At 37.3% G+C, this 72089-nt stretch overlaps 5 protein-coding genes across 7 annotated transcripts; 2 read left to right on the top strand and 3 right to left on the bottom strand.

The window, feature by feature from the left end:
* Positions 1 to 14045: 14045 nt before the first annotated feature.
* On the bottom strand, positions 14046 to 23526 carry LOC107797166 (ABC transporter A family member 7). Its single transcript, XM_016620031.2, has 18 exons — positions 23300 to 23526; positions 22526 to 22907; positions 22345 to 22424; positions 22088 to 22232; positions 21498 to 21617; positions 21282 to 21406; positions 20359 to 20517; positions 19526 to 19688; positions 19311 to 19436; positions 19079 to 19162; positions 17388 to 17743; positions 17109 to 17306; positions 16780 to 16889; positions 16587 to 16671; positions 16168 to 16296; positions 15977 to 16082; positions 15553 to 15641; positions 14046 to 14555 (listed from the first exon to the last, which is right to left on the bottom strand). The coding sequence occupies exons 1-18, from the start codon at positions 23366 to 23368 to the stop codon at positions 14256 to 14258; spliced, it is 2826 nt and encodes a 941-aa protein (XP_016475517.2). The 5' UTR covers positions 23369 to 23526; the 3' UTR covers positions 14046 to 14255.
* A 15471-nt stretch (positions 23527 to 38997) lies between these two features.
* LOC107797167 (ABC transporter A family member 2) lies at positions 38998 to 45958 on the top strand. Of its 2 annotated transcripts, XM_016620032.2 has the most exons (16): positions 38998 to 39426; positions 41285 to 41516; positions 41616 to 41785; positions 41880 to 42065; positions 42193 to 42288; positions 42373 to 42573; positions 42879 to 43038; positions 43113 to 43339; positions 43727 to 43844; positions 43928 to 44004; positions 44124 to 44213; positions 44344 to 44487; positions 44588 to 44890; positions 44976 to 45056; positions 45193 to 45366; positions 45469 to 45958. In XM_016620032.2, the coding sequence occupies exons 1-16, from the start codon at positions 39058 to 39060 to the stop codon at positions 45730 to 45732; spliced, it is 2892 nt and encodes a 963-aa protein (XP_016475518.1). In that variant the 5' UTR covers positions 38998 to 39057; the 3' UTR covers positions 45733 to 45958. The 2 variants fall into 2 exon arrangements, with proteins under 2 accessions (XP_016475518.1, XP_075107779.1); XM_075251678.1 differs by lacking the exons at positions 42879 to 43038; positions 43113 to 43339.
* A 2388-nt stretch (positions 45959 to 48346) lies between these two features.
* Positions 48347 to 49417, bottom strand: LOC142179870 (uncharacterized). Its single transcript, XM_075250759.1, has one exon. The coding sequence runs from the start codon at positions 49415 to 49417 to the stop codon at positions 48347 to 48349; it is 1071 nt and encodes a 356-aa protein (XP_075106860.1).
* A 5356-nt stretch (positions 49418 to 54773) lies between these two features.
* On the top strand, positions 54774 to 57701 carry LOC107812659 (uncharacterized). Its single transcript, XM_016637811.2, has 6 exons — positions 54774 to 54931; positions 55046 to 55172; positions 56011 to 56380; positions 56544 to 57012; positions 57096 to 57151; positions 57412 to 57701. Exons 1-6 carry the CDS (start codon positions 54895 to 54897, stop codon positions 57451 to 57453), a joined length of 1101 nt encoding a protein of 366 aa, XP_016493297.1. The 5' UTR covers positions 54774 to 54894; the 3' UTR covers positions 57454 to 57701.
* A 1010-nt stretch (positions 57702 to 58711) lies between these two features.
* LOC107812668 (ubiquitin-conjugating enzyme E2 2) lies at positions 58712 to 63390 on the bottom strand. 2 transcript variants are annotated; one of them, XM_016637820.2, is made up of 6 exons: positions 63197 to 63390; positions 62536 to 62669; positions 62363 to 62388; positions 61367 to 61456; positions 61189 to 61277; positions 58712 to 59097 (listed from the first exon to the last, which is right to left on the bottom strand). In XM_016637820.2, the coding sequence occupies exons 2-6, from the start codon at positions 62658 to 62660 to the stop codon at positions 58969 to 58971; spliced, it is 459 nt and encodes a 152-aa protein (XP_016493306.1). In that variant the 5' UTR covers positions 62661 to 62669; positions 63197 to 63390; the 3' UTR covers positions 58712 to 58968. The 2 variants fall into 2 exon arrangements, with proteins under 2 accessions (XP_016493306.1, XP_075107777.1); XM_075251676.1 differs by having other exon boundaries at positions 62536 to 62665; positions 63193 to 63379.
* Between the last annotated feature and the right edge of the window lie 8699 nt (positions 63391 to 72089).

Genomic DNA, 72089 nt, shown 5'->3' with positions numbered 1-72089 from the left:
TTGAGACACTTGATTATTTATTAAGTATATCATACTTTGAGAGTTCTTTTGAACCTTTGTTACTTGTGTTTTGAGATTTATCTTTCAACCTTTACTAGTTCATAGTTCAAGGTAGTAAGATTACTTCTCTATTGTGATATCTTTGATTCCTTTGTGGTATTCTTAGAAGGCGATTAATACTAGTTATTAATTGTTATCTCAAGTTACTCGTAAAGCGGTCAATATCCGAATCTATTATTTTGATTTGCTTTTAACTAAAGGAGTTTGATTTCTTCAACAAATCAAGACGTTGTTGTTTTGATCTTGTCAAGGCTATAGAACTTGCATTCTTGGAATTTCTTGGAATTCTTTTCTTGAATTTTTCTATATCCTTTATTTCATGCCCTTTAGTTCTACTTGTTCAATTCCTTATTGTTATTGCTTCCGCATTTACTTTTCAAACTCTTACTCTAGTTTGGATTCTCGACCTAGTCGTTATCAAAAGGATAAGCTCATTATACCAGATATAGATAATCTTCTACCGGGTGTGATATTTATCCATAACGGGGTACTGAAAGGATAATCTTATTGTACCAAATATAGATAATCTTCTACCGGGTGTGATGTTTATCCATAATGGGGTACTGAAAGGATAAGATCATTGTACCAGATATAGATAATCTTCTACCGGGGGTGATGTTTATCCATAAAAGGGTACAGAAAGGGTAAGCTTCTTGAGGAAACTTATTTCCAATAGAGTACTAAATAGATAAACATATTTACGGCGGATTCTCATATAGATAAGCTTCTTCAGGAAGCTTATTTACAACGGAGTACTAAATGAACATCCATAATATAATATATTTATAGCATACGATAAATTTTCTAAGCTTAGCCTATAAGATAAGTTTGTATAGATCTTCTATTTCACGCACATAATAGTTGATTTCTAAATATTTAAAAAACTAAACGTGGAAGTTATTATAATTATGCTACTCGGTCCAAAGTTTGGTCTGCCTAGGGATTAATCAAATGGTGGTGCGTTAATATTCTCCTATATATAGTTGCAGTCAGAGGATGCAAACTATTTTTATGCTTTTCTTTATTATTATTTTTAAAAGGCAGAATGGCCTAAATGGAATCTATACTTATGCCACTTTGTCATGTTGGTCCCCAAACGTAACAATTTACCAATTGAACACTTACACTCCTTCAAACCGTGTATAATAAATGCTTATGACAGGAGGCTGCCAGTGCATGTAATATAATCTCCTACACGTATGACGCCACGTCAAGAAAATTAAACCACGTAGGCTCCAGGTCATTTATTATAGCCATATAGGAAAATAAAACAGGAAATGATTATTAACCCCCCTCACCCAAACCCAAATTTTCCCCTCATTTTACACTTACCCGCTTAGTTAGGGCTTAGAAAGTATCAAACCACTTCTGTCTCTCCTCTCTTCTCCATCATCGTTGCTGGGATTCTCATCATCACAATTGTTATCGAAGTTTGTAGGGCACGTTTCTTCATCTGTTCTTCATTTTTTGTCTTTATTGATCTTCATATCCCTCAATATATGGGGCTTTTGCTCTGTTTAGGATTTTTAAGGGAAGGTTGGGTTAAATCATAATTGTTGTTTAATTTTTCTCAATATATGGGGCTTTTGCTCTGTTTCGTTATATTTTGAAGTGAAAACCCTTTTTAATGTAGTGTCATGCATGTAATGGCATATTTGGTTATTTTATTTAGTTTTTGGATTTTTTTTTTCAAATCAGAATTTCATCTTAGATTTATGCATTTTTTTTGTGAAGTCTGTTGGGTCTCGTTCTTGTTAGTGGTCCACCAGAGTATTTCTGAACATTATAGGGTATTGTGGGGACGAAAAAGGAATCTTGGAAGCTTTTTTACTTAAAAAATTTGTATTTTTTGTTGGTTTGTTTATGGAGTTGTGTAAAGGTGTAACTTTTGATAACAAATAGTCATTAATAACACTATTTTTTTTGTTACTTTGCAGATATGAGAAGAAAATGGCTTCAAGCCTAGTTAACCTACAGATCCACCACAGTGGTAATTTTGTATCAGACCTTGAGCCAAGGTATGCAAATGGACTAACTTGTCCTCAATTAGCTACAGTTGATGTTGATGAGCTACATATTATGTTGTTTCACAAGTTTGCTAGGGATTTAGGATTTTTAGAAGTTAATTTGTTTGGATGCAAAATAAACAAAAGGGGGTAGCTATTACATTTTAAAAACAGATGCTGATGTGTTAAAGTTTCTTAATATATTAAAAGGTGATGACTTTGTTGATGTTTGTATTGTCCATAAAATTAGTAATCCTATTCTTGTTGAGGACATAACTGAACTGGACCCCACTCTACAAACACATGGGCATGACAGTGGGTTAAATGCTAGGGTTGATGTGTCACCTCCCAATAATAATATAAATAGGACTGAAAATGACAAAGATAAGGGTAAGGGGGCAGATATAAATGGAGAGATAGAAGAATCAGATGAAGGTGAAGGTAATAACTTCTCATCCTATCACCTTCAAACATTAGAATCTGATTTTGATGAACACTTTGATGATTCTGAAGAGTCTTACTCACTGTTTGATATAAATGAGAACGTTGAAGAGTGTAGTGATTTGGAAGATGACTTAGTTGAAATTAGACACTTTAAAATAAACAAAAAGAAGTATGCCCAAGTAAATGTAGATGAGATGCCACTTGATAACAATAAGATAGAGGTCCAAGAATTACTAAAGAAAATAAAGAAACGTGCGGAAGCTAAAAGAAAATAAAGAAACAAAAACAAACAACGGAAAATTAAAGATAGATTGAATTCAAGAAAGAGTTGCTTGAATTCAAGAAGTCTATTCTTGAAGTTGAATCCTAACAACAACAATTATCTAACAAAGAACTAATCGCCTTTGGTAGAGAGATAGATTATGAAACCCGACCCTTTAGAATAACAAGAACAACAATAAGCCTAAACTTATCACCTTTCTTGAATACCTAGGAGTGATCTAAGATTTCGAAAGAGTTTAATCTTACCACCTTAAGTTGAGTCTTGAAGGTTGAAGAATAAATCCAAGAGTAGCTACACACAAGAGTGCAAGAAAAACCTTATAATTTTTATTGATATTATCTATAATAATCTAAAATCTAAAAACAAAGAGGACACCCCTTTATATAGAGAGGGGGTCAAGAAATTCCTACCTAAAAATAAGGAAATAAAGTCCTAAACTACTTTGGACAACAAGTCCAAATACCTTAGGAAAAAGGAAAAAATACTAGGAAACAAAAACCAAGTCAATCTTGGAAAGTAACTCCAACAATCTTAGGAAAAGGAAAACATAACCTTAATTACCTAGGAAAGCAATAAATCTAGTACCAAAATATATGGAAATAAGTTAAAACCAATCTTGGATAGAATCTTGAAAGTCCCAAACCAATCATGAATAGGATCTTGGAAATCTTGAAGGCAACTTGCAAGAAACTTGGCACCAACTTGTACCCAACTTCTATCACGCCTATTGAGCCTTTCTTGGGCAGAAAGTAAGTCCTTTTTATGTTATAAAAATGTGGCTTCATGTAGGACTTATTGGGCTGCAAGTTTGGACACATTTTTAGGTTCCAAATAGGTCCAATAGTGGCCTGATCTGGACCTTCTTCAGAGGATGTCTTTTGGGATCTAATCCACCTTTTCTTGGACATGAATTTGGACCATAAAATAATTATAATACCTAGACAACTCATATCCTTTATCCTTGAGCTCTCCATCCCAATTAACAACTTCTTTATTTGCACTTGAAGTCTAATGACCTTGTTTTGCAACTCTTTAGCTTGACATCTTGTTAAAGGCCCTCTTTGAGATTCCAAAGCTTTATTCTTGTCCTTGAATAGATTTGAGCTTCCTAGGATTCTATCATTCCCCTCTTCTTGAAGAAAATTCGTCCTCGAATTTCGACCTTGCAAGAAAAAAAAAGTCACGCACTAGTAAATGGCATCCACTAATCTGAAAAAATGGTAGGAATAAAACAAGATAGTGACCATGTGTCCACTTAACCCAATTAAGCCTAATAGGTGTAAATACTCCTTTATAAAGCATATGGACATCATCATCCCAATAAAATTTATGCCTACTTAGAGTTGTCCAATAAAAACCTCTCTTAGATGCACTATGTAATGAAATTTGCAATGCGATCTTGTCAATAAGGTAGTCCAAAGATGTGCATGCCAAAGAAATTACAAAATATTGGTCATGCATCCATTTAACACAAGTATCTCTGCCACATGTATCAAATAAGACACTCTTATGATATAACTAAGTATCAATTATAAATCCCATGGATTCTTCTACATGTAAGTTATTCAAAGAAACACATAAATTCTCAGAAAGGTTAGAAGAACCCATAAATTTCAAAATACAAATTTCAATACATTCAAGCTCATGATTATAAATTTTTCCAATAATATTTGCAACATCAATGGATTCTACATAATTGCTCAAACTGTCACAGAAAGAGTCATAGATATGTTCATGAAAGAGTATTTGATCACTAACGTCACAATAATCATGCATATCCTCTTTAATAGTAGCAAACACTTTTACAGGCTCACAATCAACATGCCTAGAGGAATGACTTCCCATCAAATAACAAAACTCACATTCTAGCAATTTATCACATGAAAACTCATTAGACAGTTGAATAAGAGAAGAAAGAACATTTAACTCATTAGCAAGCCTCTTCTCATAAATTTCATGCATCTTTCCACCAAGTTGAAATGCATAATCATCTATGTCATACTCAATTTCAAAAGGAAGCAAATTACTCTTGCACTTTAACTTAGATATTACAGTTAATGACTTGATATGCATCAAAATATCATCATCCATAAAAATTATAAAGTCACCAATATAAGAAATAATAGTATAGTTCATTACCTCCAAAAATACCTTAGGTGTTCTAGGAAGGCCAAGAATGTGAATGAACCAATTATACATATCATACTTGGACTTATTTACTAATGGAACAACATCACCTTGTATTCTTTTATGCAATGATTCCAGCTTAGCAATGGCTTTAGGAAACTCCATGTCATAAACCTGTAAATAAGAATTAAAATAGTCAAAAGGTTCAATAACAAAGAATTTAACCAAGCTTTTATCTTCCACCATCCAACAAGAATTAATTTCGCCTAATTCATGTTGGAATCCAATTAGATCCTTTACTACCATTTCTCGCGCCTCACCTCTCCTTTCAAAAGGTCTTTCAACACGTGGCTGCACAAAATCACAAGAACTAAAACAAGAATGAGTTAATGGGTTAGGAAGTAAAGAAATTTTATTCTTGCTTACACTCTCTTTGGCTTTTATCACAAAACTAACTTTTCCCTCACCCTTAGCCTCTTTTCTCTCACTAAAGTTTTTTTCTTCTTCTTTACTCAAACCCTTTTGTTTTTCTCTCTCTACCTCAAAGACTTTTCTTATCTCATTGCCTTCTCTCTTTTCTTTTCCCTCAAGCTCACTCTTTTTCTCAATTGACATCACATTCTCTTCACTCAATACAACCTCTCATTTTTCCTCTCTTGGGATATCAACATGCACTCCCTTACTCCTCTCATTCTTTTCTCTCTCATATTTTTTCATATTCTCTTTAACAGTCTTTTCATCTTCATAAATTTGTGAGGGAGTCAAAGGTCCAAGAATAAGTTTCTTCCCATTAACCTCAAAAGAGTATCTATTTTTTTCCATATTATATGAAGCTCTTCTATAGGCATACCATGGCTTTCCCAACAAGATATGATAATTATTCATGGGAATCACATCACACCAGATCGCATCCTCATACCTTCCAATAGAGAATAGTAATAATACTCTTTTATCTACCTTTACTCCTCTCAACATGTAGGGTTCAATATGCTCAACACAAGACAAGTTCAATTTTTCAACCATATAAGTGCTAATTGAGTTATAGCCAAACTCTTTGTCAATTCTAAGGGCACAAATCGCAGACATAACTTTAGCTTTTGTTTGAAAAATAATCTTACCATTGTCGTCCTTCCATTCAGTATACTGTAAGTTCGACTTTTCAAGTTGTTGAGTCATAGCTCGCCTCCTTTCACTATAACTACCTGTTTGAAATATCTTGAACAAAGATTAGAAGAATTATGTATCTCTCAAATTTTGGCTTTTTCCTCTAATGTTCTCGCCTCTCTTGCCTTTTTCCACTCAAAGCAACTCTTGGTCGTTAAACTTTAGATTTATTAATAAACCTTACTAGTCACAACCCTTAGTGATAAGAATATGGAGTTAGAAAAAGAAAAGAAAAGTGAAGGACAAAACCTTGGAAGAATAGGTTCTGGTTATGTAGAAAAAATAAGGAAAGAATTTAGGAAACCCAAAACCCACAAGAATAAGGAAAGAAGTTACCTTAATCTTTAAGAACTAGGATCCCCTCTTCTTGTTTCCTTTCTTGACTTGGAAACCAAATAACACTTGAATTCTACAAATAATAATGAGCCATAATGCTTTTCTTTTGGCTGATTTTCATTTTTTTTTTGGTTTTTTTTTTTTTGGTTTTGTTTTGCTCAAGAACCTCTCAAGATCATCAAGATTGAAATCTTGATTAGCCTATGCTCTGATACCATTTGATAACTATACGATAGAGGTCCAAGAATTACTAAAAAAAATAAAGAAATGTGCGGAAGCTAAAAGAAAATAAAGAAACAAAAACAAACAACGAAAAATTAAAGATAGATTGAATTCAAGAAAAAGTTTCTTGAATTCAAGAAGTCTATTCTTGAAGTTGAATCCTAACAACAACAATTAGCTAACAAAGAACTAATCGCCTTTGGTAGAGAATTAAAAACAAGAGATAGATTGTGAAACCCGATCCTTTAAAATAACAAGAACAACAATAAGCCTAAACTTATCACCTTTCTTGAATACCTAGAAGTGATCTAAGATTTCGAAAGAGTTTAATCTTACCACCTTAAGTTGAGTCTTGAAGGTTGAAGAATAAATCCAAGAGTAGCTACACACAAGAGTGCAAGAAAAATCTTACAATTTTTATTGATATTGTCTATAATAATCTAAAATCTAAAAACAAAGAGGACAACCCTTTATATAGAGAGGGGGTCACGAAATTCCTACCTAAAAATAAGGAAATAAAGTCCTAAACTACTTTGGACAACAAGTCCAAATACCTTAGGAAAAAGGAAAAAATACTAGGAAACAAAAACCAAGTCAATCTTGGAAAGTAACTCCAACAATCTTAGGAAAAGGAAAACATAACCTTAATTACCTAGGAAAGCAATAAATCTAGTACCAAAATATATGGAAATAAGTTAAAACCAATCTTGGATAGAATCTTGAAAGTCCCAAACCAATCATGAATAGGATCTTGGAAATCTTGAAGGCAACTTGCAAGAAACTTGGTACCAACTTGTACCCAACTTCTATCACGACTATTGAGCCTTTCTTGGACAGAAAGTAAGTCCTTTTTATGTTATAAAAATGTGGCTTCATGTAGGACTTATTGGGCTGCAAGTTTGGACACATTTTTAGGTTCCAAATAAGTCCAATAGTGGCCTGATCTAGACCTTCTTCAGAGGATGTCTTTTGGGGATCTAATCCACCTTTTCTTGGACATGAATTTGGACCATAAAATAATTATAATACCTAGACAACTTATATCCTTTATCCTTGAGCTCTTCATCCCAATTAACAACTTTTTTATTTGCACTTGAAGTCTAATGACCTTGTTTTGCAACTCTTTAGCTTGACATCTTGTTAAAGGACCTCTTTGAGATTCCAAAGCTTTATTCTTGTCCTTGAATAGATTTGAGCTTCCTAGGATTCTATCATGGTCCAGTTGGTATAGATTCTGGTTTTGAAGATATGCATAAGAACAAAATGAAAAAATATGAAGTGAAACTAGGAGGGGATGACCACTATTTTGATAGCTCAGATCCAGGTAGTGAGTGTAGTGATGATGAAAGAGAACTTGTTGGCCCTGATCATGTAAGGGATGTAGTAGCTAGGAATCTAAGTAAGAAGGTCTACTTTGACACAAGTTGCAAAAAAATATTATTGAAACTGTATATGATATTTGAGAATGTTGTACAGTTTAGGGAGGCATTGCAGACCTATTCTATTAAAAAGGGTGTGAACCTTAAGTTGAAACCTAATGAGAGGGAAAAGGTTAGGGCAAACTACACAATGAAAGGTTGTCCATAGCATATCTTAGCAGCATAGAAGGTAGCACCGGGAATTTTAGGATGATTACATACTACCATGTCCACAAATGCTACAAGAAGACAAGGAACAAGATGTGTAATCCACCATGGATTGTAAAAAACTTCAAAGACAGAATAATCAGTGAGCCTCAAATTAAGCTTCATCAAATTCAATCCTTAATTAGGAAAGTACATGGTCTGTATGTGAGTAAAACTTCCTGTAGAAGAGCAAAAATAATAGTTATGAAGGAGAATATAGGTGATTACAAGAAAGAATTTGCTAGGCTTCATGATTATGCTGAAATGTTAAAGTCTACTAATCCTGGCACTACTGTATTGATAAGGACATCTAAGAATGCAGAACCTGGCAAGGAGGTATTTATGGGCATTTATATCTGTCTTGAAGCATTAAAAACTGGATGGTTAGAAGGGTGCAGAAACATAATTGGCTTTGATGGTGCATTCCTAAAGGAAATATGTAAAAGTGAAATGATTTCCTGTATTTCCAAGGATGGAAATAATCAAATGTACCATGTGGCTTAGGCAGTAGTTGAAAAGGAATCAAATGATACATGGTCTTGGTTTATCAGATGTCTCAAGCATGATCTAAACTTGACAGAAACTGAAGGAGAAGAGCTGACAGTCATGTCTGATATGCAGAAGGTATGGTTTATAACACTTTATCTTTAAAGTGTAATTATTTTCATTTATGTTTAAGTTATAACAATATAATGTTGTTGATTATAGGGTCTTCATCTAGCAATAACTCAGTTATTGCCAAATGCTGAGATGAGGTTGTGTGCTAGACATATCTGAGCTAATTGGAAGCAAACTTGGCCTTGTGAGAAAAGAAGAAGAAAATTCTAGCAATGTGCAAGAACTACATTTAAAGTTTACTTTAGCAAGAAGTTGGATGAAATGGACCAGGTGGGGGGAGATATTGTTCAAGACTTACTGAAATACAATATGGAGACATGGTGTAGGGCATACTTCAAAGAACATAGTAAGTGTGATGTAGCGAAAAACAACACGTGTGAGACATTCAATAGTTGTATATTGGCAGCTAGGCACAAATCTATCATTACTATGTCAGAGGAAATTAGAATCAAGTGTATGGAGAGGATGAATAGCATGAGAGAGTTTTCTAAAAAATGGGTAGGTGATATATCACCCCATGGATATGGAAATACTTGGAGAGAATGCTCAAAGGGCAGCAAAATATGAAGTCAAATTTAATGGTGAAATAAGGTATGAGATCCAGGATGGGACATATAAACATGTTGTTGACTTTAGGAGGTGTTCCTGTACTTGTAGATCATGGAAACTCAAAGGAATTTCATGTGCACATGCAATTACAGCAATACATTATAAGAACTATGAGGTTGGTCCATATGTTGACCATTGTTATAGGAAGGACACCTACCTTAAGGCATACAACAGATTAATTCAACCTTTAACTAGTATAAATTTGTGGCCAAAAAGCACATTGCCAGCTATTGAGCCACCTGTTATAACTGCAATGTCAGGAAGGCCAAAAAAAAGGAGAAAAGCTGTTGATGAACCAAAGAAGAAGTTTGGGAAGAGTACAAGGATAGGGAGACAAATGAGATGTTCTTTTTGCAAGACTCTTGGACATAACAAGAAAGGATGTCCATCAGCAGTAAGTATTAATGTTCTTTGTGTTCATTATCAGATGAATTCAATTACTAATGTTTATTTTGTTATGTGTATGTAGAGAAACCAAGGGGGAAGGGCTGGAACTAGTTCAGTTGGAGGGAAAACTGCTGAAAATGCTTCATCAACAACAACAGGTGGAAGGGCTGGAACTAGTGGAAGTGCATCAACAACAGCAGCTGCAAGTGCATCGGCAACAACTGAATCAGCAACAGCAGCTTCAACTATGGAAAGTGGCACCTTCCATCAATCAATCACTGATCCAAGCACACAACAATCAACTAATGTTGCTGGAGGTCCAAAAAGGAAGACCAGTGAGCCTAGAAGATGTGGTGCAAATGCAGGGTCTAAGAGACCAAAGGCAGCAGGATATGGTGTGTTATTTGATTTGATTGGCACTGTGATACAGAGGGTAAATATTTTCACTTAATTACATAATCAACAGATATGGTTTACTAGATAATCTCTCACTCACAACCTTTTATCTTTGTGCAGTCTGGAACTACTGACAGAGTAGTACACAATCCTTCTACACTCATAAGTTTTGTCCCTACCAATATTGAACTTAGGTTCAAACCCCCTGGACCAAAGTGGAAGGGTCGAGCTGCAGTTACACAAAGGCAACTGCAAGAACAGAGTTACAGAAGGGCAAACTCTGCTACAACCACTTAAGTCACACCAAAGACACAATCCACACCAAGCAACTAAGCCACAACAGACATTAATTGAAGTGATCAACCGATATTTTGAAGACTTAATGATGGATATTTTTGTTAACTGCCTATGGTAGACAATATTTTGTAAAGCTATTTGATTATGTATGTTTTTGTTGACTGCCTAGCGTAGACAATAGTTTGTAAAGCAACTTCCTTATTTTGGATATTTTATTAAGTGCCTATAACATGCCATGATATTAGTAGTTCATGTACTTGTTGCTGTAATGGAACCTTTGTCAATATATTCCATGAACAAAATCTCACATCAATACAAAATATGTAGCCTAGACCCAGGAAATAAGAAAGTACGCTATCAATCTTAAACACATAACATAAGAGCTAACATTAGAACAACTACAACCGCAATTATAATAGCAGCAACTCTGAACTTCGACCTTCCTTGTCTTCTCTGACAATGGCATCGATCACTCCTCTTAATAAGACCCGCAAGAAGAGTCTTGTAGTGTTCTTCCTCAATTGCAAGATCAACCCATCGAAAAAAGCCACAACCTTCACCAATCTCATATCTTCGGCAGCCTAGGAACCTTCTTCCATGATTGGTGGGTGTTCGTGACATTTTAAGATCTGCAGCAAGTCCACAATAACACAAAGGTTCCTTCTTCATTGCTGAAGGAGAGGACGCGGCAGTAGCTTATTTCTTGCCGGAGAAGAAGAAAAAATCGACTTTCAAAAGAAAAGGAGATGGCACAAATTGATGGGCAATGAAGAATCCCAGCAAAAAAAATCTATTTTTCACTGTTAAAGCTAACACGAGAAAGAAAAAGGCATCAAATTTGGATAGAAATCGGCTTCTATAATGTTCAACAATGGAGAATAAGGTAGAAAGAAGAAGATGGCTATTAAATAGGCCACATTATTACCGTTAGGGCTTTTTTAACTGCCCTCACGCCCCTTATAGGCGTGTGAATCACACACTAAAGCCAAATATGACACATAGGATAAGTCTCGTGTCATAAGCATTTATTATACACGATTTGAAGGAGTGCAAGTATTCAATTGGTAAATTGTTAAGTTTGGGAACCGGCATGACAAAGTGGCTCAAGTATAAGTGTCATTTAGGCCATTCTGCCTTTTTAAAATTTTGAATAATTGTTGCTTTAAATTACCCGATCCAAAGTTTGATCTGCCAAGAAATTAATCAAATGACGAAAAAATTATTCTCCTATAGTTTGCAGTTTAAGACCACTATAATATGCAACAACATTAATTTGTATTCATAACATAGTAGTTAGATTATGTAACAACATTAATTTTCAGCATTTACAAAAATTATTGAAATTTATCCATGAAACTGCATTACCCAGTCTTTCCTTTTGTATATAATTTATTAATAAATTTTATTTGTTGTTCAGTCATATAAATAATTGATTGAAGATTTACGTATATTAATATGAAATTAGTAAAGTAATAAATGTGTGCATGAATTTCATGCAATCGACTTTTAGTATGAACGCTAGATAAAGTAGCACTGTTACTAATTCCTGAATATGAGTGTTGGAGAAATTAAAAAATAGCCAGATTTACAAGTGATCATTCAAAAATAGTCACAGTTTCAAAAGTCATCAAAATTTAGCCACTTTTCATGTAAAGGTAAATCTGAACGAAAACATTGTTCAAAATCCGAAAAATACTCCAGTATAATATACTGAAATTCTAGTATAATATACTGGAACTTCAGGATAATATACTGGAATTCTAGTATAATATACTGGAACTCCAGTATATTATACTAGAGCCAGCAAAGTATACCGGTCCAACATAATATATTAGAAGTTCATACACAGGTGCACCGAACTCTAGTATATTATGCTGGACCTGTCTCTGTTGCAGCAAAATAATGGCTATTTTTCAATGACTTGGCAAACGCCGGCTATTTTTCAATGACCAGTCTGAAAACTGGCTAGCCCGTGTTATTTTAACTATGAGTGTGCGCTTTGTATTTCCTACTAGTTAAGGGTTATCCGTGGGTTGTTTTGCAAACCCAAAGTGCCCTCCATGACATAAAGCAAAATGACCATGTTGTCCATCCTTGTCAACATATTCATTTTTTTTCGGGGTTAAGAACATAAACAATTAGTTATCACAAAATACTAAGATCAAAGTGAAGATCACAATAAACTTCCGATGGACGTGATTTGTTAGTTGACTTATATAGGATCTTATCGAGGCCAAACATGTGATTCCCCTATGATTTGAAAGTGAGAAATTGCTTTGTTCAAGCATATATTCAATTAACTTCATGTAGTAAACTAGCTCAGAAATTACTTGTACAAATATCCAATCAACTTTATTATAACAAGCTGACACATACGTCAGGAAAGTCAGACCAAATTTATACGGTTTTTCACAAAAAAAACTCACATTATCAAGTATATGTATCCATAGGTCTTATTATATAATTTTCTTTACTTTTCAGTTATTAATCGAAACTTTATTCGCAAACCCATCAATAGGAAGAAAAAAACCCATAGAAATAAATAAATAATTATTAATCTACTATATCTTTCAATTCTTGGTTTCCATGTGAGTCATGCCAAGTACTTATAACAATCAAGCTAAATACCATAGAAAATATGGGAAACAACTTGAAGTTCATCATGCTATGACACTTTAATTTGTAAAAAGTCTCTCCAGGAAAAGAAAAAAACAAGGACAGATTTCGACACCCTAATCCATATTGACTTTGGAACTTTCTACTCTAGTGGACAAGATTCTGTGATTCTGTGGCATGTAAAGTCATTTTAACAAAAAACGAAGGGGCAAACATTTAAAAACAAATTAACCTGGAAAAGACGTGACTTCATTTGTTCTTGCATATGAAGTGCATCAACTAACTTCCTTACTCAGCAAAAACTGAAACTTTGAGAGAGAGAGAGAGAGAGAGAGAGAGAGAGAGAAGCCATGGAACTGCTCTTCCTCAGCTCACTTTTGTCCTATGATAAAGGAGCTCTATTTGAAAATCCATGGCTTATCTCTTTCCCTCACCAGAATTTTCAAATAGAGCTTCTTTATGTTCTCCTCTTCCTCAGCTGGGTTGTTTTCAGGTCCAAGCTTCAGTTGGGTTGTTAGTTTCAAAAGAATTTGCACATCCTGCTTCGGAACTCTTCTCTGCCTTGGCTGCAGTTGGACGTACCCTTTTTCGGGCTTCTGCAATTATTTGGCTTTTTCTCCAAATCCAATACTCTGATCACTGAAAAAGAACTCTAACTTCGACAAAATGACCTCTGTTGCATTCTGAATATTGGTTGTTATGGTTCACTTGGGAAGAAATCATCACACTTCTCTCATCTCTTTCATGGCTTTCAAACTCTCACCAAAAATAACTTTCTGCAGAGTCCATATGCTACGTATCTCTCTGAGTAGTCATTTAAATAAGAAACAAGAAATATATAGACATTACGGAAAATTTTTGAGTCGTCGACACTTCTATATGAAACAAATGTTGAGAAGCGAACTGTATTATTACAAATGATATTTACATTTTTTTCCAATGTATCAAAAAAAATATATATCTAGTAACACAAATGTATGACAGTGATTAAAAAAAATCATCACAAAATGAAAAACTTGAGCCGCAATAAAATATGGACATTGGTGCTAAATGCAAATATGGATGTTAAGAGAGAACATTGAAAGCCTGAGCACTGCGAGCAACCTTGATAAACACATCCTCTAAAGTTGTATCAGCCAAACCCCAAGCATAAACTGTGAATTTACTCTTTGCTTTCTCAACTGCTTGAAATACATCTGCAATTCTAACCTCTTGCTTTGGCAACTCAAACTTCTGTGTCCCAGATATATGGTATATCCTGTTGGCATTTGGGGATAGGTGTCGCACCATGTGCTCCACTTCTTCCTCATTATCTGATGATGTTGTCATTGTAAACACATAAGACCCCCCATATCTTGCCTTCAACTGTTATCCAATAAGAGAAGAAATGGTCAGACCAGTTTGAGAATAAAAAAGAAGCAGATGGGAGGTCAAAAGAGAAATATACTTACTCAGCCCTGGCAATCATTACTTTTTACAGCTTATTAGACTACTACTAGCTGTATGGCCAAGCTTTTTTTTGAGCCAAAAGTGCTTTTTTGACCGAAAGTGCTTTTTTCCCAAAATTAAGCTGTTTGGCCAAGCTTTTAAAAGTAAAATAAGTGCTTTTAAACAGAAGCAGAAACAGTTTTTGAGAAGCAGAAAATAGTAGCTTCCCCCTAAAAGCACTTTTTTGAAAAATACTTTTGAAAAAATACACTTAGAAACACTTTTTAAAAGCTTTGTCAAACACTAATTGTTGCTCAAAAGTGTTTTTCAAATTAATTAATCAAATACAAATTGCTTCTCTTTACAACAACAACAACAATATACCCAATATTATCCCCCACCGTGGGGTTTGGGGAGGGTAGTGTGTACGCAGACCCTACTCCTACCTTGTAAGGATAGAGAGGCTGTTTCCAATAGACCCTCGCGTCAGGATATTATAAGTACCACATTAATGAAAATATAGGCAAAAAGGGACAGTATCAAAAAGCCATATAAAAGCAGAATAAAACAACAAGACAGTAAAGCGATCAACAATGAAAGAAAATAACGGTTAGTAATAACAACCTACTACCAACAAAAAACGAGACTGCGTGCCAATACTAATGTTATGAACACTCTACACTTCAAAAATACTTTTTAAAAAAGCACTTTTGAGAAAAACACTTCTCAAAATAAGCAGATTTTAGAAGTTTGGCCAAACATCCTATAAGTCTCCATTTCCCTTCTTTCTTTACTTAGGCACACATTATTACTCGTATCAGTGGAATATCTGACACCATAATCTCACAACAGCTAGAGAAGGCACAGTAACAATCCAGTGCACCAAAACCGGAAATATACAGGATTTTGAAAATATCGAAAAGCTTGAAAGTACCTCTTTGGGATTTCCTATGCACTGCAAGCTGCCATCAACGAATATTCCTAGTCGATCACATAGATGCTCTGCTTCTTCCATGGAATGGGCTGAAATGGTTATCCTTATGAGTAGTCATATTAATGATCTCATTAACCAGTGGTAAGAAAGGAACTAGGAAAGAGTTCAGGTGTGCAATGTCCAATGTATGCTGGGCTGGGATGTAAAATTCACATATGAATTAATGTGGAATGACAACCAACTGGTGTACAATGCATATCTCCCATTATCATTTATCAGTACTTCAAAGATTACTTTGTAATGTTCATAAAGAACAGAATTTGGAGAAACCCTTAATACAACTGGTTAGTACTGCCCTGAGGGCACATAGTTTATTCATGTCAAAGGGGGAAACAAAGAAACAAGAGAAGTAATGTTAAATTACTTGTGAGAATAATTGCTCTATCTTGCTTTGCACGTTTGACAACATTCCATAAGTTATGTCGCGAAGCTGGATCCAGTCCAGTACTGGGCTCATCCATGTAGACAACCTGGAATATTTCATAAACCACAAGAATATGAATACACATAACTCCGAATGTCTTCCCATGAGGATGGATGGTAGAATTAACATACCTTAGGATCTCCGATCAGTGAAATTGCAACACTTAGCCTCCTCTTCATACCTCCACTGTATTTCCCAGCTTGCTTGTCAGCAACGCCCCCATGAAATAAGTTGACATTCTTAAGAGATTCTTCAACTGCCTGTAGGCAGAAAAGTAAAAGAAGTTACTGCTTTGGATGAGGAGTCAAGTTTATCAAGATTTTGTCTTTCAGGTTGCCTATACAATGCATTGCCCGTATTCCCAACCCCAAAACTTGAAGATTAGATGTACTTTAAGGACCTTGGGGGGAGGGGGGTAATCAGTTATACTAATAGTCTGTAACTTAGCTGAATCAGCGTTTCTGCTCTAACAGCTTTTGGACGATAAGCTAATTCTACAAGCACTTCTCATAAGCCCAAGTAGAAGTTAAGACGTGAGCCATTAACTTACTTGTGTCAGGACTGATCCTTTAAGATTTTTAAGCCTTCCATAGAAAAGTAGGTGCTCCCTTCCTGTTAACTTTTCCCAAAGTAAGCTGAAACAAATGTCCAAATGAAAAAACAATCAGTATTAGGACACTGAAATTTGCAGGAAGGGGGAGGGATCAAGTGTCGACTTAACTTAAGAAAAAGTAGATTCTTACTCATGCTGCGGACATACACCCATGTTGGTGTATATCATATCCATGTTTGTTCGTATATCCATACCCTGAGCATATGCAGTACCGGAGCTTGGTTTTATGAGCCCAATCATCTGTTAGCAGAAAATTGTCACTCAAGGGTGTAGAGTTTTCAGGTTTAGCAATCTAAATAAAGAAACAGAAAATCAGTATACAGCACATCTGTCTACAAAATGAAGGGCACTAAGAATGTGTTTTAAAGTTATGTACACATTAAGGTCACATCCTTGAGTGACTAAAACTTAAAAGAATTACAAAGATATAGCTAACACAAGACAGACCACAGGACTGACCATATTAATAAAAGTAGTTTTGCCAGCACCGTTGGGACCAAGCATACCAAAACATTCCCCTTGAGGCAAAGCAAGTGACAATCCTCTCACTGCAAATTTCTCAGGGTTTCCGTCTTTCCCTGGATAAACCTTTTTCAAATTGTCACAAATGATGGCATGACTTGTACTTGATTCGAGTAACTGTTCAACTCTCTCCCTCTGTTGAAAGGAGGTCCCATATGGTTAGTTTTGTAGATAGGAACAAACATAATGTTTTTCACCAGATAATTAAATGTTTACCTCCTGGGCAACATCAGGTTTCTCCATTTGTACGAAAACTTTAGAACCCTGCCTTCGTAAACTATGTTTCCTGAAGGAAGGTGAAGGCTTCTTTCGGGAGCTCCACAAGAAAAATAGGGGATCTTTCCCTGATGATGCAATCTGATCAATGTAATAAGCAAGAAAGAGAAAGACCAACCACTGCACTATCATTATTATTAGGACATCCTTCATCCCATTTTTTCCATCACTCAAATCTTTCCATCTCATACCATCTGTTCCCATATAATTAGCATTGAAAGCATATTGGGAAAACTCATATAATCCACGAAAAAGAGAAAATCCAGGATATATCTCCATAACTATAATCCAGCCTCCTTCAATGTCATGACAGAAATTACCAGATTAGTATACAAAAGTGAAAAACAAAATCAAACAGAACTTTCTTTTATAGAACAACATATCAGGAGAAATGAAGGCAAAAGAATCAGATCACTATCTTAATCATAAGGCACAGAAGGGAAGGAAAAGAGAAGAAGTTGATTTTCTTCACCTAATGAAAGTATATAGCTTCTGTGCTCCTTGGTAAAGAAGGGAAAGTTAAAATGAACACAGTAATTTGTTCCCTATAATCATGCAAAGCCTGGAGATATTAAAAAGCATTAACATGGAAGGGTTTCTAACCCCCTGAATTGTCCCATCCCCTCATTTACCTCTCCTTCTACATTTCTATAATCCAGCCTCATAGGATATGGTAACACTACAATATGAAGACAGAAAATTCATTCTACATTTCTGTAAATCCAACAGAAAAATGCAAAAAGACCACAGTTGTATATATATATATATATATATATATATATATATATATATATATATATATATATATATATATCATGAGCCTGGAGATATTAAAAAGCATTAACATGGAAGGCTTGCTAACCCCCTGAATTGTTCCATCCCCTCATTTACTTCTCCTCCTCTCCTTCTACATTTCTATAATCCAGCCTCATAGGATATGGTAACACTACAATATGAAGACAGAAAATTCATACCAACATTCGATCAGTAAATCCAACAAAAAATGTAAAAAGACCACAGTTGTGTGTGTGTGTATATATATATACGGGGATTGACTATCAGGCTCAAATCAGTAACCTCTCACCCCATTACTTAAATTTTTATAACATGAAGCCACTTACATTGAATACGATCAGGAGAAAGAACGAATTTTATAGTCGGGACGTGGTGGTAGAGAATGATGTTGGGCTGAAGCCTCTAATCATTTAACTTTTCTTCTTTTGACTTTTACATGTATGATGCATATGAATCCTTCTTCTCTCCTGACCCTTTACCGCCTTTCACCCAACCTTCTCAAAAATCCCCTGACCAATCTTTTGCCCCCTCCTGTCACCCTTTCTCAGACAGTATTCTCCTTCCCTTTAACGATATTTGTTAACTATTTACTAAGAGCTCTAGATAAGCAGATAAAAGAGACAACCATCATGCTATTAAATTTTCACAGTAGAAATTGAATGATGCAATCCCCTCAAAGGTCCCTAATGAACTTCAGGTCAGTACAAATATACTGCTACAATAAAACAGAGTTATCATCAATCTGGAAGGTGACTAGGTGGTACAACTATGAAAATCATGATTTATAGTTGACGATCAAAGAGTTAGCGAGACAGCCTTAGTATTTCTGAACTTACTGGGAAATGATTCATCCTGGAGAAAGAACTGGAAAAGGAATGCTGCCAAGAGTCCGTTTGCAAACACCATCATATAGCCGATGACTGTTACAATGTCAAGTAAACAGAATTAGTCATATCATGTTAGTTGCTGAAGGTTAATATGAAAAATTGCTTCATCCTTCTCATAAACATTCTGTTTCATATGAAATCCATGCAATATTAACACCAACTTCTATTGCAGTTATCAAACCTGTAGCTGTCTTAACATTCGAGAAAAATGCAGCAACCAGAAAAGCAAGGGACACTTGCAAGTTTATGTAAATGAAGTAAAACACGAACTGGATGCTGTAATCATTAAGCAAAAAAAACTTCAAGCCTGCAAAAGGAAATAAGGGGAAAACAGGAAATTTGTATCAGCCAAATCCATTTAATATACAAGGGTCAACAGAGTAGCAGTAGAATTACCTACTAATGAGCCGAAAATCACAAAACATAACATGTATATAGAAGATACGACCAAAAAATAAGAATAAGAAATCATCCAATAGGGACCATCCGCAAGTCCATGCATTTTCATCATGATTCTTAGTTTCTGCTGCTTCTCATAAACTAGAGCTATCAAAACAACCTGCGAACAATTAATCATGCGATAAATATGACAAGCATAAAGAATTAAATAGAACCATATAATAATAAAAAATATAACATCAGTATAAGCATATGCAATTACTGTGTTACAAATTAATAAGATAAACTTAACCAGGCAAGATACTGTTTTAAGGAAAATAAACACTGGAGCAGTTTCAGAAATACTGATCGTCAAAAGCTACAGTACATATCTCATGATCGACAAAGTACCGAGTTAAAGAAGCCTGACACTATGAAAGAAGTTTAAGCCTTTTGTATGTTTGCTGCGATGAATTCTAGTAAGTATTTCTTGGAATAACTAAATTAACAGCTTAAGAGGCCTTAAAGACTGTAATTCGCCCATCAAATACTCAGTCTTCCTACTCGTACATGAACCATGAAATAAACCATGTTCAGCCAAAAAAAAGGCTTAAAACTCATACAGTATGACTGAATAAGGTGATAACTTTCACTCCTCGTGACTCTTAACACATAAAAAGAGGTAAATACTAAACAAGGCAGTTGATGAATGCCAAGAAAGTTGTCTAGGAAATGGATAGCTGACAAGTTGGCATCAATGGATAGATTTAATAGAAAACAGATTTGTCTAACATGATTGAGACTGTCAACTGAACAAGTTCTTCAAAATAGAATAAAACATATTTACTTACAGGAAAAAGTTGAGAAACCACCCATGTAAAGAATAGTGGTCCCAGGAGAGAAGCAAAGTCCAGCTTGAGTTTTGTTTCTGCTTTGGGCATTTCTTTGACAAACTCAAACAGCATTCTTGCAGAAGGTCCAAGTAAAAACTGAAGGTAGGCATTTGATGCCTGTACATGACATTTAGCAAAAATTAAGTTACTTAAATATGTTCAATACAACTTTATTTAGTTGCTCATAAATAATCAAAAAACATTGTAGATATAGATATTCATTCCATTCAGTCAAGAAGAAGTGCAATGTGAAGAAAATCAAATGACCTTTGAATTGCTAGTAGGATAAGGAACACACAACTAAATATTTCTTAGTAACGGTCAAAGTTGATACAATATGGTTCTTGCTAATTAACTGGAAAATTTCACAATTTAAGAGCTCACAATGACATTTGTCAATGAAAATGAAGATATTTGATCCAGATAGTATCAATACGAAGCACAGATATGATCAGGGTAATCTAGACAAGGCACTCATAGAGTATAAAATTAAGACAAATCTTTCCGACTTTAAAAGCATACAGCAAATCTTATTTATATATCTGTGCGTGTGCGTGTGCGTGTGCGTGTAGATATGTAAATGCATTTAATTATTTATACAGACTCATGTCTCAAGACATATAAATGTATTTGAGAGATTAAGGGCATCATAAAGCAGGGGACACGGGAACGATATGTTAAAGCTAAATGCACTGAGTTCTCCAAATATTCATCCCTTGCATTGTCATGCCCAACTCAAGTAAATGGAACTCACTTTCAGGAATCTCTCAATACTAATAAGGATTCCCTTTACTTTGGATTATCAAGACAATACAAAACTTGCAAGGGTCAAGGATAATTTGCATACAGAAGAACATGGAAGTAGAAATTGGAAGGTTTACCAAATTCACTGAACGAGGAACCCTTGTCAATGACATAGGTCGATTGCCTGTGTCATCCTTATACGTAGAGTTATACCAAATATTCACATTGAAACCATTTCTGTTTGAATTAAAGAAATCATATGCTGCAAAAAAAAGAGATCATACGTTGTTAAGATGATCTTGAAATAGCATGGCTATGCATTAGGACATTTATGCAGAGAGCACCAGAAGAACCTGCTATTATCTCGTTTATCTTTCCCACTGGATTCCCCTTCCTGTAACCTTTATAAAGCTCATCATTGATCTCATAAGAACTATTACGCCACAAGTGTAAACCTTTCACACAGCTTATCTCTGCATATATTAACCCAATATGGAAAAGATATAAGCTTGTTTGCTTGGAAGAGTCTAATTTTCTTTGACAATACTCGACTATGCATATATATAGCAGCATTAATCCTAGAAAGAGTGTCAGCTCATGTGCTTATCTGCAAATTGTTTATGAATGCGTAAACGTAAAGACCTAAGATTACAATCAGGTAGTTTGAGAAGTATGTCCAGCACTGAACTACAACATCTCAAAGATAAGACCTTCGATAATAGAAATTTATTCTACTTGGGTCAGACCATAACCATGAAATCTAGATTCAACTTCAATGGCGACACGTTAAACTAACCGTATGTCACTTATTACCAGAAGATATCTACTTTTTCAACCTAAACCGTGTGCCTTCTTCATGCATTTACAAATTATACACATGCAATATCTAACATCAAAAAGGCTAAGGCTAGTCAGAAAGAAGTAACAAACATAAATCGACTACCTTGCTGAACAGCTACAGAACCAAATTCCAATGGAAAAGAAAATGTAGAGTTTGGAGGACATTGAGGTCGAACATTGTAGACTGGCAAGTTGGAGAAGAAAGCTGCCTCGAGAAAATTCATAAGCTCAGTCTGTGACTCGGAACCCTGAAAATTTCAAGGGCATTCACCATCAAACAGAGACTAAATTTTGAACCTATGTACAGCGAATCTCAAGGGAAAAAGTAAAATAGCATAAGCTAAATGGAGAGAGGCTCACCAAGATATTATAGGCTAAGCTATAGAAAATGTCAGAGGAATTTAGAGTTGATCCACTGCTGAAAAAATTTCTACCCATACCTATCAAGTTCCATATTAATTGGACATACATTAGAAACGGCATCAGAGAAAATACTCCGCTCACATCAGGTATAGTAGGATCAAAGCAAAACAATTCGTACTTTCTCCAAAAGTCTGATTAGTTCCAGTCAGAAGTATAGTAGCTGGACAAGAACCCGATATTTTACATGAATCATCGGGCAAGTCCCTATATGAAATAGAATCAGTTTGAACAGCACGATACTTTGATGCTGGTATCTGTAACAAGGGAGGCCATTCCGGTGGGCTAGGAATCGGACAGCTGCCGACTTGATCCAAATCTGAATATTCGATACCACAAACTTCTTCACATTTGCCATCACCATTTGTGTCAACACATTTACAGCCACATCTGTTTGATGGTTTATCCAACTCTTTATTGACCAAATTTTGAATGAGAACTAGCAATAAACAAAGTACGATAGGGACCAAAATGAGGCGAATATTTGACTTAACATCTCGTTTCTGCGACAAAATGAGAAGGAAACAACATACCATTTCAGAATAGAATCATGAAATCACAGAAACAACTCAATATGTAATTATCACATTTTTTACTTCCAAACAATATATGATGTATACTCAACCAAAAAAAAATGATCTAATTTTTGCTTCAGATACAAATAGAACCACTTAATTAAAAAATTATCATTCTGAAAAAACGGAATAAGGCCAACCTTTAAACGTCAATTATAAATTTTACAATATCATGGACAGAAGTGAACCCAACAAAAAATAACATCCAACAACAGGCCAAAGAGGTAACTAAATCTTGAACTTGAATTGCAAAAAGCAGAGTTAAATTCAATTTAACCATATTGAGACGGCGCCATAAATTCAGAAACAATTAAACAAACCTGAAAAGTCAAATTCTTTCTGAGCAAAGCATTGGCTTGAGTCCAGAAGCTCGCTGGACCATCCGCCATGGCCGCAGCTTTGTTTCAACTTTTTTTAAGTGCAAGTATTCTATTTTTTATTTTTAAACTTGTTTAGAAGTTAGTGAAAGAGAGCTCGTTGAGAAATCTCCACTTTTAGAACTCAGAATGAAAAGACGTTTCCCTCAATTTGCCGAATCTCCTTTATATAGCATCTCCAGTTTGAGTGCCCTCTTCTTTTTCTTTTGAACTTATCTAAGCTGACGAAATTGCCCTTTCATGTCCTATTCATTATGGGTGAAGGAGGCTGCCTTAATGACTAAACTGCCCTTTGCATCACGCGGTCTAATTTCTCTCTTGCAAGGCAAAGTTGACAGAATAAGTATTATTAAATATCTTTGCCCGGTTGACCATGCTTGTATGGCAACACCGTGTGTGATGTGGCAATAGTGCCTACCAATCACGCAAATTAGACACTGAATTCAGTTTATTGGAATAAAAAATACTAAAAAAAGACAGAAACTAAAAATTAAAACAAAAAACCAAATGCCTTCAGGTACCCCCTCCTCGTCTTCTTCGTTACCCCTCTCATCACAGTCCTCTTATCTCTTCCTTTTTCTTTTATTTTTTCGTTAACACTTCTCATTTCCTTCCAATTCTTCTTCTGTCTTGACACAACAAAAAAAACTCTTTTCCTCTTCCTCTGCATGTTCCGTCGTTCATAGTTCCAAAGCAAAAAATCTTCGGACTTAAATTGAATCAGTAAAAACCATAGTATTTCACAACAAAGGAATCGAAACTTAAAAAAATGAGCAACATAGGAACATGTTGTGACTTATCGGTAACGATATTCTCGCCGGACGGCAAAGTATTTCAGATCAAATATGCTGGCAAAGCCGTCGATAACACTTTGACTATTGAAAATGATGGCTTAGGGGTTTGGCGGGCTCCAGGCAGAGCTATGCACATGATCTAATGGGCGAAAAATTCTATGACAATCGTTCACTCTATTTGAGCAGACTCTGTTTGAGTAGAACTATTGAAAATGTAGAGTTCTTTGAGAGAAACGATTAAAAATGAGTGTTTTAGTGTCTTTAGGTCAAAAATGACACGTGGTGGGTTTTAATTCGTTTATTGTTGATTGGGTTGCCACGTTTGTGAAATTATAATGCGCGCGCTATGATTAAACGGTCGGAGGTGTTTATTAGTTCACTTATGCTCAAGTTGAAGTGTTCATATGGGAATTTTGAAAGTTTATTTACCGGCACGACAATCGGTGCAAATTTAAGTGGCCAAGAGGCCCTTTTGCCTTCTTTTTTTTTCTTTTTCCGATTCTCTTATTCAAATAATCGATCTTGTTATTCCCATCACCTAACTAGTAACGACTAATTAAAAAGGATGGAATTATATTGCTCCACATGAGATTTTCACTTTTGACCTTAGACTAATTAAAAAGGATGGAACTATATTGCTCCACGTGAGATTTTCACTTTTGACCTTAGACAAATCAAAAGTTATAGTTTAATTTTGATCGATTTAATTGTAAAATATGTTTTACATTAAATGTTAAGATGCAACAAGCTAGATATGTTAATCAACTAGCAAATTATGTGTAGGATTCGAGAAAAAGAGCATATGAGGCATGAATTGCCTGAGCTGAAAATAGTTAAATAAGTATAATATTGGGTAAGACTATTATATTGCGATCTTCTGATCTCCATCATCCTCGCCCACACAAATTTCATGCATTCACCTACTCACAGTTCATCTTTTTGTCCACATTATACTACAAACTTGTGTATTTGAACATTCACACTATTAAAAAAAAGATTACTTTAGATCATATGGAAATAGAACTTTACCTTTATTTCAGGATTGTATTTTAATTTGTTTCCACCGTCCACTATCAAAGTTTGTGATTTTTATAGAATTTAGTCGTTTTTTCAAATTAAATTTATTTTATATTATTATTGTTATTATTATTGAGACAAAAATGATTTATTACCTATTTTTAAGTTTACCTATACTACTCCAAATAGTGAGTGTTAGTTAAAGTATTTAAGAAATAAATAATGATAACTTAGACAAATAGCAAGTATTAGTTTAATATTAATTAAGGTTATTATAATGTCTTTTTAAAAGGGTGTGGTTGGAGGAGTCCAGAACCAAAGTGTGGTTCTTTTGAACTCAAGCATCGCAAATAGGTTTAAAAAAAACTTGGTACCATTTTATATATAGCGCGGTTATTTACCGCGCTATACCTTAACAGCACGTTTGTCCGTTAAGGTATATCGCGATGAATAATCGCGCTATATATAAAATGTTGCCCCACCAATAATTCATCTGCTCTTAACTGACCCACCAATAGTTCATATGGGTATAGCGCCTATTATACATACGCTATACATTAAATAACTATACCCCTAGACTGGATTTTTTTTTATGTAAGGAGTTTCAGAATTTGGTAAAAATCCATTCATGATCCTTCAAGTCTTTCGAAATATTTATTCGTTAAGTTATTTTGTATTTTATCATAATGTCCGAAGAGCAAAAAATTAGGGTTTCATTATATTGGGGGTAAGGTTGTGACGGAGAATAACTCAGTATGATATAGTTGTTCTCCACAATGTCATGTTAAGTTACCATTTATAATGGAGTACGATAGATTATATGGTATCGTTGTTATGTAAAAAAAAAATGAGTGTGAGCAAACGTTCGGTGGATATTAAAGTAACCGGAAGATATCTGTATTTTGTTACTCCGCAAGGGGTTGCTTGCTATACTAAGTTTAACATCGGAGACGATGAAACTCTGACTGATTTTTTGAGGACTTCGGATGAACACTAGGAACTTCTTGTGATAAAAATATTGGAAATGTACGTCAAGGCTGAACACGTTCGCAATAATGAGGTTCCACAAAGTAGGGATATCCCTCAATCATCAGGTGGTTATACTGGAAAAGTTTTAGCCGAACAGGTTCCAGGTGAAAGAGTTTGGCATGATCTAAACTTATCTCCACGGGCGAATTAGGAGCGAGGACATAATTTCTTCCCAAGTTTACATAATTCACAAGCCGAGTGGTAAACTTTAATTTTTCTTTGTTTTACGATGTTCATTTTTATGTATTGAATTTGTATTAACACTCATATATTCCACATGGGGTACCGGCCAGATATGAATTTTACAAGTTATGAACCAACAGACAGTTAGAATATGCCTAATTTTAGTGTGTTGGATCATGGTGGTCCATCTGGGAGTCATCACCAACAGGATAATGTGCATCGTGGTATATCAACACATTATGATTTGTAAGTGAAGTGATAAAGTTTATATGTAAAGTTTGGATGAATTTGAGAAACTCATTTTTTTTATTGGTTGTGCAGTGAAAACGAGCAACTTGAAGGTCATGTCCTTACTCAATTACCCGAAGACGACATATTTAATCAGGATCTGGCCGATGCACAGAGTCAGGAAGATGATAGTGATTATGACAACAATGCTAACAAGTCTGGAGATGACACACCCTTCCCTTATGAGGGTGACGGTGATGAGGACGAGAATGGTGAACCTGATTTGACGAGAGAGCATGCTCCACCTCCCGTTAGACTAAGAGTGTACGAGTCCCATGTGACGTTTCATTCAAGGGGTGTTCCTTACCTTGATCAGTTGCCAAGTATATCGGATGTCGATGCCCTCACAAGGGATCTTGATAAAATTCGGACAGCAATGTGGGATAAATCTAGAGCAACGGTGCTGTCAAAGGGAATGCTTTTTGCTAATAAAGCGCGCCTAAGCACGACGGTGCGAATGTACAACATAAAAGAGTGTCATGAGATCGTAGTTCATGAGTCATCTCCGCAAGTATATAAGGTTATTTGTCGTAGATGGTTTCAAGGTTGTAATTGGATGTTGCGCGCGAGAAAGTTGAAAACAAATACGTGGATTATGGGGAAATACATTGGCACCCACAATTGTGAAATGGACACATTCAGTGGGAATCATTTTAACTCGAATGTTGACTTGATTTCTCTTATCTTGACTCCACACACTGAAGCGTCCATAAGGTACAAGATCAAAGAGTATATAATATTTGTCCACCAGGTATATGGATGTACCTTTACCAAAAGAAAGGCATGTCTCGAGCATAAACATGCGTTTGAAATTGTTTATGGTAACTGGGATAAGTCATTTGCCGCTCTACCCAGGTACATGGCTGCATTACAACACTTTAACCTCGGGGTTGTTGTTGAATGGAACCTTGAGCAGAGTCCGAGAATACCAGAATACATATTCAGATATGTATTCTAGGCATTTAAACCAACCATTGATGGTTTTGTGCATTGTCGGCCGGTAATATCCATAGACGGCACTCGTGTCTATGGAAAGTATGATATTAAGTTGTTGATCGCTATTGTTGTAGATGCTAATAGAAGTATATTTCCCCTAGCATTTTCTATTTGTGACAATGAAAGCCAAGAGATGTGGACATTGTTTTTGAACCACTTGAAGGAGCATGTTGTCAAACAACGTTCGGGTATTTGTCTAATATTTAATCAGCATGGCGGTATTTTAAGTTTTGTACAGAATTTGCATGCAAGGCAGGAACTGTATGCCTACCACCGTTACTATGTTAGGCACTTGAAGGCCAACTTCCAGAGGGCTTATCCGAACAAGGACTTGCATGATTTAATGTGGATGGCTGCAACAGATCACCAAGAGTGTAAATTCAGGAGGCGAATGGAATTGATTAGGCAGGAAGACCCAGAATGCTATCGTTAGTTGATGCGACATGAGCTTGACAAGTGGACTTTGCATGCGGATGGTGGTAGAAGATGGGAAATTCTGACTACAAATATGTCATAGTCTTTCAATGGGTTATTGAAGTCTGTACGTGGATTGCCAGTCAAGGACATGGTGTGGATGTCATTCAAGCAGAAGGTGGAGATGTTTGTTGAAAGATCTAGAGGTGCATCGTCATTGATGGAAAGGGGTGTTGAATTTATGCCACAACTAATGAAACTATTTGAGAAATATAGGAAGCGAGCACATTGGCATTTATTTTTGCAGTATTGCAGCGAGCGAAATATTTTTGAAGTTCGCACTGGTATGCATCACAACCATGAAAATAATACACACACCATCAATGAAGCCAGAAGATTATGCTCCTGTGGAAAATGGTCAATCAATCACTTGCCATGCTCATATGCCATGAAGTGCTTTTAACATACAGGTTTCACGGCAACGAGGTACGTTGATAAAGAATATAATGTTGCTGCATACTTAAACACCTATAATTGATAATTGCATCCAGTGGGTGCTGAGTATTATTGGTCGCTGGAACCATTTAAAATGGTGTGAAACAAGGATTATGCGCGTCAACAGCAAGTGCAAAAAAGAACGTATCTACGGAACTAAATGGATGTTGGTGATACCGTTTATGCACGTAAATGCGGCATATGTTCCCAAACAGGACACGACCGCCGTAAATATCCTTCATATGGTTTGGGAAGCGGTGGTAATTCAGCTCCAGGTGGCAGTTCATCCAATATGCCCAATTATCAAGGATAAACATAGTGTTTTATTGGAGTAATTTTGTTATACTAAATTTATGTAAATGTTCAGGTTGCAAAATGTATGAAATAAAATTATGTTTCCAATAGGGTTAAATCTACTTGATATTTAGCATTAAAGATTCAATAAAATAATTTAACATATACCCCAAGGAATAAAAAACAATTGTCATTCGCCATTATCGTCGTTGTTTGGCACTATTTCATTGTCACCATCTTCATCTTCTTCGTCAATATCTTGTACGCACCCTTCGGGACCAAGGGCATTGTAATCTAGGCCCCAGTTGATACACATTTCTTGTATTTTATCGCTATCATCAATAAGACCACTTGCTTGATTTCTACAACAATATGGGACTCCTACATCCAACGTTTGTGGTAGAAACTTAGGTAGTCCCTCCCATTCGATCATCCATTGCATCATGAACAACAAGTACCTTTTCCATCTCTAGAATATCCTTCATCAGATGCCGAATCACTTCTGGTTCATCTTTGTGTGTGTTTGTTTGGAAGGATGCAGATGGTGTTTGTGGTACAACAAGCCCATGTCAGTGACATAGTACTTCATAATCACATCGTTTTGAATAAAGGGGAATCCATTGTAGTTTTTCTCCCCAAATCCGCATACCTTCAGGCTTTATAGAATGCGTTTCGCCCTCAATAATGTGCCCTACACTTTGAGATCAATGTGTATATTGATAGGCTTATTTTCCAAGGGACGCAGAACACCATACCACTTGTCATCAACCAAATTAGTATAGCAACCTAGCATATTTTTTTAAAGGTAGGGATCGATTGTGTTATGACGTGTTCCATTTGGATCTTTTGAACTACCTTCACCTTTTTGCCTATTCGTAAACCACTTATTAAATGTTAGTGGCATTTCTGAATTGGATGTTGTTTTAGATAGTATTTGAATATTGATCTCTTGGTTCAACTAAAGAAGAACTAATCTGCATGTTGACCTGTACGAACGTGAAACATAACGCCTCACCAATATGCACTATGTGTATTGTCATGCCAACCTGAAAACAGTGTCTACCTGAAAAAGCTGGACCCACGTGTACCCTAAAGAATCATTATCACGCAAAATATAGTGCCTTACCAATATGCGCTATGTGTATTGTCATGTCGACCTAAAAAGGCTGTTGATCTGAAAAAGATTTATTCATAAAAAAACCGTCGACCTAAACATAATGCCTCACTAATATGCGCTATGTGTATTGTCATATCGACCTGAAAAAGCTGTTGACCTGAAATATTGGACCCACTTCATTATCACGCGAAACATAGAGCCTCACCAATATGCGCTATGTGTATTGTCATGTCGACCTGAAAAAGTTATCGACCTGAAAAAGTTGTCGGTCTTAAAAAGCTGGACCCACTTGTACCCGAAAGAATCATTATCACGCGAAACATAGCGCCTCACCAATATGCATTATGTAACCTAAAATCAATCTTAGCTGCCTATAAAAACCTCGCGCATTGTAGTTATTATTTTCGTCGTAACGAAACGAATAGAAAAACTTTCCATTAATTTTTCATTTTCGAGCATTACGACATGTTTGGACGCAATTTCGTACCAAGGTGTTACTGTGGCAAACGTGCGATTTTGAAGCCATGTTGGTCAAATTGCAATTTGGGGCGCAGACGTTGGATGTGTAAACAAGTTGTAAGTTATTATTCTTGGAAGAAATGTCTGTTAATACTTTTTATATAACATGTTAATTAATAGTCTTGTGTTATTCTCTCATTGGTAGGACGAAAAGAAATGTGGTTTTGATGAATGGTATGATGAACCCATTAATCAGGAATACTACAAATCATGTTTGCTAAATATTTAGAATCTGATCGGTGGATACGAACTCTAGATCGTGAAACTACAAGAATAACTTGCGGCATTGCAGGAGAAACTAAAAGAGACAGAAGAAGAAAAAACTAGGTTGAAGGAGAAATTTAAGTGGTTGAAGCACAGAATAATGGACGATAGTGACTAAACAAACACATTGATGCGTTGAGTGTAGAATTTTATTTTTATGTTGCGTGTCATGTATTATCTTTAATTGGTAACAAATTTAAATTTTATGTTAAGTTGTCATTTGTTTTTTTGTGTTCTAGTGTTAAACTAATAAATAACCCGAGAAATAAAAACACATGCGCAAATTATGTAAAACATAAATAATGTTGCTATTATATATTTAATGTCATATATACAAGTAATAATAAATGTCAATGTGTCCCACAGCCTGTATGCTTTAAAGCATTGGCTGGCTTGAGGCGCATCCCATCCCGCCCGACTACGCTATCAATATCATCCTCATCATGTCGCCTCTTTATCTGAGGATGCGTTGCAGCATGATCGTCGGTAAGGCTGGCAGACTCGGTAGAAGCGGCCGTCGGGCCGGCAGTAACGTACAAAATAATAAGATATTTTACTATATGAAATATAAATTACTAACATACGTGTTAGCAAAATTCTTTTTAATGGTCATACCATGGTCTCAACGGGCTCCTAAATAAGATCATCCGTCTCCGGCATGTCAGTATCGCACAATGCAGCCTCCGTGACGGGCAATGACGATGTCTTTAAAAAAATAAAAATGCTTTAGATATTACTGACTAATCAATGAGATAAAAACAAATAGAAACAATAGTAATACAAACAAACATGCGCATGAGTAACGCTGCAAGGCTCTGTCGGAACATCGAGGTGCACTGGAGTAGATGAAGTATGTGCTAGATCCTCATCATCCCTCAGTGATGAGCCATAACTCAGTCATCTCCCACTATGCACCTCTCGTGTCGGACAAGAATGAGCAACCGTCGATGGATCTAGGGGATCAGGAAAATACTAATCCCACTCATGTCATGTAATGGTCGTGCCCGCGATCAATAATGAAGCTGACGGGGTCACGTGCGAAGTCCCTGGCGACAACTAAAGGTTGAATGACGACATGTCATGATGAGCATCGTGTGGCTCAGGATGGTCACCCGGTTGATCATCTCTAATATCGTCCATGTTTGCCTCAACGCCTCCTTGCTGGGGACCCTGTCCTCGCCGAACACAATGACCTCGTGGGATACCCCTTCCTCTCTGCCTACGCCTACCACGTCTACCACGTTCAGGCTCCACTAGTGGCCCATGATGGTACTCCTCTGGCGGCACATAAGCAGCCTCGTATCCTAAGCGCTCATCATCTCGGGCACATCTCAATGTCTCGGCAGCAAGATCAGTAACCCGACGACCATACCCATGTAAAGTTGTCGCTCCCTCGCCGGTATACTACAGCATCTGCAGTCCCAACTGGTAGAACTGATGTAAGCCAATAGCTTGCATAACATGTTAAATATTAATTACAGAAGGATAATGTAACATTATAAGTAAGTATAACAAATAACATACTAATGCTTCATGTCTCCCGGCGTATGGAATGTACCAACCACCAGCGCGATGAACGGGATTCCTGACGAAAAGTCAGGTAACGCTGTGATACCAACCCATATACTCATGCTCGCCATCCGTACGCTCAGGTGGAAGGGGTGGCAGAATCAGGTCATACCTCTGGTCCCAAACCTCAATCTGGGCCTCTAGCCAGGCCAAATATGTCTGGTCAACCCTGGTCGATCATCCCGGTGGTAATGTGTCCTAAGCCAAGTGGGCGGAATAGGTACAAGTTGCGGTCGACCAAACTGGCAAAGGACTCGATCAGTGGCATGATGCTCGTCAATATCGAGACATATTAGTGGGATAGAAGAGCTCCACATAGCTCGGTCGCGGGAGCAATAATCGGGCAAACCAGCTATGAGCGCGTCGCTGTATGGGCTCCATACAAACTATTAATTAAACACAGGAATCGCAAGCAAACGCAATACATATAAAGCCAGGCCAAATAAACTTAAGTATACATGTACCTGCGCGCCTTCAAGCAAATCCAACAAATCCCTGTAATAGGGGAGATGATGTCGAGTCTCGAACTCACGTACGTAGCCCCGCCTATCAACCCACCTCCAAGCAAAAGGGAGAAACGGTGGAGGTGGTGCATCCGGAGCCATCGGGTGGTAGAGGTGGCTGGAACTGCATGAACCGCTCCCATGCCCAAACCTAATATAGATTGTGGACGTAAAATTTAAGGTATATTTTTACTATGTATGTTATAATCATGAAAAGAATTGACTATGTTTTCACCTGCGGCAACGGTAAAAATCCGGCAACGTCTCTCTAGGTGCCCATGCACGCCCGGCACATCTGCCTATACAGGTAACCTAGAACAGTTGCACCCCAGCTGTAACTAGGTAAATCATCTAGCCGCTCCAGATGGTGTAGAAATCTCAAGCTCACTAGGTTTCCCGAAGTGTTCGGGAACATTACACCACCAAACATTAGCAGCAACAACAATCTCGTGTGCCAGTCGATATCCTCCGCTGGTGAATCATCCATAATCTCCGCATCCATTGCCGCCAGATGTTGCCGGGCGGGCGTCATCTGCAATCGACTTGCCCCACTTAATGCAGTCTCCTCCGCTGACTGGAAATCGATGAGTCGCTGCAATATATGTTGGTAATGCACTCCCCTATAGTCTCTAGGAGCATGCGGGTAAGCTACAAGTATTCCATCAACCGGCAGCCCGAAGAGAACCTCCACGTCCTCAAGCGTGATGGTAGCCTCGCCAATGGGTAGATGAAACGTGTGCGTCTCCGGTCGCCACCGCTCTATCATAGCTGTGATCAACGCCCAGTCGATCTGCAACCGGTCGATCTCTATGATCCAGGAGAAACCCGTATCCTGAAGGATTCTAACTATACGGGGATAAAGTGGGTGGTCCCTAATAAACTCCCACATATCATCTATACGTCTAAGGCAGAATGTCCGGGACAAACACTACCCATCCCAGTTGTATGAAGATTTATGGTTGCCCTGTAGCAACAGTAGCTCTCGAGATGTAGGTCCGGGATGCATAGGGGGGACCTCCATGGCAATGTTTGTAAATTGAACAATTTTAATTAAAATATTTTTTTTTGATTGCTTAACGTCTTTAAATATATTGCAATATTTTTATATTAATATTTAATCGATTTTTTTACTAAATTATTACTTAAGTTATATATTTTCTATATTATCATTTTATATGTTAGGTTATTATTTTATATATTAATTTATTATTTTATATGTTAGTTTATTATTCTATATGTTAGTTTATTATTTTATACGTTAGTTTATTATTTTATATGCTTGTTTCTTATTTTATATATTAGTTTATTATTTTATATGTTTGTTTATTATTTTATATCTTAGTTTTTTATTTTGTATATTAGTTTAATATTTTATATGTTAGTTTATTACTTTTTATGTTTGTTTCTTATTTTATAACTATACATGATATAATTAATAAGTATTCATATAAAAATACTTAGTTTGACAAATATTTTTATTTTTATGTTATTTTCTTACATTTGTTGACTAACATTTGAGAGAGTTTGTGTTTGAACTATCATTTTTTTTAAATATTTTTGGGGTTAACATATAATTAAATGATTAATTTTAATAACTACAAAGATACTACGCTAAAGGGCACTACATTTTACTACGCTAATTACGGGCACTACATTAAAATTACGAGCACAACATAATACTAAAGGGCACTAAACAACAATAAAGTCACATATTAATATATGTACAACAATAAAATCTAAATAACATTAATTATTCATAAAATAATAATTTATCTATTTTACTAATCTTTTAGCACATAAATAATCTAATCCGGATAAAAAATAATAAATTAATTTAATCATAAAACAATCACGGAAATACATACCACTGTAAAAAAATAACTAATAAATATTTTTTATAACAACTAATAACATTAATTATTCATAAAATAATAATTTAACTATTTTACTAATTTTTTATCACAACAATAATGTAATCCGGATAAAAAACAGTAATTTAATTAAATCACAAAACAATCACGAAAAAATATAGATCACGATAAAAACCAATTAATATGCATTTTTTATACATGAGTTTTAACAAAAAGTAAGTCGGAATACCTGGATTTATAATTTTTTGAAAGGTGAAGATTTGATAATTTGGGGACCGAAACGAGCAATTCACTACGCAATGATACCGTAGATCCGATGTTAGCTTGCTACAATATTGAGAAGATACACCTTTTGCGGGGACGGGTGAGCTTCCCTTACCTAAGAATTAAGATAGAGTTCTGTCCAATTATTGGGATATTCAAGGGAATCAGAGGAATAGTAAATACACATTAGCCGTCAAATGCGGATCTCCACATTAGAAAGTGTACAATTGCTTCTTCCCTTACTGCTAAATTTGTCCGCGGACATAATTAATGTACTTTAAATTAGTTCTTCACTTCTATGACCAGACAACTTAATCGTTTAAGGAGACAAATGTATATGCCTTTGAATCAGATTAAAAAAAGCTCACTTGTTCTCAAAAAGAGAGAGGTCATTATTTCACTCAAAATCACAGTGCGTCAGCATGTATTAAATAATGAAAATCTTCGATTCAAATTCTAACTATTAAAATAATAAGTCACAATTAACTGCTAATTCGAACCCGGATTCAAGAGAAGCGACAAATATATTTGCCCCATCATCTGTTGTTTAAGACGAGCTTGAGTAATGTTTCTTTTCATTATCTTCGACGTAGTTTTATTTTCTTAACGGAGAAGAAAACATGAAACCTTCCTGCAAGTAAAGTCAAATAAACAAGACTGTCTGAGAGAGAAATAAGTTTGGGTTATACATTAGCCTTTGACCAGCATAGGCAACATATATTACGAACAAACATAAGACTTTAGGTACAAAGGATTTTAATATAATCATATAAGCTATATTCAGTTGTGTTAAATATCATCGTTAGATTGATAGAAAGAAATTAAAATGGATTGATCTTTTCTTATTTTTTGGTTGATAGATGGATCATATGTATATAGTTAAATTTTTTATATTTGGCTAAAACCGCTGACTTTAGCTCTTTTAAAAGTTGAATAGCCGGACACGAGTAATAAGTTTTGTTTATCATTTATCGAATTTAAATACATAAAAATCACTTATTTTAAGGTCAAGTCCTTAGTGGTTACGTTTGTTCAAGTTAAACATGGAATTTCTCCAAATTATACTACAAACATGTTTTTATGAATATTCAATATAAAAAAAAGTTGCTTTAGATTATTTGGGAAAAGATAGAATTCAGTTTTTTATTTCTAGCAGAGAGCATTTTGTTTCTACTGTCCGTGTGGAAGTTATGATTTCACCATAATTTACTACTCCATCCGTTCACTTTTACTTGTCCACTATTGACTTTGTACACCCATTAAGAAATAATAAATAAAGTGCATAATTTACCATGATACTCATATTAATTGATGTATAGTTTTAATAGATTTGAAAAATTATTTGGAATGAGTAATTAATGCTAAGGACAAAACAAGAAAAATAAATTATTTTTCGCTTGATATATGAAAAGTGACAAGTAAAAATGAAAATTTATTTTTAGAATATTTGACAACTAAAAGTAAACGGAGAGAGTAGTAAAAATAAAAAAGACCCACCTAAAATAAATCGGACCAACAATTGGGATATTCTAGGGAAGTAGAGGATTAAGTAAATACGGGTATCCCATTAAATGCGAATTTCAACAGTATTAGAAAGTGAAAATGATTTCTTCTACCATTGCTGCCAAATAATTTTCAGCATTTTCGTGATATAATATATTTCAATAGTTCTTTGACGGAACAATTTATTCGTTTCCTATTTTTAGCGTCAAAAGCCTTTGAATCAGACAAAATAAAAAGTCATCTGTCTCAACGGAAAAAAAAAAAGAAAAAGAAAAAAAGTCACCTGTCACAGCAATTGAAGTCGTCATGAATTATTTAACAAAATCTTCTAATTCAAAGTCTAATAATTAACGTACATCACAACTAACTCTTTCGAACAGGGATTCAACAAGAATTAAAGTGCATGACAAATACATTGCCGCATCATCTGCTGTTTAATACGAGTTTGATTTATGTTATCCTTAATATTTCGTCTTCGACGTAGTTTCATTTTCTTAACTGAGAAGAAATTAAAGCATGAAATGTATATAAATTCAAATGAATAAGACGTTCTATTGGAATGATAGTATTTGGGGTATACAGTAGACTTTGACCAGCATAAGCAAACATATAATACTAGCCAAAATAAGACTTTTAATATTAAGCGTTTTTACTGTAATAATAATCTATATTCAATTTTATTATCGTGTAAATTTAAAATGGTTAGATGAAAACAACTTTATTTATTTATTTATTTTGGAGCACAGCTTAAACTGTTGACTTTAGCTTCTTCAGTTGAATAACCACCCGGAACAAGTTTTGCTAGAATTTATTCAACTATCATACAAATCACTTACTTAATTAAGTTTAATGTCAGGTCCTTAGTAATTAAGTTACGCTCATGTAAATCATGGAATTATTTAACATTGTAATAAATAATTAATCATTTTAACTTAATAATTCGAATTTTTGTTGACTCTTAAGCAAATAATTCCTTATACTAATGGTCTCATGAATTAACTAACAATATTAACCCGCTAACAAACAACAACAACAACAATAACAAATCAAATGAAATTTCACAAATGCGTCTGGAGAGGGTAATGTGTACGCAGACCTTACCCCTACCTTATGAAGGTAAAGATCCTCGGTTCTAGAATAATGTTAACTTGCTTATTAAATCATTAAAGAACAGAAAGGACCAAATCGGCTGATGTTATTCTTTTCAAGAGCATTTCCATTTGCCACAATCCGATCAAAAATCATGAGTTTCATTTCACAGTTGGAGAATGTGGTCTAATATCGCAATTGATTTTTGCAGTTTCTGCGTAACGGGTAACAGAACATGCTACTATTGCAAAAAATAAAAACAAAATCAACGATGCTTTCAAAAGGTTGGCTTGCTACCCACGTAACAGGAAATTCTCAACAAACTTCCTGTACCAATTGAGAAATCCGTTGAAATTTTCCTATATCTCTTTACCGGTGTAGATCTTTCTGAAAATTTTAAAATCCATGTTATTTTTTCCGTTTTAAGTGACAAGAGTTTGACAGATAATTAAATTAAATTAAAATTTCAATTCAATTCAATAATGGACGAAATCCCGAATATGTGACTATGGAGTGCGCCTGTGATATGTTCAAACCCCAAAGTGCCCTCCACGACATAATAACAAATGACTATGTTGTCCCTCCCTACGAACAAAAGTAATTGTACTACACTTAACTATCACAAAATCCTTAGATCAACGTGAAGATCACGATGTGAATGCTTGGTTCACTTATGGGGGAATGTGTTGCGGCGATCAATGTGATCTTTTTTCTCCAATTAGAAAATTAGAAATTGCTAGCTCTTCCAAAAATGTAATACTAATAATAATTGTGATCAAGATTTTGACAAGCAACGCAGAGGAATAATATAATGATTAGACTATTTTGTCTTTTTAATTCATTTAGTGTTCCATGAAACCATGCTAAAATTTTAATACCAGGCTAAAATCTCCGTGCACTTCATTATTTTGACAGTATTAGAATGAACAAAGAGCTTTAAAATGTTAATTTAACTCATATATTATATTAGTGATAATTTTTAAAAATATTAAGATAATAATTTAAGAGTAATTTGATTCACAGATCAACTACGTAGAGTTTCAAAGGGTAAACATAGATAAAATAAATATAAAATCCATAATTTATAATTATAACATGTAAGTAATAATTTTAATAATAATGAACTGAAAAGGACAAATTCTGAGATCGTTATATTGTGACAGCTATAGACTATCAGATCTTGGAATCATCATTGCTTAAAAGTATGCACTTATTAGTTGCTTTCTCAAAACTTAATTGTTAAAAACTATCTCCGCAAACAAGGAAAACTCCTCAACACCCTAATCCATTTTTGACCTTGCAACCTTCTGTTTTATTGGATTAAGATTCCGTGGCATGTATCGTCAATTAACAAAAAACCAAGGGGCAATTACTAAAAACACAAAAATTATCTGGAAAAGACGCGCCTTCATTTTTTTTTTTGTCTTAGATATAAAGTGAATCAACTAACTTCCTTTCTCTTCCAAAACTGCTGAAACTTTGGTTAAAGCCAATGGAACTGGAGAGGGGATTCCCATTGCTAAAACAGCAGTACAAAGCTTTATTAAAGAAGAATTTTATAGTGGCATGGAGGAACAAGAGAGCTACATTCCTTCAGTTATTCTCATCCCTCTTCTTGATCTTCCTTCTTTTTATAATCCAAAAAGCTATAGAAGCCCGCTTCTCTTCTTCCTCCTCTTACGAGAACGTGCGGGACCCACAACCGTTAGTGTCGCCGCCAATCCCGCCGTGTGAGCAAAAGAACTTCATCCGTCTCCCCTGCTATGATTTTGTTTGGAGTGGTTCTCAGAGTCCTAAAATCGGGCAGATTGCGAGCAGAATTATGGCCAATAATCCTGGCCGCTCTATTCCTACCTCTAAGGTATATATTACTCCTACTTAACTTGTTATTTTCCGAATCTACCTTTACATTTTGATATTGAACTGACATATGTTTTGCAAAATGGTTGTAATTTGGGATTGACTTGAGTTTAAGTTTGAGTTCGAGTTTTTGTTTCTCTGTTTCTTTTTATTATCGTGTGAATCTTATATGAGTTGTTACTAATAAGTGTGTATAAATTGGAGTTGGATACAATGTGTTGTTAGAGCTGTTGAACTTATTCAAAAACACTTAAATAACTCCATGGAGAAATTACCTTTTTCAATTTTTTTTTTGATAACCGTGGTGTCCGGGCCAGCTTGCGCGCACTTTGAATACTTGTCACCTCCCGACAACAACATGTACTAGGTAACTTTGTCCACCAAGGCTTGGACATATGTGAATAAATCACCTAGTGTTTTTTTATCTCCGCTCAGATTTGAAGCTGAAACTTCAATGTTCTTACCCACTTCATTGAAAACCTTTTCAAAAAGAAAAATATTTGCTGTCAATGAGAACTTTTACAATTATCCTGTATGGTTGCTACTTATTGTCTACTTTTTCTAATGTGATTTTCTTTGTTACTAAGTATAACACATATAGCTTCTGCGGTTTGTGTCTTCCTTGTGTTTTTCCCTTGTCTGATTTCTATGCTTCTTATTTTATTTGAAAATTCTTGTGAGGGAAGAAATTCTGATAATCATCAGCCCAAATGAAGTTACTTTTGCCATCTTGTAACTTAAATTTTCCGTTAATATGAGATAGTACAGTTTGTTTGCTAGCAATAGATCTGCTTTCCCCTATTCATACTTTCAGAAAATAAATTTACAGATATTTCATGCTTGCCCTAAATGCTGCTGCTCTCTCCATGTAATAAGTCTGGCACACCATGGAAATAACAAGTCAACTTGTTCTTTACTTATGTTTTTTTTTCATGTTAATTCGTCATGTGGTAGCGGATGATTTGGCATTGACTAAATATATGAAGTAGGGAGACATGATCTTATCGCTTATATGAGAAGTGGACCTTTCCATTTCCTTACCTGACACATGGTGTGCATGAATGATATTGGTAATGTGCTTCTACTGCATGAGAGTATGCAAAGGGGATTCCCCTTGAAAAGAATGGACATTCCCAGTCTTTTACATATGCTTAACAAAAAGATTGCCTGAGCTAAAATAAAGGAAGACGAGAGGACTCCTGTCCTTTACAAGTTGATAAGGTTAAAAAATGCAGCTGAAACTTCCTTATCAAAATTTGAATTTGTTTGCTTTGTCTGAAGTTACCCATCTGTATCTTCTCCAACTTAAACCGTCACTGCTTTGTCTGAAGTTACCCATCTGTATCTTCTCCAACTTAAACCGTCACTAACTTCTGTTGGCAGATCTTCTATCTCGAAAAACATGGTTGAATCTGGAAATGCAGTCACCCATTTTGCCAAATCATCTGTTTCACAATTTGCCTCCCTAAAATGAACCATTTTTATGTTTCCTTTCCCAAGAATCTGTCTAGTGTTCACTATCAGCTTTCTCTATCGTCATGGAGGTGGTGCGACTCCTTTCAACATATTAACAACCAGTACAAAATCTAGTTTAAGAATTGCATTGATAAATCCTGAATTTATGCACCATTTTTAATTCCATAGAAGATGGATCTTGCTGTCCTCCTTTGGGTGTGCCAATCACCATTTTAACACCATTAAGATAGATCTTGCTGTCCTCCTTTGAGTGTGCCAATGTCCTGTTTACCACTATATATCATGAATGGTTCCTATAATTTGGTTCATTCCTTAGTTTAGTATGTCAAATCGAAGTCTTTGTTGGAACATTGAGTTATCATACTATGCCTTCTTTTCTGCAGGTTCTGTCATTTAGAACACGAGATGAAGTGGATGAATGGCTTTTCAAGAACCCTTTGCGTTGTGCTGGAGCTCTGCACTTTGTTGAAAGGAATGCTAGCATAATCAGTTATGGCATACAGACAAACTCCACTCCAGTTGTCAAACGAGGAGTCTTTGAAGATCCAACTTTTAAGTTCCAAATCCCACTTCAATTGGCAGCAGAACGTGAAATTGCAAGATCTCTGATTGGAGGTATATAAGTATGACATTTACTACTGGCTATGATCCGGTAAATGGATTGTGATGGTTTTCCTAAGCTCACTATTGTCCTACGGTTATGTACATTTTCAGATCCAAACTTCAGTTGGGTTGTCAGTTTCAAAGAATTTGCACATCCTGCTTTTGAAGTTTTTTCTGCCTTGGGTACTGTTGGACCTACCTTTTTCTTGGCGGTTGCTATGTTTGGCTTTGTATTCCAAATCAATGTTTTGATCATTGAAAAGGAGCTCAAACTTCGGCAGGTATCACCTCTCTTGCATTTTTGTAAGAGATAATATCATTCTTCTACTTCATGGAAGATATTACGTTTTCTAAATGTCACATTTTGTCTTACAGGCAATGACTATGATGGGTCTCTATGATACTGCCTATTGGTTGTCATGGTTCACTTGGGAGGGATTCATCACACTTCTCTCCTCTCTTCTCATTGTTCTCTTTGGGATGATGTTTCAATTTGAGTTTTTCTTGAACAACAGCTTCGCCGTCGTGTTTCTCCTTTTTTTCCTTTTCCAGCTTAATATGGTTCGACTCCACCATTCAATTTAACACTTTCACCAAATACAATCTGCATTCAGTTGCAACTTCTAATGAGGCAAACTAGTTTAATATTTCAAGTCCACTGATATAGAATTTCTGCACCTGTTGCCAGATTGGTTTTGCATTCATGCTGTCTGCTTTTATTAGCAAATCATCTTCAACAACAACTGTGGGTTTCTTCACATTTATTGTCGGTTTCATGACTCAGGCAAGTGCTTATCTTTGAATTGATTACCATCCATTACTGACTCAGTGGGATAACGTATTTCTCATCTTCCATTTTTTTTTCCAGCTTGTAACAGCATTTGGATTTCCCTACAGCAAAAAATATTCCAAATCTTATAGGATCATTTGGTCATTGTTCCCACCAGATCTTCTTGCTCAAGGTCTTCAGTTACTTGCTGATGCAACTGCCACTCCTGAAGATCCTGGTGTTAGCTGGAGTGGTAGGACAAAATGTGCTTTTAATGATACAGAGTGTGTAATAACTATGGTAAGACACCTACCACAACACTAGGGCTTTCTCTTTTAATTTCCAATTTTCTTGATGTTGGAGAGGAGGTACAGTATTTAGAGAGAGGTATTTGTTTGCTCGTAAATGATTTCAGTAGCTACTTCGTGTTCACTTCTCATCACTGCTACAACTCCGTGAGTTTGAATGAGAGGAGCGAATGAGTTATGGAGGGAGGGAGGAGAGACTCTGGGTCTTTGTTTCTTTCGTAGTGCGATACTGCTTTCAGTCGCATACAGTCATCTCGCATATAACATAGGCCCATTATCTGTTGTTTCTGTTAACAGAATGAGATTTACTTATGGCTCATGTCAACATTCTTTCTGTGGTTTGTTCTTGCTATTTACTTGGACAACATAATTCCGAATATTTCTGGTGTGAGAAAATCAATGTTCTACTTCTTGAATCCTGGCTACTGGACAGGCAAAGGTGGAAATAAGGTGAAAGGTAAAGCAAAATTTATTAGTACTAATAACGATCGTGCTGTGACAAAACCTTGAGGCTGTTGTTTTTGTGTTCAGAGGGGGGTATTTGTAGCTGCACAGGTTCAGTGCCACCCCTGGATAGTATTATACCCGATGATGAAGATGTTCTTGAAGAAGAGAACATTGTTAAACACCAAGCTACGCAAGGTGAAGTTGATTCTGATATTGCAGTTCAACTACATGGCCTTGTAAAGATATTTCCTGGAACAACAAAGATGGGCTGCTGTAAGTGCCAAAGGAAATCTCCTTATCATGCCCTCAAGGTATTTTATCTATTGGTCTAGGAGAAAATAACAGTAGCTGCTTTCCCTGTGCAAACGTAACTCATCAGTAGATACAGTTTCTGTGTTCAGATAGGAGTCGAGCATTTAATCTAGCTCGTTGACACTTACCTCAAAATTTGGTTTTTATTTCTCTTGCAACTTCTTCTGATTTCCTCGGCAATTTATTCAAATCAACATTCCTGTGAAGTCTGCGTTAGTACGCGTTTTACATGTTATGTAAGAGTAGCCTATGGAAGATGAGAAGTCCACATTTCGAAAGAAAAAAAAGTTACAAGAAACTAGCATCTATATTTAATAATACTCCGGAGATCTTACACCTTTACCGTAGCTGCATCTGCATCTCATTTTTTGGAGTCAATATTGCAGGGCTTATGGGTGAATCTTGCAAAGGATCAGCTATTTTGTCTTCTTGGGCCGAACGGAGCTGGAAAAACTACTGCTATTAATTGTTTGACTGGGATTACACCTGTTACCGCAGGAGATGGTAATATTGTTTTCAGTTTCACAAAAAGAAATTCTATGCTCATTGCAAATTGCTTGTGTGTAACAAGAAGTTGCTTTTAACAGCACTAGTATATGGTCAGTCCATAAGAAGCTCTACGGGCATGTCAAATATTCGAAGGATGATAGGAGTTTGTCCCCAGGTGACTATTATTATCTTTATATGTTTCTATTTGCAAATCTTTCATGGATCTCACTAATACTCTATCCTAGCAATATGTGTTTGCTTAAAACAAATCCATTCATTTTTGTCATTTTATAGTTTGATATTCTTTGGGATGCATTGTCCGGTCAAGAACACCTTCATCTTTTTGCCAGCATTAAAGGTCTATCCCCTGCTTTAGTAAAAGAGGTGAGAGCATATAAACCTAATCTTTGTCTAGCCTTTTGTACCTATCTAAAGATCTTATGAACATGCTAAACCACCGACTAATTGAGCCGATTATAAATCCTGCTTAACCAATATTTCGATCAAATCACAGGTCGTAGAGAAGTCACTAGCCGAGGTAAAACTCACAGATGCAGCCAGAATGAGAGCTGGTAGTTACAGTGGAGGAATGAAACGACGCCTCAGTGTTGCTATAGCACTTATTGGTGAACCAAAATTGCTCATTTTGGATGAACCGGTAGGTTTTGGAAAATATGTTTTCTCCTGATGTTATGAGAATTATCCAAAAAGAAATTTATCATGACATTCTCTTCTTTAAAACATGAAAACCCTCATAGACTACTGGTATGGATCCAATAACTAGAAGACATGTCTGGGACATAATTGAGGATGCAAAAAAAGGGCGTGCCATTATACTGACCACTCACTCAATGGAAGAAGCTGACATCTTAAGTGACCGTGTTGGTATCGTGGCAAAGGGTAGACTTCGTTGCATTGGAACTTCAATAAGATTGAAATCAAGGTTTGGAACTGGTTTCATTGCTAATGTAAGCTTTTCTGGTGGGACAAATGGGACTCCTGAAAGAGGAGATACTTTGAGTACATCTCAACCTGAAGCTGTGAAACAGTTCTTTAAAAGTGTATGACAAAGATGCCTTTACTTTTTCCCGTTCTTTTCTGAAACTGTTAAATGAACTGGTTTTGATTTGCAAATTATGTCCACAGCGCTTGGATGTGGTGCCTAAAGAGGAAAACAAGTCCTTTTTAACCTTTATTATTCCCCATGACAAGGAGAAGCTGTTAACGGTAATATCTTTGAAGCGACTATGAGATTAGATTAGTTTAAGATTATATTAGTTTCTTGCAACTTTATTGTGGAATAAGCACACGAGTTTTGGGCTTTTAGCTCATTCTATGATCATTGACTTTTACTCTCAATCAGGACTTCTTTGCTGAGCTTCAAGATAGAGAGAAGGAATTTGGCATTACAGATATCCAGCTTGGTCTTACAACTCTTGAAGAAGTTTTTCTAAACATTGCTAGACAGGCAGAACTGGAAGATGTTGCTGAAGGAAGCTTCGCGACTCTTACTTTGAATTCTGGGCTCTCACTTCAAGTAAGTTGATTATCATATTCTTCGTGATAAAATTGCATCTGTAATTCTACTCACTGTGAAATGAGTAACACAAGTTTTTCATTTGTGGATTTGACTATTCAGATACCTATAGGAGCAAGATTTGTGAAAGTCCCAGGAACAGAATCTGCTGAGAATCCTATAGGTACTATGGTAGAAGTGTACTGGGAACAAGATGATTCTGGTTCACTCTGTGTTTCTGGTCACTCACAAGACATGCCAATACCAGCTCATGTTCAACTAAGAGATCCTCCAGCAGCTACTTCTGGTAGCAGCTTTTTACGAAGACGAAAACAAATTCGTGGAATTGTGATTGATCCTGCACAGATTACGGGTGCAAGTTCATAATAACGGTAGACTTAATAGCCACAGTAAGTTAAAAGGTTTTACATAACTATTTTTGTGTATAGGTGATTTGATATAAAACTTGGAGTATATGTTTATCATCAGAACATTTTTTTCAAGGCAGTTTTTTTGTATGTTGTAGCGTCGTTTTTGGTTGACATTAATTTATCTGTATATTACAAATCTATCCCAAAGATAAATGCAGAAAGAGTTTTCATACAAACAGTAACTAATTGATCTCTTGATATTGGGACAAACAACATATAATCATGGAAACCGTTTGGGGTTTATCACAATTCTTATATTTCCTTGGGAAGGATTTCTTGCATTTCCCACTCATCATTAAAGAATGAGCTATTAGTGTTGTACATCAATTAGAAGCATAATGATTATTTAGATGCGGTTCGAAATTTTGTAGCCATTTTGCATAATACGAAGCAATAACTATTTTTCACATAATCATATATTACTCCCTCCGTTCACTTTTACTCGTACAGTATTTTAAAAATAGATTTTCACTTTTACTTGTCACTTTTAGTATATAAAGAGAAGGCAGTTTCTTTTTTCCTATTATACCCACAATATTAATTACTAATTTTAAATCATTTTCTCAAATTCATTAAAAATATGCATCAATTAATATGAGTATCATGGTAAATTATGCACTTCATTTATTATTTCTTAAGGAGTGTGCAAAGTCCATAGTGGACAAGTAAAAGTGAACGGAGGAAGTATTAAATATATTATCGCCCCTAGCAACAACAACAACAACAACAACAAACCAGTAAAATTACACTAGTGGAGTTTGGGAAAGGTAGAGTGTACGCAGACCTTACCCCTACCCCAGAGGGGTAGAGAGGCTGTTTCCGGGATACCCTCGGCTCAGAGACAATAGATCTGTGACAACAAAACCCAAAAAAAATCAGCAACGTGAGAGGCAACAAATAAATGGAAAAGCAGTAACACAAATATTATGCAAAAGTGTGAAACACAACATAAATCGCTAGCAGTGCTAGACAAAACACTATCATACTCGTCGGTACAAAGAGGAAAACCGGGACAAAGAGGAAAACCGCTCGACTACCCTTTAACCTACAACCCTAATGCTCGATCTCCGCACCTTCCTATCAATTGCCATGTCCTCGAAAATCTGGAGCCGCGCCATGTCCTGTATGATCACCTCGCCCCAATACTTCTTGGGCCGCCCTCTACCTCTTCTCATACCTGACAAAGCCAACCGCTCACACCTCCTAACCGGGGCATCTAGGCTTCTCCTCTGCACGTGTCCGAACCATCTAAGTCACGCTTTCCACATCTTGTCGTCCACCGGAGCCACACCCACCCTCTCCCAAATATCTTCATTCCTAATCTTATCCAGCCTAGTGTGCCCACTCATCCATCTCAACATCCTGATTTCTGCTACTTTCATCTTCTGGATATGTGAATTCTTGACTGGCTAACACTCAGCCCCATACAACATGGTCGGTCTAACCACCGCTCTATAGAACTTACCTTTGAGTTTCGGTGGCACATTTTTGTCATACAGGACTCCAGACGCTAACCTCCATTTCATCCACCCCACCCCAATACAGTGTGTAACATCCCCGTCGATCTCCCCATCTCCCTGGATAATTAACCCTAAGTACTTAAAACTTTCTCTCTTGAGGATGACCTGTGAGTTAAGCCTGACTTCCACATCTGCTTCCCCCGTCACGTCGCTGAACTTACATTCCACATATTCCGTCTTAGTCCTACTCAACTTGAAACCTTTAGACTCCAGGGCCTGCCTCCATACCTCCAGTCTCCCATTAACGTCGTCTCGCATCTCATCAATCAGAACTATATCATCAGCGAACAACATACACCATGGCACCTCTCCTTGGATATGGTGTGTCAGTGCGTCCATCGCCATGGCAAATAAGAACGGGCTGAGCGCAGATCCTTGGTGTAGCCCCATAACCACCGGAAAAGGCTCTGAGTCACCTCCTACAGTCCTAACCCGAGTCATAGCTCCATCATACATATCCTTTATCGCCCTAATGTAAGTCACCGACACACCTTTCACCTCTAGACTCCTCCAAAGGACGTCCCTGGGGACCTTGTCATACGCCTTCTCTAGGTCAATAAACACCATATGCAAATCCCTCTTCCTATCCCTGTATTGTTCCACCAACCTCCTGATAAGGTAGATAACTTCCGTAGTAGAACGACGCGGCATGAACCCGAACTGGTTTTTCGATATAGACACCGCCTTCTTGTCCTCCCTTCCACTACCCTCTCCCAAACTTTCATGGTATGACTTAATAACTTGATACCCCTATAGTTGTTACAATTTTGGATATCACCTTTGTTCTTGTACACTGGAACTATTGTACTCCACCGTCACTCATCAGGCATCCTCTTCGTCCTGAAGATAACATTAAACAACTCAGTCAGTCACTCCAAGCCTGCTCTACCCACATATCTCCAAAACTCTACTGGAATCTCGTCTGGTCCAGTCGCTTTGCCCCGACTCATCTTACCCATTGCACGCACGACCTCCTCAACCTTAATACGCCTACAATACCTAAAGTCGTGGTGGCTCTCGGAGTGCCCCAATTGCCATAACATGATGTTTTCACCCCCCCTCTTCATTCAGAAGTTTATGAAAGTACGACTGCCATATTTGCCTAATCTGCGCCTCTTCCATCAATACTCGACCGTCCTCGTCTTTGATACACCTCACTTGATCCAGGTCACGAGCCTTCTTCTCTCTCGATTTGGCCAACCGAAATAACTTCTTGTCCCCACCTTTGCCCCCAAGTTCCTCATACAGCTGACCAAATGCAGCAGTCTTAGCCTTTGTGACCGCTAATTTCGCCTCCTTCCTACCCTCCTTATATCTTTCTCTGTTCGCTCTCCTCTGATCCTCGTCGATGCTCTCTACTAACTTAATGTAAGCCGCTTTCTTGGCTTCCATTTTACCTTGGACCACGTCATTCCACCACCAGTTGCCTCGGTGCCCGCCAGAGTAACCTTTTGAAACTCCCAACACTTCTCTCGCTGCCTCCCTTATATAGTCTGACGTCGCCATCCACATAGCACTAGCGTCCCCACCACTCTTCCAGGCACCCATAGTCGTCAGTCGTCCCTCCAACTCCCGCGCATTATACTTGGACAAAGATCCCCACCTGATCCTCAACTGACCCAATACAAACCTCTTCTTCCTCTTCATCAAGATACCGACGTCCATCACCAGGAGCCTATGTTGAGTTGCGAGGTTCTCACTCGGGATCACCTTGCAATCCTCGCACAACCCCCTATCGCACCTCCTGAGTAGGAGATAGTCAATCTGAGTCTTAGCCACCATGCTCCAAAAAGTAACCAAATGTTCCTCCCTCTTCGGAAACATAGAGTTCACGATCACCAACTCAAAAGCTCTAGCGAAATCCAACAGTGAGGTACCACCCCCGTTCCTATCACCAAAGCCGAAGCCACCGTGCACCTCACCATAGCCACCAACAGACGACCCAATATGACCATTGAAATTCCCTCCTATGAATAGCTTCTCCGTGGGCGAAATACCCCGCACCACCTCATCCAGCATCTCCCAGAAGCGCCTTTTAACCTCCTCGTCCAAGCCCGTTTGCGGCGCGTAAGCGCTAATGACATTCAGAGTGCTCCCTCTAACTACTACCTTAATCGCCATCAATCTATCATTCACCCGCCTAACCTCTACCACCGACTCTCTGAACTCCCTATCCACCAAAATGCCCACTCCGTTCTTGCCCTTCACGACTCCGGAGAACTACAATTTATACCCGTCTACATTCCTCACCTTTGATCCTACCCACCTAGTCTCGTGCACACACGCTATGTTGACCCTCCTCTTCCGGAGAATCTTCGCCAGCTCTATAGACTTACCCGTCAACGTCCCTATATTCCACGATCCAATTCTCAACCTACGGGCGACCTTGTTCCCTTTACCCCCTCTGGGCCCCGTCCCACCCCCTGACCTTTGCCCTACCCCCCTCCCTCCACCCGACCTTCCCGAAGACATGACCCTATTCTGCCATTACAAACCACAGTCTCTATACGTACGAAGGTCTAAAAATGAAAAAGAAAAAAAAACACCACACATAACAACAAAAGGAGCAAATAGTAACTACAAACCCACTACTAGGCTGACTAGACTAGTACGAAATACTAGGGCAACAAAGTAATTAACACAAGAGACAGAGAAACAGGAGGCGGGAGGTACCAATTCCCGCGAATAGAACCTGGAACTTTCGACTTGGTATACTCCCGATGCTGCGGAACCTGGCGTATAGCTGCTGCTCTACTGCTTCTGCGCGTGCACCTCCCTACCGCCGCCAAACAGCCACAAAAGTGATACCTGAAGAGGAACAAGTTTCAGAGAGAGAGAGAGAAAGAGAGAGAGTACTTTAAACTGTGTATACTGAAGTATGCAGGCAGCAGCAAAATAAGCCCTCCTAGTTGAGTTTGCATCAAAAAGGAGAAAGGGAACGGAACGAAATGCAAAGACACACACACTCTCTCTCTCTCTCACTCACTCACTGCAACAAAAGCAGAAATACAGAGAGGGTTACTGGAGTGGATTAGCGTATAGCCGTATAGTGTTCTCTCTGTTATGATACTTTTTGCAGAACGGTACACTGCTAATTTGCACAGGCGGTGAGCTCCATATTATTATCGCCCCTAGCAAATATACATATATATATAGAGAGGGGGCTGCTATTTAAGTTAATTTCTCAAATAACTTCCTTTGACATGGTGAATATGGTTGTCCTCTATACTAAGTGAAAAACATCTTTCTATTTACAAAAATCTTGAAAATAGAGACCAAATTGGAAAGGTTACTTTTAGTTATTCTGGTTCGATCGTTATTCTTCCAATTTGTTTTTGTCCTCTTTGAGTGGTTACTTTGGATTAGTACAACAGAGAGATAAGAGTCGAGCACTTAAGATGACCTCTGTGTGTGTATTAAAAGTTGCTTATTTTTCCGTTAAAACCAAATTACAAATGTTCGAATGGTTTAGATGTTGAAGAAAAGCGAAAATATTACGTCTAATTGAGAGAAAAGAAATTACATTTACCTAAAAAAAGCATTCAAATAATTCTTGAAAATTTTACACTAAAATAAAACTCTTAAACTTTCCAAATAAAAAAGAAACTCTCCACATAAGACTACTGACATATAAGTAGGATAGAAGATTTATAATTACTATAGCCTAACCAACCTTAAACAAATCATGTCGATTAAAAAAAAAAAACGCTTGAATACCAAGTTGGTGGGAATGATATCAAACAAATGAAACAGAAATTTTTATTTGTTTCGTTGGAGCAGGGTCCTATGAGAAATCGAGAGTGAAAAAGAAAGACATAGAAGGTGACGTAATACGACGAATAAAGAGGAAACATTTTCACAACCTAGATACTTGTGCCTGCGTAGGGTGTAAATAGGTCGGGTTGGTTCGGATTTTTTAATTAACAAATCAAACTAATGGTGTCGGATTTTTAAATTTATAAACCAAACCAAACCAACAAATTCGGGTTTTTCAATCTCGGATTTTCTCGGATTTTTCGAATTTTTTCCGGTAAAGTCTTTATAGCATAAAATATGTAACTTGTGCTCCAAATATTTTTTTAAGTCCTAGTAAAATACAACTATATAATGTGTTTTCCAAGAAACTAACACAACAATATGAGGTAAGTCATAGCATTATACTAAAATATTCAATAACAATGATAAAATAATAAAATTGCATAAAACAAATATTGCTAATTAATAAGCCATAATGAAAATTAACATAGTCAAAAAATACTATATAGGTCATGCTAAAATAAGTATAACTAATAAGTACTAATATTAATTACATAACTAAGTACTAAAGAAAAAGATAAACTAAGTTATGCATTTTCATTATAAACCAATGTAAAACTAAAATAATTATCCAACACTTTCGTCATTCCTAGTATTGAATTGAATTTCTTTTATTGGCATTAGTATTGATTTGAACTTTGTTTGAGTTACTACATTTATGGGCTACAAAATTTATTCACCATTCAAGAATGTTAAGTCTAAACTTGAAATAATACGTTAAAAGATAAAACTGTGAAAAAGTTTAAAAAATTTTACATTACAATAAATATTTATATGTATAAAATATTTTTAAAAATTATATAAATATACTATCAAGTTGGTTTGGTTTCGGTTTGCCTTTTTTTAGTTAAAACCAAACCAAATCAATTATGGTGAGGTTTTATTTTCCAATACCAAACCATATCGGATTTTTTTTTCGGTTTGACTCGAATTATCGATTTGGTGCGGTTTATCGATTTTCTTTGTACACCCCTACTTGAGTGTGTCAAGACTGTCAAATTACACAATATTGGTAAATGGAGAGACTGTCATTCCTTTTGATGCTGCTAAGGGACTTAGACAAGGAGATCCAATCTCCCCATTTTTGTTTGCAATTGTCATGGAATATCTTAGCATGAGCCTAAATGGACCGAAAGAAGACAAAACTTTCAAATATCATCCTAAGTGTGCTAAGCTAGGCATTACTCACTTGAGTTTTGCTGATGATTTGTTGTTGTTCTCTAGAGGTCATCTACCATCAATTGCTGCCTTGCACAGATGTTTCAGTCAGTTCTCTCAAACCTCAGGCCTACAAGCTAATTTAGGCAAAAGCTTTGTCTACTTTGAGGGAGTTTCTCAAACTGAGAAATCAAGAATACTACAACACTTGGGGTATGGTAAAGGAGAGTTACCTTTCAGGTACCTTGGCATACCACTTTCAACCAAGAAGATTTCACTAATGCAATAGAAACCCCTCATTCAGTAAATAATGGCAAGAGTGTCTTCCTGGACAACAAAGAAGCTATCATATGCAGGGAGAGTACAACTGGTACAAAGTATTCTATTTGGCATATGGGCTTATTGGGCTCAACTGTTTCCCCTTCACATTAAGGTTTTGAAGCTCATTGATGGTTATTGTCGAAGCTATGTATGGTCTGCTGACAACAATATCACTAAGAAGTCATTGGTTGCATGGGAGAAACTATGTACTCCTAAGTCTGTAGGAGGGTTGAACTTAGTCAATCTTCAATTGTAGAATAAAGCTGCCATTGCAAAGGTGTGTTAGGACCTTGCAAATAAACAAGACAAACTCTGGATCAAACGGATACATACCTACTACATCAAAGGTCAACAACTTATGCAAATGACAGTGCCTCAACAAGCATGTTGGATGATTCAACAAATACTTAATGCTAGAAACACTTTGAGCCAAATACAAGGACTTAGTGAAAGGAAGAACATGATCAGGTACATATATCTACAACTCCTGGGTGATAGACCTCGAGTTGCTTGGAAATGCTTAATGTTTCGGAACACTGCCAGGCCTAAAGCTCAATTCACTATGTGGATACTATTGCAAGGGAAGCTCCTCACCACAGACATGCTACGAAGATGGGGAGTGAATGTGGATTCACATTGCATACTGTGTCATGAACATGAGGAAAGTAGAGAACATTTGTTTGTTAGGCGTGCCTTCGCTCAGAACATATGGAGCAAAATTGGATATTGGATGAAACAGAATTATAGAGTGACAACAACTGGGAGCAACACCTACAATGGATTCTACATAATGCCAAAGGGAGAACTCAGAGGGCAAAAATATTTCGAATGGTCTATGCAGAAGTCTTACATACCATCTGGATAGAAAGGAATATGAGGATCTTTTAAAAGAAGAGTAAAAATTAGATCGCCATTGCACGAGAGATAGCTTACAATTGCAGCATTAGAGTTACTGATGATGTACATAGATTAGTTCAAAGCTTTATTTTCTGAGTACGTGTATACATGCATATGTAGGCTAAGTTTTTGGTTCTTTTTCTTTGGAGGTTGTAAAAGATAGCGAGCTATGTGAGCAAGCTATGGTTCTGTACATTTTAATAGTGATTAAGAGCCTGTTTGGATTAGCTGGAAAAAAGTAGCTTTTAAGCACGCATGAGCATGTTTTATAAATAAGTAGTTACATGTTTGGATAAAAGTGCTGAAACTTTAAAAAAAAAGGCTGAAGTGTTTGTTAAACAAGTGTTGATAAACATTTTTTCTGTTAAAAAGACAAAAATATTGCCTAAAACAAATTAAGAACCTACATCTTCCTCTGCTTATTATGTAACAATCTGCCGAACATCGATTTCTATATAAGCGGACCATCACCAAACATAAAACTTGAAAAAAGATTGTTACCATATTTTTTTTAAAATGCAAAGCCTTAAACCAGGTTTGGGATAATCTGGGTATTCCCATACCTCAAAGAAAAAGCATATAAAGAAGATCGATTTTCACTGAAAACTTAAGCGAAAATACAGAACAACTGAAGATGAAGGAGAAAAAGAGGAAAGAAGATGAGCAGAGGCTTCAAAATTGAAGAAAGTGGGAGTAGTTCGATATTTTAGGATTTATTTGATGAGGGTAGTTTTGGGATTAGTAAAAGTTATAAGGGACAAGTAAGTAATTCTTTTGGTCAAAATAAGATGGCTTTTAATCCAAAAATAGAGAAGTTAGGGTCAGCCAACTTGTGGCTTTTGGCTTTTTTAAGCCCAAACTTTTTTAAGTAATTTTCTTTTTTGCCAAACAGGCTCTAATACAAAAGTTCAGTTAATTACCAAAAAAAGAGGAAACATTTGATTTTGCTCAAGATTTGAAATGCTAATTTTCATTTATATTAATGTCCTTTTGCTGCTTCTCCTTTTATGTGGAAAGCGCTTTCTTTCTTTTCCTTTTTTTTTTTTTTTTTTTTTACTTTGATAGAGAAATATGGGAAAATCTAAGTTTTAGTGCTTAATCCTGACTTGTAATATAAGTACGACTGCTAACTCAGCATTAACGGTTAGTGAGAGTATTCAAAATTTGAAAGCTGCATGATATGAGCGTGTTCATTGGGCCCACTAGACGGGCCCAACCCGAAGAGCCGTTTCCTCAGAATTCAGAAATTTGATTTTGAAGCAGTTGTAACATTTCCCGCCCAACGACACTGCTTATCTCTTGAGTATATATAGTCAAGCCCTAAATTCACAACTCTACTCTATCATTTCCTCCATCTATTTCGCTGATCATTCCTTCAGTTCTCTCCGGAAAACCTAAAATTCTCAATGGAAGTCACCGGCAAAGATCAATCCTCTGTTTCTGGTATCACTCTTTACTTTTTAATTTCATTTATGATTATGATTGTGTGTATACATTCGCGTCTCTGTATGTATATATGTGACTGACTGCTAGGGTTTTTTCTTCTTCTTTTTGCAGCGAATTCAAAGAGATCAACATCATCATCATCATCGAAGCTTCTTCGATATCCACTGCGATCGGCCGGTAAAGCCAACGAGGAGAAACCACCTTTGACTGATTCTTCCAACTCTTCGGCTCCTAGAAGGTCTGTCTCTATCTCTACTGCTGTTGCACGTTCACCGTTTTTTAGTGTGTATAATGAATTTGCTGAGATTAGACCTTCAATAGAGGCTAGTTGCATGAGTACTCATTTGTTTGTTTGTTTGAGTGAAGAATTTTTGAATTTCAATGTCGGTTATTCTCTGGTCCTTTTCAAGCCTAGAAATACTAAACTACCTTAGTCGATGCGCCATGAATACCTATTACTATTTGTTTTGATATTTGGAAGAAGAAAAATAAATTGCTGAATTTGCATAAATTATTTGTTGCTATGTGTACGAAGATCAAGCGTATATACGCGGGCATGTTTCATTAGTTGGCCTATAAACCTTATCCAGCAAAGAGTTTCCATCTTTGATTGTATTCCTTCAAAGGTTCCTTTTCATGCTACTGCAGTGCACTGCTAGACATTCATGATTCATAGCATTTAAAACTGTTTATTTGAATTGCATGACAATATTTGGTGCGGAATCGAGTAATTCCTCCTCTCAAATTTAGTTAATAAACAAAAACAGAGATGTTATCCAGTCTCCAAAATTAATGTTTGATAGATTTCTGTTGTTCAGCCATATTCTTTGTCGCGATAAATGTGGTCTTGGGGAAGGAATAACCTAACCTAAGTAAAGTGTCAGAGAATGGTTGTTTTTCCCCTTTGAAAAAGAAATATAAACAAATTAAATTAATGACTTGTACACAAGCGCAGAAACTTTTAAGTATGTGTACTGTTCCAAGTCATTTTATTCTTACTTCATTAGCAGTAGCCAAATATTCGTTTCTTCTGATGTCGTCCATGCTTGCTTAATTTTCTTCACCTCCCATTTTAGGGGAAAACCTGCATCAAGTGTTACTGTTAGTAAGAGTGTTAGTGTCCTTGATCTCTCTGGCAAGGAAAAATCTGCTGCTAAACCTCCAAGAAGGCTGTCTATTCAGTCTAAGCCAAGTGCCAGCCCTGCATCCTCAAGAGCAATAGGCACTATCACTCCTATTTCTGAGGCTAGAGCAAAGAGATCCGGGATCAACCAGGGGAAAACTAATACACCGCTTTCAGCAGTTTCAAAGTCATCAAATGGAAAGGAAGGAAATCGTCTATTCTCCGCACTCTATTGGCTATCCCAGATTAAGCTCTCTGAATCTGCTGCTAAGCATTCCATTTCTCTTGGTTTTTTCAAACTTGCTTTGGAAGCTGGCTGTGAGGTAAGATATATATTCCCCCCAATTGGTTACCAGCAGTTTACAGCTGTTAATAAGTTCACCCTTTTTGCATTTCAATGGTCTTAGAAAATTGCGACACTTCCTATAGTTGGTAAATTAGGAATAGACTACTTTTGTCTTAATTTTTTCCTGACTATTATTTCAGCCTCTTCAACGTTTGAGGGATGAGCTGAAATCCTATGTGCAGCGTCATAGCCTTGTAGATCTCGGGGAGCCAGTGAAACAACTGTTTGAAGGCTACAATATTTCGCAAGGTTTTGAGCAGTTGCAAGTATCTGAGACTTGTTCCCATGCGCCTGAAGATGGGACACGTTCATCTGATGATGAAGTGCATAGCTCTTCATCTGTTGCTGGCACTGAGAAACTGGAACAGGAAGACTTGAACAAAGATGCTATTGAAACTTGCCAAGTGGCAGAACCAACTAAGGAGACTTCATCAAGGAAAGATATTGTAACTAAGACCCGTAGTTCTGCAAATAAAAGTGCTGCAACTCCGAAATCTACAACAGAAGTTTCTGGTCATGCCACTAAAAAGAAATTTGAAAAACCTATTAAGCAAGAACCAACTAAGGATAAGGTGAAAAGACAGGGAAAGAAATCTGCTAGAGTTGAAGGTAAATGTCTGTTTGTTCCTTTCTTGGTCAAAAGGTCTTGCTGTTTGTGTTAACGAGATTCATTTTCTTTCTTTTTATCATAGGTCCTGCTAATGCATGCACTCCAGAGAGAGTCCTCCCAGAAGACAAAGAGAATATGGTAAGAAGAGAAAATTTGGTGTTAACTTCCCTTTTGACATCCTTCTGTGATTAATTTTCTCTCTGTTTCTAGTGGACTATCGTATTTCTTTGTCTTATCTGATCAAATAACGACCTTTAGGCACCTTCCCCCTCCTATAACTTCCTCTTTTATGGTAAACATGGCTTTTTGAGTAAGGACTAACTTTTATTTTCTTTTTCTTTTTCTTTATTGCATTTGTAATCATATGCCATAGTTAACTTTACTGTCACTTATTGCAGGATGCTTCACAGTCAGAAGAGATCAATACTGCAGAAGTTTAGAAAGATGTGTGAAATCAAAGAATGTTGAATATACTTCTATTATGGTTGTTTGTTATGGTGTTCATAAGCAGGAAGCTTTTCTTTGTATAGATCATAGGAGGGTCGTCAATTTGGGGTTTGCATGCGAAAAAGTCATGTTTGGTTTGTTTGGTTCTAGTTTGACCCTAGACTTTAGGGCATTAGATCTCTGTTTATGTTTTTGAATTGCATTTGGTTTTAAAATATTATACTGGAAATGTTTTTATTCATGCTTCCGTTCTTTGCAGTGAAATATTATATGAATTCTGAAAACCATCTTTGTCGTTATGGCAACTAGATTATTCTAAGCAATTAATAACGGAGTTCATAATCTACAGGAGCTTGTTGGTGCAAAGTAGATTATGAACTCTGCTACCTTATGCGCCTTTATTTTGGTTATGAATGAGCTATCAATTGCATACAGAATGAAGTTGTCCATAATACAACTCAATATAATCACACAAGTGAGGTCTGTAAGTGAGGTCTGTGGAGGATAGTGTGTACGCAGACCTTAAGGGTAAAAGTGTTTCCGATAGATTCTCGGCAAAGATAAAATGCCGACAAGAAGTTGTCCATAATATTTCATCCATTTACTTTACGTTTGTGTTTGGTTAGAGCGCAAAATTGAAAAAACGAAAAAAGTAAATTTTGACGCATATATTGAATATAAATAACATGCCAAACGTATTTTACAGTGATGGTGAACTTTTCTGCGTCCTCCTTCCGTACAACTTCGTTCATATTCCTACCAGAGGACAATTATTCTTTTATAGACAATTTTATCAAAAAAATACAATATTAATTGTAGATTTACCAAATATAAAACTTAGATTGGTTTTCAGTCACTGTTATATAATGTCCACAATTCAATGCGTTATCACCCTTCCACCAATATTTGTTGAATGACTGAAATTTAACACTGACTGGAACCATGTAATAATCCAGGCTTTGATACCTCCATTGCTAGACCTACTCAGAACTATGTAAACCCAGCTTTAATAGTTTCATTGCTAGACTTAACCTAAATGGTGATGTCAATAGCTGATCAGTAAGAAAAGAGATTGTTGCGATGCTAATTAAATAACTAAAACGAAGTGGATATATGAGCTTTGATCCAAAAGCTCATGAAATGCCCATTGCTTATTCTTCGGTTGAATATATGATCACACATTGCTGGTCTATACAGGTCGGCAAAGCTTACAAGTAAAATTTAAAATCCAAAGTTGAGGGGAAATGGAAGTAACTGAAAACCATCTTTGTTGGAAAAGCAACTAGCACATTCTAAGCAAATCCAATACCGGAGTTCGTAATTTACAGGAGCTTGTCGATGCAACGCAGCGAACAACAGTTGAGGGAGTAGCATCAAGCAACTATACTAGGACCAGAATGAATGTGTTCCACTAAAATTGAAATTTCGGACAAAAGGTATCTGGAAACATTACATAGATGAGCCCTCAAGCTCCTGATTGAGGTTGCAATCATCTCTCTTCCATGGTATCAGTCAGCAGTCCAGCTCTGCTCCACAACTTCTCTAACTCTCCGGTTGTAATCCCGCTTATTCTCAGTGAACAACCGAGCAGCTTCCGAGTTTGCAGGAGAATTAGGGTTTGGATCACACAGCAACGACTGCAAGAACAAGAAAATCTTATAATCATTTATGCAAACAATAAATCTGAAGTTCTCTTCTGAAGGTGTACGGTGTGCCTGTATGCAAATTTCAAGTGGTAGAGAGCAACTACCACCATACCTCTCCCAACTCACCACCTTAAGGAACATCATTTTCACCTCCTCCCTACTTAACAAATTATTACTTTTTTTTTGTTTTACCAAGAAACCCATCAGGGACCAACCCTTGCCTTTGGAACGCGGGGATCATGGGTCCGCCCCTTTATCCTTCTCCACTTAAATACCACCTAGTCAGAAGTCCCTCAACCTTTGCCACTTGAACTAGCCCTAGGGCTACTTAACAAACTATTACTAAAACAGACAAGAGGAAGAAAAAAAATAGAGGGTCGGCGTAAGCTCGATACATGTAAAATCAAAATTCCCTTCTACTATAACATCACTTTCTCACACACACTGCAGTAACCATACATAATCCAGCCACTCAACCACAACAACCAACCCCAACCCCCAGCATCTATCTACTATCTAGTCACTCAATTTTATAATTTTATCATCTTACTGAGTGAAGCATATGCGTAATTAGGAATGTGTCACAGCATGCATCAGTCAGAAGAAAGATCATTTAGGAGTTTAGCAACTAAAATTCAATTTCCACCACACCCTTCCCTTTTCTTCATCTAAGTATCTGGCAATTCCTAAACCTGGATTCATTGGGATACAGGTCTATCCTGTTTCCTAATATTAGTTTGCAAAATTTGAGACCCAGTTATATTGGAATTAATTGATTCCATAGAAGCGTAAATCCTGTTTTTATTTCTAGCTACCACTGCTTCGACCACGTGGCACTCTCAAGATGCCTCAAATAAGATTTCTTGATAAAAGAAGATAAATTCTTCCTAAATGCACACTGGTACACTCAATAGCTCATTGATACTGGAGGACGCAAAGAGGGTTCAATCTGTCTAACTACCATCGAAGAAATCAAGAAATTGATCTAAGAAACAACATCCACGACGAGATTTCCTACCTCACTCCTCAATCGTAGCACCCAAGAGTAAATGCATGGCTTGGAACTAAACAAATAGACTTGCCTCAAAACACACAACAAATTCTGAAGAAGAAAGCTAAGTAGGCATTTGGATATTATTTGGTTGAAGTTGAAAAAAAGAGTACTTGAAGTTGAAAAAGAGTATTTGGATGTTGAAATTATGTTTAGACATAAATTTCACTTCGGGAAAAAAAAACCCATTTTTTCACTTGAAAATGCTCCAAACAAGTTTTTCAACTTCAAATTCCCTATTTCAAAGTGAAGTTGAATAATGTATGTCCAAACGGGGCTAGTTGATTGGTCACTAATCAGCCAGCTTTTCTCAAGAAATTTATCCAAATAATAAATCATGCTTATACTTGTGGGCTATTTGAAAACTTTATGTACTGATTGGACAAATAGACTTTCGGTCATATAAAATGAATCACCAAACATATAGAGGGAATAGCTATGAAAGGATCAGTTAGGTCAACTTTGCTGTGTTGACCAAAGAAAGTATTTTAAAACGTTTCTTCGAAGTGCTGTGCTCTGCGAGAATTGTTAAAATTAAAATAGAAATATTTGAAAACATCTTCTAGATATATAAAAAAAAAAAAAAGGAGGGGGGGGGGGGGCAACCCTGTGCACAAAGCATCCTGCGTACATCCTCTAGATAAAAGGCCTGAGAAATTTGGTTTTGGGTAAGTCCTTTCCTTGGACACCTTTACAAAAATCCTATTTCCAGTGTCTAGACTGTCAAAGAGAACCTTTCTGGACACTCTGAATCGTACTAATTTTATAGAGCAATGCTTGATTCACCAAGTCAAAACCTCCGCAAACAATGAAATCTTTGGGATCACCTTTTGTGATTCCCGAAGACTTGCTTTCTCGTTTAAAATTAACGAATTCACATGGAAAATACCCAAGCATGAAACGCAAAAGTAGCTCACAATTGTGTGATGCAGCTATCTTAAGAAAAAGCCAACCTTACCAGAATTCATAACTGTAGCTACTGCTTACAAATCACAATTAAACTATTGTTATAAGGATCTAACAATATTTACCTGAATGGATGTAAGTATAGCTGCAACGTCATATATTGGACTCCACTGGTTTTGCAGGATATCCAAACATATACTTCCATCTGCATAAACTGAAAACAAAGGAAAAGCATATTCCACATAAGAATTCATTTTCCAAGTCTCTAATGAATGGAAAACGAAAACTTCATCTCCAACTTACTATTGGGATGAAACATGCGAGAAACAAATCGCACTGTTGGTGGCTTGTTGGGATAATCCTCGGAGAATTGAAGAGTCAATTTAAACGTACCTGATGTTATCAGATGGTATTTTGATAGATCAAGTAGCAAATTCATGTCAGGAAAAGAAGATATCAATACATAATTCAGTCAGGAAAAGGTTTAGAATGTGTGTGTTTTCTTCTGCGGAGCACATAGCAAACACGCCAAAAGGGATACCACAAAATTCGAATTGCTTCAAATGTGTAATGCATTTCTTGGTCAGTCCAGACAAATGTAACCACGTGAAACACCCACCAGACGACACTTTTGGTTCAACAACAGGCAAATAAGATCCTTTTGTTACAAGATTAGGCAAGAATAACACAAGATACATATTTCTAAAAGCTAAGCACGTAGATCAGCCCAGCTGTGCTGCACAATTAGCTAAATCACCTGCACTAGAGTTTGACCAAATGCAAAGAACCTATTGCAGAATAGCATAGAAGATCAAGGTTGCAGCACTTCTTCGTTCACTAACTTGCTTTTGGCATTAAGCAATAGAATGATGACAGATAATAAGGTGGAAAATCATAGAAATGGCATGACAAGAAAGCTCGGATTGGGAGATCGAAGAAAGAATCTTCTGCCATCAGGGCACTTGAGAATATGATCTTAAAAAACTAGTGCACGAGGTACAACCTCTGCTGAATGATTCTAATAAAACTTGCAACTGCACTTGTTCTTTTCTTCCTCTTTTCCTTCAAATTCTTATTTTTATTATCGCGTGTGGGGTGGACAGAGGGCATGAGAATTCATAAATGATAATCAGATGACAAAAAGAATACAGACATTAGAAAATTGAAACACCATACTATGCATAGACAACCACACATAAAATTAGACCAAACCATTAGCAAGCTACCAGCATATGTCAAACTACCGTGCTCGGACATTCGTTTAGGTCTGTGTTTAAATGCAAGGAAAGTACAACTCACCTCCATCCCAAGGAGTATCATCAGGACTGCATTTCACACCCAGAAAAACAATTTAAAAAAACAGAAATTAGTTTTATTATATCTGGAAAACAACCATGCCAACTATATGTGCCAAGAGATAAGTAGAACTAAATTGAAAACACATCTCATTGAACTTTATTTACAAGACTGACCCAAATATAACGGCGTTCCAAAGCATAATGTTATTGTCATGAGGAGCACCACTAATACCAGCAGGAGGATCCTGTTGTAACCTCTTGAAATCCCTCATCAGTCTCTTCCTTGATGGAGTTGACATTGTAGCTACCTGAACATTCCCATCGTTCGATTAACAGAACAAAATAGCACTTAATATGATCATCATTTAAAGTAAGACACAAGCAAAACCAATAACAGTAATGAGTTTTCCCCGCTTGCTTAACTTATTGATCCTATATTAGTCAGCTCAATTTGTCAACATTGAGCTCAAAATCCAGCATATTAGATTACGAAAGCTGAAATTAAGGTGCTGAAGTGTTAGGCTCTTAGCTAAAATGGACTAATTATGACAATATTCACTGATTATCAACCAAATGGAGAAAAAAAATCCGATCAAAAAGTAACAAATACTAGTTTTTTAGCTAAGTTTTAATCCTTATCTTGTGATGCAGCTTGTTATAATGAATACGAGCAAAAAGAAAGTGAAATTCAAATGCTTTACAAACTATAGGTCCTTTCCTCAAATTCTTAAGATCCGATCATAAAATTTGAAAAAGGGAAACAAAAAAGGAGAAAAAGAAACAGATATCCGTTTCTCATACGCTACATAAGAAGGAAATCAATTTAAACACTTGCCTAACAGGGAAAAGACAAGGAGTGAGCTAGGGTTTGCTTCAGCGATGGAGTCCTGACTCTGTAGTTAGCGAATAGAAGAGAGAAGAATGATATTATTGAGGGATGAGAATCAAACAAAAGGAAAATGGACGGTAAGATGCAGGTGGGTGGCGAGGTTGAGAATTGGTCCCTCCAATTGGTCCATTGGGAATCACAATTTGCACTTCCTTTGCCATCTCCCACTTGACGATACCACCCACCCCGACCTCCCCCCTACCCACCTCACAACGCACCCCCTTGCCTTACGCGTTAGTCTTTATCCCTTATTGGTCATGGAAAATTCCAGAAGGCATCTACTCTACTTTCACGTCATTAACAATATTAACAATATACTACTGCCAAATTAGAAATAGTACACTAGTTAAATTTGGGAAAGTTTATTTGTACCGCAGGTCCCTATGGATTGCAACATGCACGCTCTAGTACTTTATTTGTACCTCTCATTTCCGCTTATGTAAACTTATATCCTTTTTTGTCAGTTCCAAAAAAAATGATCCATTTCTAAATTTGAAAATAATTTAGCTTAAATTTTCAATTATACCCTTAATGAGAAGTTTTTATAACCACGCAAATACTCTGAATCCCTTTTTGACTTGTTTAGGACCACAAACTCCAAAAATCTTCATTTTTCTTTAAACTCCGTGCCCAGTCAAACATGTTCACATAAATTAAAACGGATGGAGTATTTGTTTTGTAGTATGTCTTATGGTGCTAGCATTTTTTTTTTCATTACTGACGTTAGTCCCAAATTGAAGTATGGAAAATATATTGGTACGTAGCTATTGGGAGTGTGTTTACCCTCAAAATCGAATAACAATTGAATTTGTAAGTGGTTTTAAGGATACGTGGACTAACTTGACACAAAACGATACATTAAATTGCAATTGAAATAAATAATGATAAAGTAAATGCAAACCACACGAATTGAACGATCTTAGCATTGGGAGGTTAATCACCCTCGAGCCAGGTACGCTTCGATCAGTGTCAGGATACAGAAGAACAAGAGCTTGAAGAAAAATACTAATGATATATTACTTTGGAATGCGTGTTACAATGTGTCCAATGAATTATCAGACCCCCTTTATATAGTAGAGGAGCCCTACTTTAGGTAAAATTCTATAAAAAGTAAAAAATCCTTTGATTAGCTGATTGTCGGTTCCTTACTGATACGCGCAGAGATTCCCGCCGTCATAGCCGATCGGTCACGGATATTTTGGTATTCTGTTGGTTATGCTAACAATATTTCTTCGAGCTCGATCGGAGCTAAGGTCTACTCCGGGATTACGGACTCAATATTCTCGAAGACAAGCGTTCTGACCCCAGGTTCTAGCTCGGTGGGACTCGGGGTCGATCTTCAGTCTTTGGTTGTCATGTTCCAAGCCTAACTTACCATGTCGTAGGTGAGCTCGATTCCGACCGTATACAGATAGTCCCCTCACTTTTCGGAGAGTAGACGACGAGAAACGACATGACCTTTCGATTCTTTCTTCGACACCACACGACAGAAACGACAAAACTGTCGAAACGTCCCGTCAGTCAAGTCTAAATGGCATTAGGTGTTTGTTAGTTGTTGGTCGGCCACTCCTGGATGCGAACCGTCGTTGAAAAACTATAAATACCCCCTCATTTTCTCATTCAAACTTTACATTCAAAGCTCCTGCCCTCGTACCTTAACAATCTCAATATTTTCAGGCACTTATATTTGAGGTCTTTTTATAAGAATTTTTGTTCCGTCTTCATCCCAAACCATTAAGTGTACTCTTTTAACTTCATCTTTTTCCTTATTTCCTCTCCATAAAGAAATGGCAAAATCTTCCAAAACCGTTCCCCAAAAAAAAACTCCTTCTACCTCGTGACCGACTACCAAAGAGACTGCTTTACGTACTGCTGTCGAGGAACCGGCACCGGAACCTCCTCTAAAAATGTTCATCCCCGGGGGGTGCTCGGTCAATGCTGATTTTAAAGTCGAAAAGCCCTCCTCCGTACCAGGCCAGTGTGAAAACGTCTCGAGGTACATATGCTCGATCACCGAGGATATTCTCTCCGAAGTCAAAAAGGATTGTAACTAGGTTGACAAACATGTGGTGGTTCCCGAACCTGACGAAGCCATCACCACCCACGTCAAGGGATTTCTAAGTGTTTACACTTATCCCTTTACGTTGGGCCCCTTGGACTCGGTTATCGTCGACTTTTACAAAAGATACGAGGTAACCCTCGGTAAAATTCACCATTCTTTCTGGAGGATCATAATCCTCCTCCGTTTCTTTGTAAGCAAGATCGAAGGGTGCCCCTTCATGATCGAGCACCTTATGCGTTTATACAGTCCCCGACTCTACTAGGGGGGACTGATCAAGCTCACCCGTCGGGCCAGTAAAGTCGCGTTCTCGAGTATCGATAAAGATAGGGATCGAGGTTGGCTAGGCCGTTTCGTCCGAGTGAGGACCTCAGACTTGATCCCGGCCGAGCACATGTTGTTCCGTGAGAAGTGGAACATGAAATGTAAGTATATAATTTTGCTTCCAAGTCTTTATTTATTTCCCTTTTCGTTCATTCTTATCGGTGTTCTGTGATGGTGCAACTATTGCTCGAATCCCGAATGCAGTTCCTCGACTCAAGGAGTGGGTCGAGGGCATCGTATCGCAAAGGCCTTATTCCGAGCGCTCGTGGCGCGAGCTTTCAAAGGGCCGATGAGAGTCCCGTTCGCATGGTAAGATCTCTTTCATAAGTGATAATTGGTTTCCCATTTTCATGATTAAGCCCTTACTTGTTTTATTTCTTTTTGTAGGTTTACCTAAGGATGTCCAAATGAGCCCCCCATCTGCTAGTGACCATTTCCCCACTGAGTCCTCTGCTCCGAAACATGGTGAAGAGAAGAAGAGAAAAAGGGCTCCGAGTTCTCCGAGCTCGGAGAAAAAAAAACAAAGGCGGAGGCTGATCCGCAAGTCAAAAGAAACCTCCAGCTCCCGAATACTTGATTCGAACTCCCTCTGCCGGCTCAGGGATAAGTCTAAAGAGGATAACATTTTAGTGACCCGGGAGCCATTGGTCCCTGAAGAATGGGCATTAACCGGGGGAGAGGGGGGGGGCGATAGAGGCCAATCCCTCACAAACTAAATAGTTCGATGCATCAGTGAGGATCGAGAACCCTCAAGACGTCGGTTCTGCTCCACCCGGTGTCATCTATATAACAGGATCACCTTCGTTCGCGAACTCAATGTTCGGTGAAGCTCAAGCGACGAAGGGGCGTTCAAACGAGGGGGTCCAAGGAGCGAACGATCCCCTCTACAACTTTTTTGATGGCGTGGATTCTATTGCCATGGAGGATGTCACCGGATTGGGTGATTTAGAAGTACCAAAAAGAAGTCCGCCCTCGAAGACAGATGGGTCTAGCTCGAGCCCGAGATTGGTCAACCGATTCTTTGCCCCGAGTGTCGATCCTAGTCGGAAGCGGTCGATCATTATCTCGGTTTCGGAGGACGCCTCGGGTCCTTTCCACGCCTGTTGGTGTAGCTAGTTACCTCCGTTGCCTTGTGACTGAAGAGGACCAGTCAAAGATGAACGAGGTGGAATCTCCATGCTTGTTTAACGAAGCATAGCAAGCATTGAATCGGGTAAGGTGTTACCAAACCTTTTCATTTTCCAGTTTTGGTTACTTAATGATCTTAATATTTTTCCTTGTATTCGCAAGCCTCGGTGCTTCATCACAAGACCTTCCTCCGATATCGAGAAGAGCTGAGTCTCCTCGAGGCCGAAGCCAGATAGCTTACTGAGAAGAGAGATATGTACAAACTTCTCAGTAAGCAACACGAGGGGGATATTAAGGGCCTTCGAGCTGAGCTGGAGGTGGCTCGAAAGGAGCATGCCGACTTGGTTGAGAGGTAAAAATATTTGAAGTTAGTGACGAAGAGCTAAGATCGGTGACTAACGGTCGAAATCCGCAGGTCCAACAAAAAATCAATCAGATCGGTCAACTGCGAGCTGAGATGGATGCTGTCAAGGCCGAGACTAATGAATGGAGGGGAAGGTTGGATAGTATGGCCTCGAAAAAAGAGGCTGCTCGAGCACAACTGACTTCGCCTGAGGTCCAACTTCGAGCAGCAAAGGAAAAGGCCGAGATGCATGCCAAAAAGGTTGAAGAGCTCCAGTCTCGGCTAAGTTCAGTTACCTCTTATCAAAATATTATGGCCAAGGAACTTGAAACAACCAAGTCATCGGCCGCGGTGGTTAAAGCCGATGCCGACAAGATGGTGGCCCAATATAAGGTCGATGTCGAGGCGGCCCAGGACCGCTTGAAGGGCATTGTTGATTATGAGAAGAGGAAGTCGCGAAGAGAGGCTCTCGAGGAGATTCATGCTTGGGGTTTCAATCTATCGGCCGAGATCGAAACCGCTCAGGGGATCGAGGCCGAGGCTAATAAGTTAGCCTACCCCGAAGAAGAAGAAGAAGAAGAAGAAGAAGAAGAAGAAGAAGAAGAAGAAGAAGAAGACTCTGAGGGTTCCGATGGACCAGGGGGTGGAGAAGACCAGGCTATTTAGACGCCTTTGTAGAAATTTTTTGCTTTTTTATTTTTTGTACTTGTGTACTTTTGTGTTTTTTATTAAGGCCATTTGGCCTTTGTAAAGACTGTATATAATATATAAGGCTTATTTTTCCCTTCGACAGTTTAAGAATTTTGCTTTCCTTTGCTTTATTCTTTATGTTTGCAAAAATTGAAATGCCTTAGCATAAAATAGTTAGGTCATGTTCGGAGGTTCGAACATGCCTTTCCTTAGACATTATTTTGTTTAAGGCATCGTGGGGGTTCGGTATGACCAGAAGCATTTTTTCCCAAAGTACTTATGACTTTTTAGATTATAGTTTACCGAAGGTAACTTTTAGAACCGGTTATGAAATTTTGAAGGCCTTATTTTTTGTTACGGGTCTCGGACTGTCACGCCCCAAACTCAGGGAGCGCGACCGGCGCTCAACCGAGAGAACCCGGCCGAGCAAGCCTATTAGACTTACTTCTACCCAAACTCATCCATGAATAAAGAGGAGATGTACTCCATTAATCAATCACTGAAAAGATTTTATTAACAACTTCCTTTTTATTCCCATTAGTAGCTTCATTCATAATTTTTAAAACATTACGAGTTTATAGAATTAATGAAAAACATAATTTTCAAGTACCAACATTTCTAGTTCAATTCTCAACATCAACCATAACCCACAACCTATCTACGGAGCCTCTAGTACTATAGAAGAGTAATATGGAAATGCCGGCAACAAAGCCCCGGCTATACCTCAAAACACTGTACATGAGAAACAAAAGATACATAACCCTGGAATGAAGTGGGGCTCACCCAATCAGCTGAAAAGAGTGTACTGCTATCACTGATCAATGCCGCCTGCTGAAGAACCACCGGCATCCATTAAAGATGCAGCGCCCCCGGCAAAATGGACGTTAGTACTGTCGAATAGCACTAGTATGTATAGCTAAAAATCCTCTTTCAAAATAGAATGCCCATATAAGAAAAGGCAACACATAGAAACAGCAAGTCACAATCAACAATATCCAAACGTCCAGTTAAAACATAATAATTTTCAAAATACGAACTTCATATATAATTTTGGTTGGGAGATCATTAGCACCGATATACCACCGTCTTTATTAGCACGGAGTCCGATCACGCCCGATCGGCTAGGCCATCTCCCCACGAACAATGTGGTTTGACATGTGATGCGAAAGAAAGTTGTTACCAAGAGTAGTACCACCATATGCGCAATATGGCGTCTGATCTCCACCCGATCAGCTAGGCCGCCTTCCCACATATGCCGTGCGGGTTGACTTTTCCAATCCACAAAGGTTCCAGTTTCATCCCAATTAAGGGGAATAATATCACAATCCACCCCTACACCGGCACGTGTAGTTTCAGGTGTGGGCCTTATGACCCACCCTTCCTCGGTATTGCTAATAATGCTCCCAAAAATAGTTTTGATTTGATTTGCAAATAGAAATATCATAAATACAATTGTACTCACCTCAACATATTTCACATTGTATGAATTCTCATTAGTATTTCCAATCATTCACAACGACAATATTTCCTTGGCTCATTAGGCCATTCACAAGATTCTTTATTCCTGGCACGATGGCCGTATTTCATATTCCACACTTTCACCTCTTTCAATTTCAAAGATCACTATCAAGTATCAACATATAGAATATTTTAAAAATCATATACTTCAAATCCATTTGAAATGGAAACTTCAAACACAAATGGTTTCTTCCCAAAAAAATGAAGCATACCAACCAACAATAGAAACACACATAAAAAATCATAAACAGTCAATACACCATTTACTCTTGCAATACTCTCCCCCAGAAATGACAATGTACAATTTCAACACATGAGTATATAGAACTCGAATCATACTGGATATATTTATAAATCAAAGCATTAGTTAAAGCAGCCACTAATGGGCATGAATTTAGTACAAAAGCTTTTAGACAATTCTATCTTTTATTGGAACACGACTCAAAGCCATAACCTTTTAATACGTAACCCACACTTTGAAACTTACAGAAACATTATGGAATTCAATTCCAAGAGAGAGAGTTTAGCTAACATACCTCAATTACGCTTCTTTAGACTCTACAATTTTTCGGAACCCTTAGCAATCTCAATCTATTTTAGCAATATACAAATTGAACCCAAAATTAGAAAAACGTTCATGGTTCTAGTTCACCTTTTATTTTTCCCACACTCTTTATCACATGCATGCAATATGAACCACCCTCATACCCATAAAGTATCACACTAATACCCCATTATAGCTATGTTTGAAATTAAGAGCTGGGGTGATGAAGCCTTACCTTTTAGGGTGAAGAATTTTGGTACTCTACTTGAATATTTTCAAGGCTTTGAGTGATGATCGAAGATCAATTTGATGAAAACTTAGACCCTCCCTCTTGAACCCTCTCTCTCTCACTCTAGAAATATCTGAAAATGAGCTCAAAATAGACCTAAGGGGTATTTTAACGGAATAGGGGTCTGGTTTAAAATTAAGAAAATGGGTGCCCCGACACAGGTCTGCGGTCGCATATGCGACCGCATAATGGTTATGCGGTCCGCAAAGTGACCGCAGAAATGGCCCTCAGGGGCCTGAACTTACGGCCCAAGTATGCGACCAGTATGCGGTCCGCATACTCGTTCTGCGGTCGCATAATGCATCGCAGAACTCCCTCCGCAAAAAACTCAAGAGGGATTATGTGATCGATATGCGGTCGCATAATCGACCGCAAAACTGACCTCAAGTTGGCCAAACTTACTGCTTCACTCTGCGGCCATTATGCGGTCCGCAGAGTGATAATGGGCCGCATAAACGTGCTTTTCTGCCAAATTTTTTTTTTTACTTTCCGGTGCATTGTTCAACCCAAAAAGTCCGAACGGCGGCTCGCAAGCTCGCCGAGAAGATCTTATACCATCCTCAAACACGTAAGCCTACTCCGGCACCACGAAACCTTGAATTCACTTGCGAATATTACGGGGCTTTACACTAAAATACTTCAAAATATTTTGGGGTGTTACACGGACGTCTCCGAGCCGTTTTAATATGGTTGTAACCTTTAGTTCGGGTGTTGTCCAGTGGGCTTGTTACCCCGAGTTATCTGGCCTTGCCTAAGATAATAGTTCCCGAGTGGGGATGGCCGTAGCCTTTAAGGTCCAGGCACTGCCTAATAGGTCTCGCGCCCCCGGGCTCCGATAGACCGAGCCATTCGAGTTTGTTTTTGGATGGCAGCCCCCGATTGGGAGTGATCGTTTGAACCCGGATAAAGGCGACCCTTGGGCTCGATACCTTTAGGGGACTGAATATAAGAAATTCCTTAAGAAGAAAAGAAAAAGAGAAATTCTTAAGGGACAAGATATTTATCCGTAAGGTAGAAACTTCTTTTTATTTTTATGACTAATAGTTACACATGTGTAAAAGTTTTGGGCCAGGGCTCGAGTAGTCTATGCGGGCATGGTTCATTTGACCGTTTGGCCTTTGCAGTAAATCCTATCGATCGAGCCGAGACCATTCAATAATAAAGTTTCCTTCCTTGCTAAAGTCGTTATTCGAGGGTGACGCCCCTCAGTGTTCGGGGCTGAGCATAGAGAGGCTTCGAATACTGTTGTCGTGATCTTCGATACCGGTTCGTAACCGACCTTCAATTCTAAGTTAGCACGATTTGATATTGCCTCGTTAAAAACCTTGCCGGAAAACCCATCTGGGACAAACCGGTTCAAGGGGAAAAGAGTGCAACACGTGCTTTCAGGCCTAAAGATTATATCGTTCTTTGATGATTGCCTGCAAGTGTTAATGTAAAATAATAAAAGGAAATGAATGGGGTCGTGCCTTAACAATAGTATCGCTTCAAGTGAGTTATGTTCTAGTTGTTTGGTAGTTGCTCACCGTTCATTGTTCCGAGATTGTACGATCCTTTACCGGTGATCTCGATAATTTGATAAGGTCCTTCCCAGTTCGGCCCCAGCTTTCCTTCGTTTGGGTTTCGGGTGTTTAGTGTGACCTTCCTTAACACTAAGTCCCCAGCATTGAAGTGTCGAATGTTGGTCCTTTGATTGTAATATCTCTCGATCCGCTGTTTTTAGGCGGCCAACCGGACAAGGGCTGCTTCGCGCCTTTCATCTAATAGTTTTAGGCTCGTGTTCATAGCCTCGTCATTCAATTCCTTGGTTGTATATCAGAATCTGAGACTTGGTTCTCCGACTGGTATTAGAGCTTCGGCGCCGGAAACCAGTGAGAATGGGGTGGCCCCGGTACTGGACTTCGAGGTCGTACGGTATGCCCATAAGATTTCGGGCAGGACTTC

Source organism: Nicotiana tabacum, chromosome 4, assembly GCF_000715075.1.
Source record: "Nicotiana tabacum cultivar K326 chromosome 4, ASM71507v2, whole genome shotgun sequence".
NCBI classification, from domain to species: Eukaryota; Viridiplantae; Streptophyta; class Magnoliopsida; order Solanales; family Solanaceae; genus Nicotiana; species Nicotiana tabacum.
Note: the sequence above shows the minus strand (reverse complement) of the source record. Positions and strands in the feature narration are given on the sequence as shown.

Bases quoted from the DNA above. Each gene is read 5' to 3' on its own strand.
- LOC107812668 (XM_016637820.2), bottom strand. From the start codon at position 62,660: ATGTCAACTCCATCAAGGAAGAGACTGATGAGGGATTTCAAGAGGTTA. The intron at 61,457-62,362 runs GTGAGTTGTACT...TGATAACATCAG, and splicing joins TGATACTCCTTGGGATGGAG to GTACGTTTAAATTGACTCTT. The intron at 59,098-61,188 runs GTAAATATTGTT...TTGTTCTTGCAG, and splicing joins CTATACTTACATCCATTCAG to TCGTTGCTGTGTGATCCAAA.
- LOC107797167 (XM_016620032.2), top strand. From the start codon at position 39,058: ATGGAACTGGAGAGGGGATTCCCATTGCTAAAACAGCAGTACAAAGCT. The intron at 41,786-41,879 runs GTATCACCTCTC...TTTGTCTTACAG, and splicing joins AGGAGCTCAAACTTCGGCAG to GCAATGACTATGATGGGTCT. The intron at 42,289-42,372 runs GCAAGTGCTTAT...TTTTTTTTCCAG, and splicing joins TTGTCGGTTTCATGACTCAG to CTTGTAACAGCATTTGGATT.
- LOC107812659 (XM_016637811.2), top strand. From the start codon at position 54,895: ATGGAAGTCACCGGCAAAGATCAATCCTCTGTTTCTG. The intron at 56,381-56,543 runs GTAAGATATATA...CTATTATTTCAG, and splicing joins CTTTGGAAGCTGGCTGTGAG to CCTCTTCAACGTTTGAGGGA. The intron at 57,013-57,095 runs GTAAATGTCTGT...TTTTTATCATAG, and splicing joins GAAATCTGCTAGAGTTGAAG to GTCCTGCTAATGCATGCACT.
- LOC107797166 (XM_016620031.2), bottom strand. From the start codon at position 23,368: ATGGCGGATGGTCCAGCGAGCTTCTGGACTCAAGCCAATGCTTTGCTC. The intron at 21,407-21,497 runs GTTCTTCTGGTG...TTTTTTTTGCAG, and splicing joins GATAAACGAGATAATAGCAG to CATATGATTTCTTTAATTCA. The intron at 16,672-16,779 runs GTAAGAATCTAC...CATTTGTTTCAG, and splicing joins GGTGTATGTCCGCAGCATGA to CTTACTTTGGGAAAAGTTAA.
- LOC142179870 (XM_075250759.1), bottom strand. From the start codon at position 49,417: ATGGCGATTAAGGTAGTAGTTAGAGGGAGCACTCTGAATGTCATTAGC.